This window comes from Plecotus auritus (genome assembly GCF_963455305.1).
Source record: "Plecotus auritus genome assembly, chromosome: 1".
Lineage (NCBI taxonomy): Eukaryota > Metazoa > Chordata > Mammalia > Chiroptera > Vespertilionidae > Plecotus > Plecotus auritus.
Genome location: NC_137770.1, coordinates 15,525,679 through 15,597,767, shown reverse-complemented (window position 1 = coordinate 15,597,767; position 72,089 = coordinate 15,525,679). Strand labels below are relative to the sequence as shown.

At 42.3% G+C, this 72,089-nt stretch overlaps 1 protein-coding gene across 5 annotated transcripts; it reads right to left on the bottom strand.

The window, feature by feature from the left end:
• Window positions 1-15,230: 15,230 nt before the first annotated feature.
• On the bottom strand, window positions 15,231-56,999 carry GALC (galactosylceramidase). 5 transcript variants are annotated; one of them, XM_080666057.1, is made up of 17 exons: window positions 56,539-56,999; window positions 49,165-49,233; window positions 48,838-48,901; window positions 45,932-46,045; window positions 43,981-44,120; window positions 41,531-41,569; window positions 39,974-40,104; window positions 35,535-35,690; window positions 33,834-33,958; window positions 32,406-32,533; window positions 30,554-30,643; window positions 29,099-29,185; window positions 26,524-26,674; window positions 24,106-24,286; window positions 20,887-21,050; window positions 19,365-19,441; window positions 15,231-15,968 (listed from the first exon to the last, which is right to left on the bottom strand). In XM_080666057.1, the coding sequence occupies exons 1-17, from the start codon at window positions 56,731-56,733 to the stop codon at window positions 15,822-15,824; spliced, it is 2,058 nt and encodes a 685-aa protein (XP_080522183.1). In that variant the 5' UTR covers window positions 56,734-56,999; the 3' UTR covers window positions 15,231-15,821. The 5 variants fall into 5 exon arrangements, with proteins under 5 accessions (XP_080522183.1, XP_080522185.1, XP_080522184.1 ...); XM_080666059.1 differs by lacking the exon at window positions 56,539-56,999 and adding an exon at window positions 56,273-56,425; XM_080666058.1 differs by lacking the exon at window positions 48,838-48,901 and having other exon boundaries at window positions 56,539-56,993.
• Between the last annotated feature and the right edge of the window lie 15,090 nt (window positions 57,000-72,089).

The following is a 72,089-nucleotide window of genomic DNA, read 5'->3' as shown; positions in this document are numbered from 1 at the left end:
TGTGGCTGCTTTCGTGTGGAAATGGCAGGGTTGAGTAGTGTCCAAGAGACCTATGCACCACAAAGCCTAAAACATTTACTATCTGACCATTTATAGAAAAAAAAATGTGCTGATCCCTGCTCTGAGAATATAAATTCCATGGAAACAGGGGCCTTGTTAATCTTCGATCGCTATTTGTTAAATAATAAACAAAGTTAAGTGACTGGGTTTCTAACAAAGGTATCATGACATCCAAATGAGTGTTGTCCTGAAAAAGATATAATTGTAATAATTAGATGACTGAGAATAGATCCAATTGTGTGTGTGTGTGTGTGCGCGCGCGCGCGTGTGCGTGCAAATGGCTTCTGCCTCCTAAGAGAGGAATCTTAAAGTGACTCTCAGGGAAGACTATATTTTGGGTTAGGAAAACATTTTTTGGCAGATCCCCACCTGTCACTCCTGGGGAAGACCTATGTGCAGTGGAGTTGCCCAAAAATGTTAGAAGTGTGTCTGCTCTACCTTTATACTCCTAGTACCCAAGAATTCCTGAAATCCACTATCATCCTATATAATAAAAGGCTAAAGGCTAATATGCAAATTGACCAAACAGCAGAACAACGGGTCGCTATGATGCACAATGACCACCAGGGGGCAGATGCTCAACGCAGGAGCTGCCCCCTGGTGGTCAGTGTGTTCCCACAGGGAGAGTGCCACTCAGCCAGAAGCCGGGCTCACTGATGGTGACGCAGCAGTGGTGGTGGGAGCCTCTTCCACCTCCGCAGCAGCGCTAAGGATGTCCCACTGACAGCTTAGGCCCACTCCCCTAAGCCATCAGTCAGACATCCCCCAAGAGCTCCTGGACTGCAAGAGGGCACAGGCTGAGCTGAGGGACCCCCTACCCCCAAGTGCACAATTTTCATGCACCAGGCCTCTAGTAGATGATAAATCAATACCACTTCCTAAACAGTCCATGACAGTGACCTTTATCTACTTGAAGGGCTGTGTGTTATGGTGAGAATTACGACTTTCTCAGAGTTGATTCTGATCTAGAATCAGAATAAATGGGTGGAAGTTTTAGAAAGGCAGATTTGGGGCTCAAAACAACTGACTTCTAATGATTGTAACTCTCCCACAATGAAGGGGATGAGAGGGACAGCTGTCATTCGAGGGTCGGGCAGAAGCTTAGCCATCACACATCGGAACAGTAGACGTGGGGGCTCCCCTTTCCTCCAGCCTCCCAAGCACTTTCCGAAGGACTCAGAAATTGGCTAGCTCCGTTTTGAAGAGGACACCACTCATTTAGATGCCTCATTTCCTGCGTGTTTATTAAACAGCATCTCCAGAGTCCGCAGGTCATCAGAACAGGAAACATCTGCCGTTTATGAAAAGAGCGTATGCACCACATCGTTCATTCGTTCGTTGTCTGAACCTGCAGTCAGAGGGCTGGAATTCTTGCTCTGGGAATTTGGGGATGAAGGAAAGAGGGATGCTGTCAAAAACATAAAAATGATAAGCTTCTCATTTTTATGCTCCTAATGATAAAGAGAGGCACTTTCTTCCCTTTTAAAAAAGTTTTCATGTGGTTGCCATGGAGATCTGAGCTGGTGCCTGACTCCTGCTAGGAGACCCCAACTCCCTGCTGTGATCCAGAGTCTTTCCAAGCCTGGCCCATACTCCCAGCTTCTCCTCGGGGACTGTGGGGCCCCGTTTGCCAGCCGGGAGTTGTGTCTTATTTTAGTCAAAATCATAAGAGGGAGTTTACACTCTCCTTTAGTTTTTTAATAATTTTTAAAAAATGCAACATGGCACATTGTAAGCACACATACATACACACAAATATAAGACAGTGCCAATTACATAAAATCACCTGAAATCCCAAAGAGCTTAAACACAATAAGATTGAACAGACTTTCACTTTTAATGACCTCTTCTAATATCTTAAACACACTCTGGAAAATTCCATTGTTGCCTCTGCTATTTACGTGTGTGCACTCACATGTACACTGCTTTTTATACACAACAATCAAGATCATAACGTATTTGATCTTTTAAACCTTCTTTTATCACTTTAAATGTCACGCCACGGTCATGGCTCTTGAGCCACCAACATAACAACATTGACTATTCACTGAGAGCTAAAAAGGAGGCATCCTATTAACTCAGATAATTCCCATAAGACCCCAGCCAACACGTTATTATCTGTTATGATGCCTACGTTGCTGTTGTTATCTCTACTCTACAAAGGACAAAACAAATTATATTCTACGACCCCATTGCTAGTAAGTGGTAGAATCAGGGTTCAAACTCAGGCACTGTAGTTCCACGGCCTGTGCACAATGCCCTCGCTGAGCAATGCCTCTGCTTTTCAAAGGCGGTGGGGTATTTTGTGGTGTAAATGTACCATCACTTATTTCCTCAGCCCCTGTTTGCTGGGCATTTTGATGCTTTGCAGTACTTTGCCAGGAAGAGCGATACTCTGGTGCTTGGACATGCCTCTGGTTAACTTCATGAGCTCCTCTCCTTTCTCAGCGGACACTCCCAGCAGCAGGATCGCTGAGTTAGGGACTCTGCTCTGTCCTTTACAAAGGCTTTCTGACTTTGTAGTGGCATGAGGGTGCCTCCTCCCCCCACCTTCTTGACAATATCAAGTTTATCCTTGGTGATTCCAGTTGCAGTTTTTCATTATAAGAAGGTTGAACAGACTCATTTTTAATGACCTCTTGATTTTCTTCTTTTGAGTGATCAGTCTTCTCCATTGCCTGTTTTTTTTAAAGTAGAGCACTTATTTTTTCCTGTTTAGCATCTCTCAGCTCTTTATGTATGTTCCAGGGCACATCGTCGTGAGCAGTAGATTGATTCCTTCAACATTTGCCCTAATCTCCTCCTGTTGCTAAAAACCACACTTGCCAGACTCCCTTGCAGCTAAAATTTCAAGTGTGATGTAATTCTACCACTGGGACATGCTGGCCGGGATTTGAGTGAGAAACTGAGTCAGCCCCCGAGGCACGTATGGCATTATTTGCTGCTGTGGGATCACTGGGCTCAGTGGGACTCACGAGCCAATGGTTCTGGCTATAGCTTCCTGCTCTTGGCTCACAGCTGTGACCCTGGGGCCCAATGACCAGCAGAGGAGAAAGCAGCTTCCTCGGAAGCTTCCTAGTTGAGCCCCAGCAGCAGGTGCCCTGGCAGACCAGGTCGGGGATCTCCTCCTCCAGCCCTCCGAAGGGTTTAATTTCTTGTGTTAAATCCCTTCCTATTTAAGGAGCCAGAGTGGTCCTGTCATCTGCGACTGAACCCTGAGCACTAAATGCTGAACCATGCAAAACACTTCTTACACATATTTTTCCAAGTTAGCCATTTGACTTCCAACATTGTTTCCACTGTTCCCCTGCCACTTAAAATGTTTAGTCATATCTGAAAGCTCTTCCTTTTTCCTTGTCTATAGCATCCTGGTAAAACTTCTTCCAGCGCAAATTGATAAAGTTGTCTTTACTTTCAATACAATTATTATTTACTACTAGAGTCCTAGTGCACGAATTCGTGCACCAGTGGGGTCCCTTGACCTGGCCTGCAAGGATCGGGCCAAAACTGGCTCTCCGACATCCCCCCAAGGGGTCCCAGATTGCGAGAGGGCACAGGCCAGGCCAAGGACCCCACTGGTACACGATCAGGACTGGAGAGGTATGCAGGAGATTGGCCAGTCGGGGAGGGACCGCAGGAGGGCTCCAGGGTGTGTCTGGCCTGTCTCGCTCAGTCCCAATTGGCCAGACCCCAGCAGCAAGCTAACCTACCAGTCAGAGCATCTGCCCCCTGGTGGTCAGTGCACGTCATAGCCAATGGTTGAGCAGCCCTAGCTTTGATTGGTTGAACGGATAACTGGATGACTGGACACTTAGTGTATTAGGCTTTTATTATATAGGATTTGCAATTTGTATGTGTGTATGGGAGTGAGGGGAGAAATAAGACAACTGCCATAACCATGTAGTCCCACTGATTTTTAAATGCCATCTACAGATACTTGATTGTGGACTTTATTCCATGCCAGGGGTTGGCAAAGTTTTTCTGTAAAGAAACAGACAGGAAATATTTTTGGCTTTCCTGGCCATACGGTCTCTGTGGCAACTGCTCAGTTCTGCTGGTGTATCACGAAAGTAATCAAAGACAATATGTAAATGGAGGGGCAGGGCTTTAATTGGCCTTAGTTTGCTGACCCCATTCTTTGACCTACACTAGTTAATTACTGGGCCATTACCATGCTCCCTGCTTTGCTACAATTTTAAGTCCTTTCTCTTTATACTTCCTTACAGATTTTTTTCTGGCCTATCCTTGAATATTTAACCCTCTGGAGGAACTTTAGAATAATTTTTTTCAAGGTAAGAATTATAATTGGAGTATAACTTAATTCACTAATACATAGAGAAGGAATGCCATCTTTACAAAATTATCTTCCAATCCCCATCTACTCAAGGTTCCCATTAGCAAGAATTTTCTTCCTAGAAGGGCAGGAGAGGCACAGATTCTAATCCCAGCTCTGACACTCCCTAGCAGTGCGACTTTGAGCAAGTCACTTCCCTGTGTTTCTACTTTCTCACAGGTAAAATGGGAATAACAGTGTCTATTTTGTGGAGTTTTGGGAGGATTAAATGATTTACCTGGAATACAGGAAGCACGGTTCAGTTGGTGCTCTAAACTTCTTGCTACATCTCTCAAATAATAGTGGTTTTGCTGTGGGAATCTACTGGAAGCTAATTCCAGCATGTCATAATAAATGCAAGAAGTCCTCAAAAGGTTGATGGGCTTCTATATTCAGCAGGGCTGAAAATACATATTATTGCCTGCTGGAATATCTGAAAGCATTTCCCCAAACCTAAAGATTTGCATATATTATTGCCTGCTACTGGAACAGTTCCTCCAACCTGACAATGCCTACTGTATACCAAACCTTGCTTTTGATATGTATATCTTCTTTGCCTTGGGACAATTTGTGTTAATAAAAAGCTAGGGGTCCAGAGATTCAGAGAACTTGGTTACTGAAGATAGGTCTCCTCTAGCTCCCCAAAATGCCTTCCAAATTTATACTTCATGTCTAGTCTCTTTATTAATTTACATGCAGCCTCTTCTCCAGATTCCTGAACACTTCTAGATACTGAGAAACACCCCGGCAGGAATCCTGTCCATTTCTAACTTGAAAAATCTGGTTCTCATGTTTCACCATTAAGCATCATGAAGATAACTCGTGGAAATTTCCCTAATATAATCTATTACTATTTTATTGTTTTGCTTATCCAGGACATATATTGATTTTTATAAAATGCCTTTGCCATGTTCCCCTCTATCCTTTACCCATCAATATAGAGAATTGCCTTAGCTAACTTCCACTACTGATCCCTCTCTGATTTGGTAAAATGGACCTCACCTGGCCATGGTGCTATCCTTTTCTGCATTGCTAGATGCTATTTACTTATACTTTATGAGGGACTTTCATGTCAATGTTCTTAGGAAAGATTAGATTGCTTAGCTCATTGTTTTTAAATGCTACCCTCACCCATAATTTTATGCCAACATTGTTCTTGCTTCATAAAGATAATTCAGAAGCTTTAACTTTTTCCTCTGTTCTAGAACACTTTTAAGTGGCCTAAGAACCATCTGATTCTCAATAATTTAAAATTATCTATCTGGAAACTGTTTGTGCCCGATGTTTTATGACAAATGGCTTAATTCCTTCAATAACTGGTCATTTTCTTTTCCTTTTTTTTTTAGTTCTTCTTGAGTCAGTTTTATTAAAGCCTTTTTTTTCTTAGAAAAGGACACATGTAGCCTAATGTTTCCATTTGTGGGAAGATAATCTGCACTCAGATTTACTGCTTATAGAAAAATCATAAAACTTTTCTAGTTCATATTTGTTTGCTGTTTATTATTTTGCTCATTAGGTTTATTCAGAATTTTTATTTATTTATTTATTTATTTATTTCAGAATTTTTAATTAAAAATAAAAATAATCCATTGCTCTATACACCTCACTCTGATTCTCATAGAGCCTTCTGCTCCCTCCCCTCACCTACCCCAATGGGACGCACAGTCCATGACAGCCCTAGAAATACCATTCAATACAAGCACAAGCCCCTGTGCTACATGAGCCAGGTCACAGGAAAAGGGGAAAAGCCAGGGAAATCAGTGGTTGCTGGGGCAGGCAGGAGCCTTGTGAGGCTACAAGAATGACTCTCAACCCTGACTACACATCAAATCACCTGAGATGCTTCTAAATTAAATGCCAATGCCTGGACCGCTCCCCAAACCAAATAAATCAGATCCTTTAGGGTAGAACCTGGGCACCAGCATTTAGGTCTCCTCAGATGATTCTAATGAGCATCCACAGCTGAGAACGAGGCTCTAGAAATATGGAGGGATATAAATAAAGTTTTAAAGGAATGTGTCCACATGACCTCTAGCCCACATCCAACACTCAAAGACTTGAGCCCTAGCCCAGATCAGTCCCACAAGTCAGCTTTAGGGGTTCTGTCTCCAACACAATGGCTCAGATCCCTCTGTAAGAGTATGAGAAACAGGATCACATCCTCACCACTAAACACAGGCTTCAGGCATTAGAAATGCCTCCAGCAAAAAAAATATATATATACACAAAAATATATAAATTCTCTCGCCTGGAGGCAGAAAAGCAGGGCCTGAGGCATAGAAACCAGAGTCAGTTCCTGTAGCTCAGTGCTCTCCTCCGCTCCTGCACAAATTCACTACTTCCTCTGAAGAAGATTTAGCATCATGGAAACAAATCCTGGAGTAAGATTCCAATGTCTCTCATTCATGCTCTCAATGCCATAACACCATTTATGGCTCAGAAGAAAGTCTTTGGTCATCTCAAACAAGAGAGGGTCGCCTGGATGGCGTGGCTCAGTGGTTGAGCGTCAACCTATGAACCAGGAGATCACAGTTTGATTCCCAGTCAGGGCACATGCCGGGGTTGTGGGCTTGATCCCCCGTGGGGAGCATGGAGGAGGCAACCAATCGATGTATCTTTCTCATCATGGATGTTTCTATCTCTTTCCCTCTCCTTTCCTCTCTGAAATCAATACAAAATTTTTTTTTTTAAGATAGGGTAGAAACTTTATGAAATAACTACTCTCCACTCAACCTCACCCCACTCTCCACAATACCCAGTTATCTTTGACCAACCCAACAGGTCAGTTTTTCCTATTTTATTCTCCCATTTTTTGTAAAGCTAAGTAACTTATCTTTTGTGCTGGATAACATGTCAGCTGGTCAGACCTTTAAAAATTCACCATATTGAACCTAAGGGTAGTCTTTTACATTCCATATGCTAATCAACAGCAACCCCCAAACCTCCAGCTTCCCTAGTAATTCAGGATGGAGTCAGACAGACTAATCCATGAGCCAACACTCACTGTGTCTCTATCCTTGGGCACGTTTTCAAGGTTCAGTTTCAAGTATTACCTACCTCATGGGGTTGTTATGAGGATGGAATGAGATAACTCATGAAAAGTGCTTAACACAGTGTCTGCCACCTCGTAAACACTACATCCATTCATCCAACAGCTATTTATCAGTTGTATTATATGTTATGCATCAAGGACCATGCTAGGCACGATGGACACAGTGGGGCGTCCTCAGCCTTGATGCCGGCTTCCATGGAGGCTTACAAACTCATTCTCCGTAGAGGCAGGCTGTTATTTCAAGATGCTAGAAATGGGAATGACTTTTTTGCTGCTTAAGAAGAAACAGTGTGAGTGGCACAGCAAGAGTTTGGGCTCGCTGATTCCCAAACGGCAGGGATCTGCACAGTTAAGGAAATGACACAGCACTGCAGGGCTGGGTAACCTTCTGACTTCCATGAAACTTGAAATGGCAGAGAGGGGTGTGTGTGGACACAGGCTGAGATGCTGGCTCCCTGCTCCCAAGAAGCCTTCCCAATGCGTTTAACGTCTAATGAGGTCACCTCACTTCTGAGGGTTTCAGGCTCCTCCTCTGCCAGACAGTCTAAGACCCCTCCGGCTCTGACATGTTCCAGTCATGTTCAGTGTGTGGGTTTTTCATTGTGTGTGTGTTTTTCCCCCTAAAAAGCCATGAGGACCGGGTCTACCAGCAGTACTAGAAGTAACTAAGCAACATGCCTTTCCACAGATTGAGGTTTTAGTGCAGATCACTGGCTCCAACCTGCACAGTCCCCTTTGCCCTTAATAACTTAGCCCCAGTTTTATTTGAAGTGTCCAGGAGCCCAGGTAAAAGACTGTAGTTCCCAGCTTCTCCGGTGACTCCGGCCAGAATTTTACTAAATTCCAGTCAATGGCACATACGTTAGTCTTTCTAGCATATCTTCTTCAATGGGAAGGAAGGTCGGGCCCTTTTCCCCCTTGTGAACAGCAATTAAAAAAAATGGTCTATGTGGGAAATAAAATGCTACTGAACCATGCAAAAGAGGGATTTTCAAAAGTCAGTTGTTTAAACAAACTTTTGACGTAAGCATCACCGTGACCCAGCAAGTCATGTGCATTCCCCTTTAGAGGATTAAATTAATGGTCCCTATATTGTTTACCCTACTAGGGGAAAGTCATCCCACTTAGACTAATTGTAAGTTTGTCATTCACAAATATTTATAGTCATTGAAGATTTCCCATGCACTCTTCTATGCTCTCTGAAAAACAGCTCAAAATCCCCGTTCTATAAGTTACATTTTTATTGGAAAATGTAATGCAATGCTCCAAACAGAAGACTTTACCTACTTTCACTCGGATCAGGCATCTGTATTAGACAGGGTTCTCCAGAGAAACAGGACCACCAGGATATATACACACAGAGAAAGATTTATTTCAAGGAATTGGCTCGCGCTATTGTGGAGGCTTAGCAAGTTCATATCTGTAGGGCAGGCCAGCAGCTGGAGACCCAGGTAAGAGTGGCCGTTTAAGTCCAAAGGCAACCCACTGGCAGACTCCCCCTTCTCCCAGGAAAGTCAGTTTTGATGTTTTGGGTGGGTTTTTTTTTTTTTAATCATTTAACTGATTGGATGAGATCCACCCACATTATGAAGGGTAATCGGCTTTACTCAAAGTCTACTGATTTAAATGTTAACCTCTTAAAACAAACAAACAAATAACCTTCACAGAAACATCTAGAATAATGTTTAACCAAAAAGCTTGGTACCATGGCCTAGTCACATTAACACATAAAACCATTCATCACAGTGTCTTAGTTTTATGTGCAAACCTTAATTACTTGCAAAAATAACCAGAGTCTGTGTGAATCGGTCATAGAGGATGTGTGGGATGAGAGCTCTGGAGGTGTGTGCTTGCCTGAGAAACCGAACTTCAACTCACCCAGCCCTGCAAAATATACTCAAACTGTTTGGGATTGTCACCCGTTACACCTAGGGATGAGCCAAGTGCACATCTAGTCTCCACAGCAATTGGAACGAGGCAAGAGGGTAGAGACACCCCGAATCCTCCCATGTGTAAACAGCCTGAGCCTATATTCACACAGCACCACGAGCAACTGGGGAACCCTGTGAACCTCCAGGGCCAGAAACTGTGCAGGCCCACCTGGGGAGGATACCATTGTGTCCCTCACACTGCAGAGCCATCCATCGACACACAGGTAAGTTCTAGTACCATGTACTGACAGGACATTGTATCCTCTGCCTGTGTCTATCAGGGCCATCCAGTTGAGTAGCTGACAGTCTGTTACCAAACACAGCAGTGAATCCATTGCAGCAAAAATCACAGATCCAAAGTCCAGGTGCTTCCCAAAGCACACGGTACCCCTTGCATATAAAATATTCCATATGGGCTTTAAAACACTCCCCACGTTGTGTTAAATACACACCACACAATTGAAAAACATTAATCAGTGCAATCTGTTGAACAGATGCAGAAAGCAGTAAACTGTCTTTTCAGTGTAATCTTCAAATCACTTAATTCTATAGTGTTTCCATCTCCCCATGAAAGTAAAAGCTATATTCTGTTGGAACAAAATCACTTCAAATGTCTTGCTCAACAGTCCCCATCATCCCTCAAAGTGTTTGCATTTTTCTTAGTTGAGTAATAATTACCAGTTCTATGGAGCATCAAGCTCAATTTCATTGGAGAAGGAAGGAGAGGAGGAGGAAGGAAGAAGAAGTTGGAAAAGGAAGGGGGAGAAGAGGAGAAGGAAAGGAGGAGGGAAAGAGTAGGAGAGCGGGGAGCAATGAAGAGGAGGAGATGGAGAAAGATGAGATGAAGGGAGACGAGGGGAAGGAGGAAGAGCAGGAGCTAGAGGAAGAGGAGCAGACTGTGTTTTAGAACAGCTTCAACTTATCCATGAGCTTTAATTAAGCAAAAAGACTATGTTCAGAATATAATGAAATTATAATACTTCTGACATACAAGGAAAACCAGGCTTTCTTTCAAGTGAAAGTAACATATTAACAAGACAAAAGGAAAATGTTAGGAAGAATCCACCTCTGAGCAAAAACTATAGAACACTGGTTTCTAAATCTTACCTCCTGATTCTAGTCTAGCTTATCACAATGTTTTGACAACATGATACTTTAAAATATTACTAGCAGTGCTATGTGATAGACAGTCCTTTTTAAGCAGGTCACAAATAATGGAAGAATGGAATCTAGGCGTGTCTATATTACTTAAGATGAAGTAAAATACCACATGCAAAGTGATTTCACTTGATGAAGCCATATTTCGCTAGAGTTAATATGTACAAGGCATCGTATGATCATGTTCGGTATGGGAAACAAGGGCAGGGGGCAAACCACATTGACTTAGAAAGCAATTACCTCTTCACTAAGCAAGATTTGAATTAAATAAAGAAACACGGATTTACAAGTCACAGAATTTCACAGTGAGAGCTAGGAGGTACCTCGGTGACCAGCCTGGCTACTTGGCTTTACAGAGGAGGCAGCTTTGGTGCAGAGGGCTCAAGGGATTCAGCCAAAGTCAGACAGATAAGCAGCAGAGTGAGCATTCAACCCAGACACGAGCACTTAAGTGCAATACCCTTGCCAGGGAGCCCCTCCAGGTGTTACTATTCCGTGTGTGCTGCAGCCTGAAGGTCTGTGTCCCTCCAAATTCTCACGAGGAAATCCTAATGCTCAATGTGATGTGTTAGGATGTGGGACCTGTGGAAGGGTGGGGCCCTCGTGAATGGGATTCATGCTTTTATAAAAGGGGCTCCAGAGAGCTCCCTAGCACCTTCCACCAGGTGAGGACACAGTGAGGAGTCCCTGCTCTTTATAAGCTGCCCAGGCTGTGGTATTGTGTTACAGCATCCTGAATGGACAAAGACAATGTGTGAAGTAACCCTGGCAATTTACAGAGTGTTTTTCATCTAGAGCAGTGGTTGGCAAACTGCGGCTCGCGAGCCACGGTTTGCCGCTCTGTTGACTAATGAGTTTGCCGACCACTGGGATAGGGGCTTAATCACAAGGAACAACAACAGCCTGTAATTATTGGAATTGAGAGTCTAGGTCAGTGGTCGGCAAACTCATTAGTCAACAGAGCGGCAAACCGCGGCTCGCGAGCTGCAGTTTGCCGACCACTCATCTACAGGCTTGGTTTGGACAGCTTCAATAAGAACAATTCGTGGTTACCCATAGCCATATACCTCTAAAGCTAACATCGCACTTAATGGTAAAAGACATTTTGTCCCTAAGATCAGGAACAGGGTGAGGACTCGGCTCTAATCACTTCGTCCCTATATTGTACTAGGAGTCCCAATTAGTGCAATAAAGCAGCACCAGAAATAAAGCAGGCATACAGGAAAGGAAAAAGTAAAACTATCTATAGCCACAGATGACATTATTTGGTATGTAGAAATCTTAAAGAATTTATCCCCCAAAAGGCTAGTAAAACTAATAAGTGAATTTAGCAAGGCAGTAGGATTGCGGGTTAACATAAGAAAAGCAAATATATTTTGATTTATAAACAACAAATAATTGAAAATGAAATTAAAAACACCATTTACAATAGCATTAAACTGTATACTAAAAGCTACATAAATTGCTGAAATTATGGAAAGCCGAAAATCGTGGAAATGTAATAAGCTCATAGATTGAAGGGTCAATATTATTAAGATAACCACTCTCCTTAAAATGATCCATAATTTCACTGTAATCCAATCAAAATTCCAGAAAGCTCTTTGCAGAAACATATAAGGTGAGTCTAAGATTTATATGAAAATGTGAAAGGACCTAGGTTAGTCAAAACAATTGTGAAGAACAGAGTTGGAGAATTTAAACTAACTCTAGAACTATAGTAATGAGGCAGTGTGGTATTTGCCTAAGGATATACAGATCAACAGAACTGAATAGAGAGTTTATTTCTGGATATACACATTTACAGTCAATGGACTTTTTAAAAAATATATTTTATTGATTTTTACAGAGAGGAAGGGAGAGGGATAGAGAGTTAGAAACATCGTTGAGAGAGAAACATCGATCAGATGCCTCCTGCACACCCCCTACTGGGGATGTGCCCGCAACCTAGGTACATGCCCTTGACTGGAATCGAACCTGGGACCCTTCAGTCCGCAGGCCGACGCTCTATCCACTGAGCCAAACCAGTTAGGGCAGTCAATGGACTTTTGACAAAGGATGGTCTTTTCAATAAACGATGCTGGAAAAATTGAATATCTATAAAGGAAAAAATGAACTTCAAACTTCTCATTATATATAAAATTAAAGCAAAATGGATCACAGACCTGAATGTAAAAGCTAAAAAATATAACACTTCTAGAAGAAAAAAATCCCTGTACACTTAGGATATACAAAGATTTCTTAGGACACAAAAAAACACTACCATAAAAGCAAAAAGTGCTAAATTGGACTTCTAAATTAAAATTTTGCATTCTTCAAAAGATATGGACTTAGAAAAAAACAATTCATAAAATATATACCTGATATATATTTTTTAAAAGAAAAGAAACTTGCATCTAGAATATATAAAGAGCTCTTATGACTCAACTAGAGGCCTGGTGCATGAGATTCATGCACAGGTAGGGTGACTGGGCCTGGCCGCCGATCAGGGCCTTCTGGCTCTGGGGCCTCCCTTCCCCAGCTGCCTGCTGCTGGCCAGAGCCTTCCTTCATTCTGCGCCGCCCCCTGGTGGTCAGCGCACATCATACCAAGTGATCAGTATCCCAGTCAAACTCCTGCAGGGACAATTTGCATATTAGGCTTTTATATGCATAGATTAGAGGCCTGGTGCATGCAATTCGTGCATGGGATGGGGGTGGTCCCTCAGCACGGACTGCACCCTCTCCAATCCGGGACCCCTCCGGGGATGTCTGACTGCCTCTCGCAATCTGAGACCACTGGCTCCTAACCGCTCACCTGCCTGCCTGCCTGATTGCCCCTAACTGCTCCCCTACCATCCTGATCACCCCTAACCGCCCCTGCCTTGCCCCACACCTGGGACCCAGGATTCCCTCCCTCTGGCCAGCCGTAGGCACCCAGGATCCAGGCCAGCTTCGCCAGGACCAGCCACAGCCACAGGGGACCGTGGGTGGGCGGCTTCACGCAGGCTGCAGCTGCAGGCACCCGGGACCACGGGGCGGGCGGCTTGTCCCTCTCCCGGGCCGCAGCCTGGCTGGTCCCCATTCCCCTCTCGCAAGCTCATTTGTGCCTGGCTGGTCCCCATTCCTCTCTCCCCAGTGTTGAGTGTCTGAGCCGTTATGGCGTGATGGTGTGAGGGCGTGATGACCATTTGCATATTAGCTCTTTATTATATAGGATAAGACATACCACCCATTTTTTTTAAATGAGTAAAAGATATGAATTGAGATTTCACAAAATAAAATATATGAATGTCAAATAAGCCCTTGAAAAGATGCTCAACATCTAATGTACCTACTACACACCCACAGAGAGGGTTAAAATTATAAAGAACAACAATATGAAGCACTGACAAGAATGTAGAGCAACTGAACCTCTCAAACATTGCACTTGGGAGCGTGAAATTATACCATCATTTTGGAAAACAACTTGCCAGTTTGTTATAAAGTTAAAAATATACTTCCCAAAAGATCCGGCAATTTTACTCCTTGTTATTTACCCGGAAGAAATGAAAACACAAGTCCACACGAAGACTTGTCCACAAATGTTCATAACAGCTTCATTTGTAATACCAAAGACTGGGAGGACAATCTGTGGTCTAGCCATACAATGGCATTCTCTTTCAAATAAGGAGCAAACCACCGATATACACAGCAACATAATCAAATCTCAAAGCGTTATGCTGAATGAAATAAATCCTTCACAAAACAGTACACAGCATCTGTGCCACTTCTAATGTGTTTAGGAACAAAGTAAATTTATCAGAAGTGGCAGAAGTCAGATCAACGGGTTCCTGAGATGGGGTGTGAGGAAATACTGCACAGGTGTACAAGAGAGCTTTCTGGAGTGATGGAAATGTCTGATATTTTGTTTGGGGTGTTGATTACATGAATGTATCCTTTAATCAAGACTCGTTGAACTGTATACTTAAAATAATAACATTTTATTGTATGTAAGTTATACTTCAGTAAAGTTAATTTTTAAAAAATATGTAGGGACTGAACTGGAAATCACTTAGACATTGTTTAAATTTAAATTTTTTCTCTGTAATCTGATTTATTCTAATATTTTGTTTCTTGAGTTTAATAGTAATACAAAATTTCATGTCAGTTTAGCCTATATGAAACGATTATAAATTTCAAAATTGAAGAATAGGTTCATTGAAGCTTTAAACTTTCCAAAGAATTCCAGAATTTACTTTATCCACATGAATGACTGAATTGTTTCTAGGACGTACACTAATTCTTAATATAAACTATATTGCATGACAAATATGCTCACCCATACTTAAATATAAATGCATTGGTAGTTTAATGACATAAATGCATCTAATCACACAAAATATTAGGTCCAATTCTATGCATTAACAACTAGCTAAGTGTCCCCCTTCTTCTGCATACAAGCAGATTAAAAAATTCATTCATTGACTCTTTTAATACCTTCCCAGTGACACAGGAGAGGACAGACCAGGAAAAGCACATGAAATGACTCAAGAAAATTTCCTTCAATTTCATCTTTAGACTGACGTACAGCATAGGCTGTAGGGTATTTTCTTCCTTCCTCCATTTCCTGTGGAAATGTTATAACGGAGAGTTATAAGGTTATATGACTAAAAGTAGATCTGAAAGAATTTTAAAAAATGCAGATAACCCAATTAATCTATTATTTATTATTGCAGAAATGGCTTTAGAGGTAGTTTATTAATGAGACAATTTTCAAATCATTCCATTCATCACATCCATAATTTAAAACCATCATCATAAAAAAGGAAAATAAAAAGTACTTTTTAGAATAACACATTGAAGTGGTCTTCAAAAAGCAGCATTTCTAGTGTTCTTTAGTTTAAGACAAAGACATCAGCTCACTTAGACACACATCAGCATTAATAAATACATTTCTGTGATAATCAAGTTATTATCACCTGCATCATCACTTCCAAATAAGATGACGAGGGCGGCCTCAGCATTGACACCAAATGTCAAGGTCTGGACCACCAAAGCCCTCCTAGGGGTGGAACCAGTGTACCATTTGAAGAGTAGGGTTCACCTGTTTTTCCCCCTTGGAACCGGTTTTTAAAAAAAATCTTCCACATGATCAAATAAAAACATATTTCTTCCTCATTTACTCTTCATTATTTTTAGCCTCCAAAGGCTTATATATCAATCCATCAAAAAAAAAAAAAAAGAAGAAGAAGAAGAAGAAGAATTGGCTCTGAACCAAACCAAAAAGAAAGAAAAAAATCCAAAGAGTGTTCTACTGTGCTCTGTGAATATTAGGGTGTGGCATCCACGTGAAAGTTGTCGAACTGTGCAAAATCAAAGGAGTGAGTTCCAATCGCGGCCCAGCCATTCTTGGGGAAATTCACTGGGACCTCTGACCACAGAAGCTTGCCATTCAACGTGCCAGAGGAGAGATGACCCTGGAGGCAAGAAAGGAGACCCTTGAAGACATATGAAAATGATTGTCCAGAGTCCGTTTCTTAATAACCTGTGGCCCACCCACTTAGTGGAGCAAACACCCTCCTCACTTAAGACTTACTGAAGGAAAACAATTCCATGGGTTGGAACAAAAGTTTGAAATATAGGAACAATGTTCTCTGAGGAAATTCTTATCTACCTATGTAAATAGTTTCCAAGGCACAAGGAATATCACAATATTTCCTTGGACTCCACCAAAATGTTGTAAAACCCACAGAAATGTGAAACGTTTCATAACATTATTATAAAATTTTAGACAAGAGCCCACTGAAATAAAAGAAAAAACATTTGTTTTTTACAAGTGGTTGTAGGTGCATGGGTCGTGGGCATACATGACTGATGGAACCAAAATGTCTATATATGTAAGTCCTTTCTGTCCCAGTGTACAGAATATAACTTCCAAGTCATATGAAGAGCCCACCCTTAGTTATAACACTAGCCACCATCAGTGATGATTGCCAGGGGCAGTAAGAAGGGAAGTACCATAGAAATGACTTACTGGTCACTGACAGAGAAAGATAAAGTAACATCCTCTTCAAGCGGCTGCCATTCCTACTTAGCTAAGGGCCTGGCACACAGTGAGTAAATGCTAGCCGGCGCTCATTATCATTATTATAGTACATTTATGAGCATATATTCACAGTGTGCAATTACAGCTAAACATTTCAAACTAGCTAATTTCAAAGGATGAAGAGCTAAAGATCCAAAGCATGTGGCCAAGAACTAAAATTAAATCTGTTTTTAAGTCTATAATGCAATAGACTTCAATTTAGCTTTTTCATTTTACAGATGAGGACCCTCACACTGAAGATTAAAAACCAAAGTCAAGATTTACCAGCAGAGCTAGGAATTGAATCCTAGCTGTCCACACGCATCCCTGTTACTACACACATGCACAGCCACCTCAGCTCTAGAAGTGCTCATTAAACATCTCCTGCCACTTAGGGAATGGTGAATATTAACACAGACCCAAGGGACTCACATACACAAATCATATTAAGCACAACACCTATCTAACAGTACCTCCTCTCCTCGCCGCCCCCCGCTCTCCAGGCATCAGCCAACCTGACCAAGCTGCTCCTCACAGAGGCCATTCTCAGTGGCACCCTCAGATCAAGCATCGCCCACTCCAAGAGGTCTTGCCTGACCTCTCTATCGAGAAAATCCAATCAGGTAAGCTACTTTACCTCGTTATTCCATTTTGTTATTCATAATTTTATTTATTGATTTATCTACAGGTTCACTGCCTTAAGAACAAGAGTCAGCCAACTATGGCCCACAGGCTAGCGACCGGTTTTTATAAATAAAACGAGAGGCCCGGTGCATGAGATTCATGCACTCGGTGGGGGTGGTACCTCAGCCTGGCCTGCGCCCTCTCACAGTCTGGGAGCCTCGGGGGATGCCCGACTGCCGTGGAGACAGGACAGGCTCCCACCACCGCCACTGCACTTGCCAGCCGTGAGCCCGGCTTCTGGCTGAGTGGCGCTCCCCCTGTGAGAGCGCTCTGACCACCAGGGTGCAGCTCCTGCATTGAGCATCTGCCCCCTGGTGGTCAGTGTGCATCATAGCGACCGGTCGTTCCACCATTCAGCCGATTTGCATATTAGCCTTTCATTACCTATATATATAAAAGGCTAATATGCAAAATGTTCCCTCGGGCGTTCAACCAGAAGTTTGATCGCTCGCTAGGCAGGTCTAGGGACCCTACTCATGCACGAATTTCATACACTGGGCCTCTAGCATTGGATAATAGACAAACAGAGCAATATAAAGAACAGAGAAATGTTCAGAAACAAGCCTACGCGCACATGATGACTTATTACATCAAAATATGTGGCCTTCAAATCATGGGCAAAAGGACAGTCTATATAATAAATGATGATAGCTATCCATTTGCTTAAAAAGATGATATCGGGCTCTTCACCTTATAATTCACAAATAAATTCCAGATGGATTAAGGACTTAAACGTAAAACGCACCCCAAACTTTAGTTTGGGCGCAGGGAGAAAAGCTCTTAACCTAAAAAAAAGGGACACCTTCTTAAACAAAATATAAAACAAAGAAAATGAGAAATATTTGATAATACCAAAATTTTAAATTTCTATTCATGAAACATAACATAAGCAAAATTAAAATACAAATCATGAGAACAAGAAAACAGGAGAAAATATATGTAACACATATAACAGACAATGGGTTACCATCCAGAATATATAATAAACTCATATAGGTCCATCAGAAAAAGACAACACAGTAGGAAAATCAGGAAAGTATTCAATGGATAACTTCAGAGAAAAGAAAATACAAATGACCAATAAATATAAAATGTACAACCTCCCTAATTATCAATGAAATATAAATCATATCTATTAGTTTGAAAAAATCTTTAAAACTTGATAATATCAAATATTATTATAAGTGCTATAAAATTGATACAGTTTGGCTAGCAAGAGGGTAGTATCTGTTAAAATTTAAAATGCAATTCCACCTCTAAATATCTGCCTAAATAAATAATAGAACGTGTACCCCAAGAGGCACGTAAAAGATTTCTCCCCCTATCTGCAAAAAGGCATCCTTTACTGCCTCAGTTCCCCGTACAAGGAAATAACTGGGAACAAAGTTATGCCCATCAAGTATGTATAGTTAAGTAAACTATGATGGTCCATACATATTGATACTTCCTGAAAATTTAGTATTGTAATTTTTGTGATTGGGTAAGGGAAGAGAACAAGTTCAAAAAGTTCTCTGAATTCCATTTTTTAATCTCTATTATAATGTGAACAAAGTTATGCCAGGACTATCTTGGCAGAGAGAAGCATGTTTATACAGAAGAATTTCTCCATAGAGCATCCCTTAGAAGCACGTCAATCAACAATTCATGATCAACCAGTGATTCTGACAAATATTCTTAAAGGCCCATGGTACTGCAATGAACCTGGTCTCTTCTCTGACAAATATATTCATGGAAACCAACTTTGAAAATATTGTGCTTGTAGTCAAAAACCAAATTATATTCAACCATCAAAAATAAAGTTATGGGACTTTGCTTAAACCTATAAGCTCCAATTATAATCTTCATTCAAGCAAACTTGAAAAAACACTTCAATTATTGGGGTGATAAAGTCAACAGCTGATGGCTCCCCTTTGGGTTTACCCTGACACTTACAATTATTCCAGGGAGTGGTGGTTTGCTGGTATCATGCCAGACTTTCTGCCTATTTCCATTATTTATCACCACCATCCTCCCCCTCCCACTCCCCCATCTAGTCACAGAAAATGCTAGAAAGGGACAAGAGAAGAACATCTTACCTCCAGGCATGCTGAGCAGCAATACTTACCTTAATAGTTAAAGTGAGTGTATACCATTCTTGTGCTGTAACCTCAACTTGCCCTACAGCATATATGAGCCATCCAGCTGCAACACAAAAAGGTTATCTAAATCACAGAATCACATACCTCAGTGGGGGCTCTCAGGTGGCTTTTATATGTAATAGAGTCGACCTTAATAAACATCTACATTTCCAGATCTACAAATGACTTAAAACAAAACATCTTTCATTCAAGCATGCATTCAACAAGCACATATTGAGATCCTACTCTGGACCACATACTATCTGCAAAATCACCAGAGAACCAGAGAAATAAACTGACAAACCAACTATCATATAACACATTAGCTTCTATAGTTCCGGGGTACACTTCTACCTGATCGGACTAAATATGAAGGACAGGAGGAGGATTAAAAGACTACCATAAGATTTCTAGCTGGTGTAACTGATTACATGGTAACAGCATTCACTGAGAATCAGAAAGAGAAAATAATGAGTTCATTTGGGCTGTTATTACTATGTTTTAGTGCCTGAGAAAAAACCCAGGATGAGACCAAGGGGGTAGTTTAAAACACAGAGCAGTAGGGACTAAAGATACAGATTTAAATTCTTAGTTCCTATTCTACCGCAAACTCATTTTGAGACCTGGGGCAAATCAATTAACCTCTCTGGCTCTTGGATTGGAAAATGTGAGGTACCTTCTAGACCAGTCACACTATGCTTATGCAATTTCTACTCTCATCTCCTTATTACCCACTTCCTGTTTTATTTTTATTTTACTTATGGAACCCTTAGGAAGAGGTGGTGAGCAGCAAACTATAAAATTTTTTATTAATGCAAGAGGAAAAACAGGAGACTAAGAACCAAGCAGAGCTACCACCACAAGGTCTAGTTTCAACAGAGCAGTGTGTATCCAAAACCAAAGGGAACTGGATGGAGTTCAACTTGAACCTGGTCTAAGCACCTATCCTATCTAATAAAAGGGTAATATGCAAATTAACCGTCACTCCATCACAAAGATGGTGGTGCCCATAGCCACAAGATGGTGGCGCCCAGTCCTCTCAGCCCTGCTGGAGTCCCCCAGTCATCACGGTGATGAGGCAAGGCTTCCGTGCCCAGCTGCAGATGGGCCTCTGGGCCGCGGAGAGCCTCTGGGCAGCGGGTGCGGAGAGGCCAGGCCCCGCAGAGAGCTACTGGCACACGGATTCGTGTGCTGGGCTACCAGTTCTGGATAAAACACTATTCTACATAAAACAAGGGCTGCTAAGATGAATGAGAAAAGTCAGACTGTTTTCAATTTATTAACTAGATTAGGAAATAGGGTTACTCTATTTTAAGCATACCAATCCCTCTCCTTGTATTTCCACAAGCACAGTGGCCACCTCCTGGCTTTTACTTACGTTTCCTGAGCACTCTCTACCCTTACCCCCATCTACATAAATCCCACCCGTACTGCCAGCTCAACTCTGTAATATACGAGAAAGCTTCGTACAAGTTGCCTCTCTCTCCTGCTATAGAATAAGACACTTACCCAGATCACCTGTAACTCTGTAGGTTCCATTTGCGAAAATCCAGAAGAAAATCCCTCTGGCACTTCTAATCAGGATGCCACCTTTATTTACTCTTCCGGCAATGAACACACCTCCCTTCCTAGGGGTCTCTATGTAAACATCACACGTGATGGTCATATTGGACCTGCAGAATGAAACTGCTGGTTAGGGTTTCCATCATGCCACGCCGAGCATAGCAGGAAGATGCGTCACCGCACAGCCACGTGCTCCCAAACTTCCAGTGGAGGTGAGTAGTACGTGATCTGCTACGGCTGTGCTTGTAGCAAGAATGGGCTTCGAGAGTCTTCACTGATGATGGCTTTAAGTTTTACAAGACTAAAGTCAACTCATTTCATTGCCTCTTTTAATTAATTACTGGAAAGTAATATTTACTGTTTTTAAGTTTCTTAAGACTATATGTCTTCTCTCTGTAACAGTGTCTCATCCATCCTAAGAATAAGTAACATTAAAAGAAGCCATTTTTCTAGGAATTCATAAAAGGCAATCTCCCAACAATTGTGAACAAAAAGGTTTATTACGTTTCCCATCAGCAAGGATAAGCAGTGAAAGCAATGGCAGGGGCTTCTGGGAAAACATCAATGACTTGAGGGATAAGTTTTACACTTAACACTAATAAGACCTAAAAACTCCAGACAAAAGATCTAAAATTATTTCTCTGCAAAGACAGAGCCAACTCTATGTGGACTGTACAGTTGGGGTTTTCAACCTGAGCAGCACTGAGACCAGCAGAGGGCCTGTTACCCTGAGCAGGTGGAGGCTGGGCCCCTGGAACCTGCTGTCTAACAGATTCCCAGGTAATGCGATGCTGTGGTCCGGGGATTCCAGCTCGAGAACCCTTTTCTCCCACAGAGCGTCTCTGTTTATACAGAGGCCGTAGAACTCTGACTCTGAGATGACTAATGGACAGCAGATTCAGCCAACCAGGAGCCATCAGGGCTAGGACTTGACTCTCCGCCAGGCTTGCTTTTATAAGTGCTACTAGATACCTTGTGCAGCGACCGAGCCACCTCAAACCAACATGAGCTCGGAAAACAATTCGCCTTGCACTCGAAATACAACTGCAAACAAGAAAGAAAGCCTGACCATAGCCAAGTAATAAAGCAAGCAATCTATCTAAAATAAAAATTAAGAATGCCCCAAAATATATTGGAAATGGGGTAAACTGGATCTAGAATTATATGGCTTTTACATAATTATTTTATCAGTAAAACTTGCACAGTGGAATTTTACTATGTAAATGAAAATATAAAAAAGAAGCACCTACAACAGGTATCCAACAATAAGGAAGTCACATTTAATCCTCTAATCAGAGCTGGGCTACTTTAGGCGAAAATCAAATGCTAAGTAAGTAATGCCAGTCTCTCAGGTATGTCCTGCCTTAGTTATCAATACATCCCTACCTCTTTTCTGGTTCCTTAGAGTTCGAATGTGCTACAGATACTGTCCGCATCATAAATTATTTGATTTATAGTGAGAGAAGATTGAACATTTTTCTTTCTTTTATGTCCCATCCCATTCCAGAATAAGTGATTCCTGCATCAGAACTTACAGGCAATTTTACAGATAATGAATGAAGTAGAGTAACAGTGTGATGTACTCTTCCATAGCCATAGTCTCTCAGTGGTGCTGAGAGAACAAAACCCAGCCCACATATTAAGCAAATTTGATCAAAGGGATGTAGAGTTTGGATGTGTGCAGCCAAAGGGTAACTTTGGGAGGTTCTTTTGTGTGTGTTTTCTAAAGAATTTTCTCAATTAATTTTTAGAGAGAGGAAAAGAGAGGAAGAGAGTAAAACATGGATTGGCTGTCTCCTGCACACCCCCTATGGGGATCAAGCTCGCAACCAGGCATGTGCCCTGACCAGGAATCCAACAGGACAACGCCCAACCAACTGAGCCACTCCAGAGAGGGCAAAGGTAACTTTGTGACTGTCTTCAGATCCCAAACAAAGCTTACTAAGAAAATGGAAAATCTTAAGTCGCTCTGGGGAAGTCTACCTAAGTTACTGTGCTGGTACTTAACTACTTGTAAGCATGACAGAGAGGAAGTTGTACTGCAAACACAGATCTAAGAACTGGCAGCACACATTGAGAGCTGATTCACAAAAAGAGAACTACAGAGAAAGCTCACTAATGAAGCTGTGAGGTGTGGCCCAAAGAGCATGGGCTACAGAACCAGAGAGATCTGGTCTCTTACGTGGTTCTGCAATTTACCAGGGTGGGATCATGGGCAAATCTCGCCCGGAAGCCTCAGTTTCCCAATCTATAAGCTGGGAGGATGAGGCCTCTGCCATAAGGTGGCTGTGGGGACTCACACCAGTGTTTAGTATGACCTCTGTAAGGGTCCCAGAAACTCTGGATAGCTGACAGCTTCTCAAGACGCATCAGAGCTGGGACTAGAATTGTGATTTTTAACAGAAAATAGGCACTACAGAAGGGATACGGTTTTCTGCAGCATTCCACAGATAAACAATTCAAGGTTCTTTTCAGAACTATATTCCCCACCCTGTCCTATTTCTAAACTGCAGGTAGGCTCTTTGATAGGCTTGGCATTAATAGCTGGTATCACTAAACCTGAAATGGTTTCACAGTGGAATTATACCAGCTAAAAAGAAAAATAGAAAAAAAACAACACCACCAAAAACAGATATAATAACCAGTACATTGAAATTCCATAACTGACTTAACAAGGAAGAGGAGTTTTGGTTTGGTCATTATATTTTAAGTGAAAAACAAAGACATCTTGTCTCTTTAACAGATGCCTAAAAACAAGAGTTGAATTCACGATTGCCATCTACAGTCACAGGCTAGAACAATGTAATTCTAGTATAAACCCAGCAGGTGGCACCACCAGATCAAAAAACAAACCAAAAACAGCCACTCGAATTATAGTGTGTAAATAAATGCTAAATTACTATTGGTCCAAAAGTCCTCAATTTTTATAGTAAAATCTTCTGTTACTGGAATAATTACTACTAAACTGGGCAAATTTGAAGGAAGGAAACTGACACCGCAAAACAATTTGCTACTTTGTGGTCACCATAATATTCAATAACTATCACACACCTACTAGGTGCCTGGACAGGAGGACGATGGAAAAGTCTTTGTTTCAAAATGTACCCAACAGCACGACAAGGTTACTGCAGTCATATCTACGTCAAGAACGCCGGCATCACATACCACTTGTAATCCCCGATAATGCTGATGGTGCTGGACGCATCCGCAGCCCACGTGATGGGTCGCTGATTGAGAACTTGGCGCAGCGTGAAGCGGTGCTCTCCAGGGTCTTCCGTATTCATAAAGTATTCAAACACGCCCGTCTGGTCAGCAAAATTCGGGGCTTCACTAAAAAATGGGTATTCTGTTCAGAATACAATAAATTCTCTGTTTAATATCAAATCCTCACAGAACATTTCCTCTCGGAGATTTTATGGTACGTTTTAAAACACTGCTGAAAAGTTCTAAACAAGGAAATGAAACTTACAACCAGTCAGACTTTAGGGTTTAGGTTAATAATGAGATACTGATTTTACGCTGTCATTATTTAATGTCAGTAAGATCGGTGTGATATACAGACTTTACATATTTAACCTGTGCACCTGCTGGAGGGGAATGACCATGAGTTCTGGAGGAAGGCAGACCTGGGTTCAAGGTCTAGTCTGGCCCGGGTAAGGTGCTCCACTTCCCTGTCTCCCCGTTTCCTCATTTCGAGGAGGCAGGAGGACAGAGAGTAAAGTGTGTATATAAAGTGCAGACGTACGCCAGCCCTGACCAGGACTCAACGAGAGACGGTTTTGTTATTTCTAACATCTGTCAGACAAGGTTCTACGCCACTGCTCACTGCCATCAGCTGAGAGAACATGAGAAAAGGCTCACGATACCAAACACAGGATTTAGAAATCACAGATTTTCTATTTCTAAAATGGAAAAAAAAAATCCATGTTGAGCCTAAGCTATCAATCTCAGTTTTATTAAATTATAGTCTTACCATGTTGAAGGCACTAGATAAGCAATTTTAGTCATAATATCTTACAGCAATTTCTCACTTCATGATTTTCCAAGTGTTTTCACATTCGCCACATCATTTGAGACATTAAGAACCCTGTTAAGTAGTTCTGAAGCCTGGCCTCTGGTGTGTAATTTCCGTTTCAGTGTATTTTAGAAGACACTGGAAGGGTGAGGATTGTCACAGAATAAATGGTCGGGGTGCACACAGGCCATGTCCCATGCTGACCCCTCCTGACCGAACGCAAGGAGGGTTACTGTTGCAGATAGAGGACTGCGCCCGACGCTAAGATACTGGAGGCCATTTCAGGGACTTTCAAGAAAACAGCACCACGCTCCGCTGTGGAGGGAGGGTCACTGTTGTCTGGTTTATCCTAATGATTGAGAGGACTCAGTACACAGTGCACAGGGCCTTGTACTCCAGTCAACCAGGGATCGATTCCTGGGGAAGGAGCTGAGACCCCGGCAGGGACCACTGGGCAAGGGTGCAGGAGTCTGGGAGTCTCGGTCCGAGGTGGCAGCATCAGGCCCGCAGCAACAGGAGTCTGGGTCTCTCTCCCAAGCTAGTCTTCCTCCCTACTTCTCCCCTCCAGCTGTGGATCCTAGGAGCAGAGGACCTGACCCTGTCTGTGAGGTCCATGATGCTATACACCCACACCTACTAGTCACCAAGTCTTGTTGATTACTGAGGGATCTAGGAATACAATGACTAAATTACCAACCGTTTTCCTACATTTGCAAGATTTCCTAAATTTCCTAAATTTCTAACAGCAGCAGGACAGATCTTCCCAGAAACCCCGGAGAGCACACACATAAAACCCCCGGGCACACCAGAGGGTGGACAATGAGTTGGATTACCCAAGGATAGAGCAACTGCCCACAAGCACTCAGTCCACTAGCACTATGGGAGGACAGATGTGAATGTGGCTTAAATTCTACACGAAGGACGATGGCTTTCATGAGACATGGGCAAGGGGCAGTAGCAGTGCAACAAATCTTAAGTTTCACCAAAAACTAGTTATAATTCTTTCATCCTGACAATGACCTCGAGGCTTTTGCTGGCATTGAAAAATACAGGGTCTTCAAGTAGAGATTTATCCTGAAGTAACATCCCATATAATAAAGAGGTAATATGCAAATTAAACCTCATGCCCTCACAAGATGGCTGCCTACACCCAGGCCGGCAGGGCGGTTAGTGAGGGACAACCAAAGGACTGAACAGGCAGGCTGCATGGGGAAACCAGGCCAGCAGGGGGGGTTAGTGAGGGATGACCAAACAACTGAACAGCAGGCTGCGTGGGGCGACCAGGCCAGCAGGGGGAGCAGTTAGGGGCGATCAGGCAGGCAGGCAGGTGAGCGATTAGGAGCCAGCGGTCCAGGATTGTGAGAGAGATGTCCCAAGGGGTCCCGGATTGGAGAGGGTGCAGGCTGGGCTGAGGGGACATGCACCAGGCCTCTAGTAAAAGATAAGAGACTTAGAGCTAAACGAATGCACTTTCACAGCGTTCCGTCACACACTGGTTTCACGGGTAGAATCTCTCCACAACTGATAAAAATGGGAACCAAGCTAAAGTTGTAGTGAAGAAAACTCACCAATGTTGAAGTCATCCGTGTAGATGGGTGGGAAGGGCTGGGGCTTGGGAGGCGGCGGGTAGCTGCCTTTGCTGCCGGTGGTGAGCGTGGTGAGTGTGAACAGCTCATCCTCTTGTAGCTCCACTGTGAAGCTGCCGCTGCTGTCGAGGAGCTAAAAAGAAAACGTGGTGTCAAGGCCAGGGCTTTAGCTCATCTCATTTGGGCAGAATGGCTTTTTAAAACACAGGCTCAAAGACAAGCCAAACTCATTTCTGTTAGAACTTCCTAACCACTTGTAAAGGACACACCCTAGATCAAGGCCCTCCAAAAGAATTTCAAGTTATTTTGAAGAGTTTGTAAGATTATTCTTCAAAGAAAGCATTTTTTAAAGAATTTCACTACATCGAAGGAAGGAGGACTAGATGATCCCCAAATCTACTTCTATTAGTGTATTATTTTCCATTAGACTATAAGTTTCTTAAAGTTTGTACAGGGGTAGGCAAAAGTAGGCTTACAGTTACTTACATGGAAAATAATATAAAAATTAATAATAACATAAGAAAAAATTTTTGCATACTAACAACTGTAAACCGACTTTTGCCCACCCTTGTACATGTGTGTGTTTTAAATATTACATCATTGTCTATAATAAAAATAGCATATATATATATACATGTATGTATATATAACACTTTATATGTGTTTATGTCTACATATATTTATATACAGGGTGGGGCAAAAGTGGGTTTACAGTTGTGTGTATGGAAAATAATATAGTAATTAATAAATAAAATACAAGAATAAATTGTTTCACATATTGCCAAATGTAAGTCTACTTTTGTCCAACCCTGTACATATTCAATACACATAACTAAGAGATCTGCTTATTTACTATTTAAGACTTTACTAATTTTTTACTAAGGTAGAAAAATCCATAAAATCTCACTGGTGACTCAGGTGATAGTCACAGAAAACCTTTTACTGTTAAGAAAAAAAAAAGGTTCAACTCATTCTATGTTCAATACATATTTCAATTAGCAACTTAGGTTTATAACACATTTATGATCTTAGCAAATTAATCTCTTTAAGTCACAATATCCTCATCTACAAAATGAGGCAAAACTATACATACTTACTAGGGCTTCTGTGAGGACTGAAAGAGATAATATTTCTACAGTGCTCCTAGCCCAGTGTGTGACCTATGAAAACACTTCCTCTGTCTTACCTGTTGTGTGCCAAAAGTAGTCTAGTGTACAATTAATGTAGGCATCTGATGTATTTTGAGCATCTTTCTTTCTACTTTGAACTAAAGGGGGTTCTATTCTATCTTTACTTTAATAATAAATTGTTGGTCACATCTATGAAATATCTAACACCATATTCTGGCTCAGAAATAACCCCAAATGATATTATTTTTCCTGTGGGGAAAATCAATTTTATTATGCTATTTCTAGCAATTGTTGTACAGATAAAACAGACTGTTCTCTTTTTTCTGGAATTTAATATTAATGCATGTTCAATCATTGAGAGTGGCTACTGCGTTCACAGGATATGAATAATTACCAGATTTGTGTCAATTAGGGGAAGTAATGTGCTTGCTTAGGCCAATCCATTCTCTGAAATATTTCCTGAGAAACCACCATGTACTCAGCACTACAGCAGGCCCTTGGATAAAAAGCTAAAGAAGGCAGGGCCTCAGTTCTCAAGGCGGCCAGTGCAGTGGGAAAGTGTTTAACTGGACAAGCACATATTCCCAGGTGGAGATGAGCTAAGGCTGGTGGGAAAGGCCCCGAGGAAGTGACCTTGAGCTGAGTCTTGAAGGATGACAAAGACATGTGGTGAGACATTCTAGGAGGAAGAAAAGGCATGTGCAAAGTCACAAAAGCAGTTAAACGGGCATGCTTATGCTCTGGAAAATGCAAGAAGCTTAATCTGCAAGGCCAGTGTCATAGGACATGCATCTTGAGGTCATATGGAGTGTCATGGGCTACACTAAGAGATATGAACTTACAGGAAAAGTCACTGAGGCACTTTGAACAAGAGATGAGAAAAATCCAATCTGCATTTTAGACACATCACTCTGGTAGCAGTGTGATGGGGGTCTGGAGAGAGTCAGATTAGCGGCTGGGGAAACAGGAGGTGGTTTCCAAAATCCGGGAGCAAGATAATGAGGAATGGAATCAAGCAGTAGCCGTGGGAAAGGGTAATGAGGAATGGGTAAGAGACACGTGTGGATGGTAGAATCCTCTATCCTCGATCGCTGGTGGTATATAAAGCTTGAGTACATAAAGAGTGGGAAAGACAGTTTCAAATGAGACTCAACTTTCTGACTGGGGCAGCCAAAGGAAATGATGGTGGTATCATTCCCTAAGACAAACCAAACACCTGCAGAAACAAGCAGACCTGTAAAACACAAGCTGCTCTGAAGAGGATCTCTACTTTATAAAAACAAGGAACAGTGGGGGACAACTTTCTCTCTATTACGCTTCAGCCAAAAAATCAATTACAAGATTAAAAATTCTTAATTCATTAATCAAATTTCTGTTCCCTTAAACTGTTGCAATGCTCAATACATAGGAATGTGTTTTAAAACTACCCATAGAGAATCCAGTTGTTTAAAGAGAAACCTCTCCGATGACTTCCCCAGCTTGGTGTACCACACCTGCAGCTCTGGTATTTCACTCTGAGGAGAGAACACACAGGAAGCACAGCTGAGTGGCTCGCCGTACCCTTCTGAGGATTTCCGAAATCAGTGCCAGCAAGAACGAACCCGCGGCCATGTGCACTTTTCTTCTATCCACCAAGAGGCCCGCCTCTCAGATTTAAATGGTAACATTTTGAAAGTAGAAAAGTATTATTCAAGCAAATATTTTATTTCCTATAAATCTACAGACTTTTGGCAAATGTTTCATTATTCAGTGCTTTGGCTTCAAAAATACTCATTATTGTACTTGTGTGGAAAGCTTTTAAAGAATATTCTGGTGTTGCCAGGCCTGTATTACTCAGTGGTTGAGCCTTGACCTATGAATCAGGAGGTCACGGTTTGTTTCCCAGTCAGGGCACATGACCAGGTTGCAGGCTTGGTCTCCAGTAGGGGGCGTGCAAGAGGCAGCTGATCAATGATTCACTCTCATCATTAATGCTTCTGTCTCCCTCTCTCTCTCTTCCTCTCTGAAATCAATTTTTACAAATATTTTTTAAGAATGTCCTAGTATGCCGAAACCGGTTTGGCTCAATGGATAGAGCGTCGGCCTGCGGACTGAAGGGTCCCGGGTTCGATTCCGGTCAAGGGCATGTACCTTGGTTGCGGGCACATCCCCAGTAGGAGGTGTGCAGGAGGCAGCTGATCGATGTTTCTCTCTCATCGATGTTTCTAACTCCCTATCCCTCTCCCTTCCTCTCTGTAAAATATCAATAAAATATATTTAAAAAAAAAAAAAGAATGTCCTAGTATTAACCTGTCATGTAAAAAAAAAAAAAAGAATGTCCTAGTATTAAAAAAAAACCATCATTATGCGATTAGTAGTTAGAAAGGGAGCTGCATTTTCTGTATTCAAATCTAATAATAGGTAGAAATAGCTAGAGTCTGGTCTCTCTTTCTTTTATGTACAGAGTACTATATAGATCAATACTTGAAAGGTCCCCAGACTACATAACTGATGCTCCGACTATTAAGAATGACTTTCCTGCAGGTCACTTTTGTTAAATGCTCTTCAAGGCCACAGAGCTCTCCCTCCTAGCAGCTCCTAGAGTGATAGTCAGCCGCTAGAAGACACGGCATTTATCCACACACACACAAACTTTTTTTTTAACTTTTTGTAAACTTTATGGTAAACAACAACAAAACACATTATTTTATAATGATTTTTCTCACCGATAAGCACATGGGTGGCAACCAGTGACTTTTTTATAAAAATTGTTTTTTTAAGACTCTAATAAGACAATATCTTGTCTTCTAACTATAATATATGATTTCATTTATAAACGAATAGCCTACGATAAAATATATAAATTCTCAAAAACAAAATAAAAGCCCCACATCTTTACTTACAAAAGAACCCTGAAGAATGAAGGTAGCAATTTGGTGTGACACGTTGAAATAAGGAAGCAGTGGCCGTATACACTTAGAATGTTTATGGCTCTGAGGAGAAAAAAAAAATCACATAAATTATCCAAATGATGCACAAGCCATTAGGAAAAAATATTAAACATTTAATGCCCCAATAATAAGAGAAATTGTACACATTAGGTGACAACTATGAGTTTATTTTAAATTTTTAAAGACTTTTTTCTAATATAACCTTTAGTGAGTGTCCATTGAGTATCACTAGTCAAAGTAAAGCTCACTGGCATTTTGACTGAACCAAACTTTGAATTCATAGCTAAATTCCAGTCATTTTATAGCACCCACATTAAATTTTTTATGTTGCAAATATTTTCCAAGTAAAATGCATCAAGAAAACAAATGCTTGAGATGTTTTCATGTTTTATTCTGGGTGAAAGCAGCAAGACAAAAAACAGTATATACTGTATGATTCCACTGAGACAGAAAACTCCAGAAAATGCAAACTATTCTTCAGTGACATAAAGCAATGAAGTCACAATGAATGGGGAGTAGCAGGACAGAGGAACTACTTATATAGGGACACGAATCCTCATGGGTGGGTGATGGATACACATTCACTACCTTGGTTGTGATGATGGTTTATTGGGCTTATACATGTTAAACCTTGTGAAATTATGCACTTTAAGTATGTGTTTGAAGGGGATCAGGAATAAACCACCACAAAATATGCCACTTTGGTATAAAGATTACTTTAAGTGGAAGATAGTTGAGACTCATCAAATAAAGGAAAACAAAAGGAAGATTAAAAGCAGCACGTTTTGGGAAATAAGGCTGGCATAAACCTCTTCAGGGTGCATCTGGACGGAGGAATGGGAATAAAAACCTACTCCAAATCTCTAGGGGAGTTTTATGGCTCTGAAGGAGAGGGAGAGACCACTCATATCTGTCCAGTCAAACACTATCCTAACTTTCTCATCTCCTGTTTGCTCTCCTGAAAACCCCTATCTTTCCCAAAAGTCATTTATTTCCCCAAATGTTCCCTTCCTCCTTTCTCCATTACTCACTAAGCTAGGTGCATAAACTCAAATCCTAATCAGCCATTAAGTGATTCATCACTGAGTTCCTCCCACATGTATGTGCACTGCATGCACAAATAAATTCTGTTTTCTTTTCTTGGGCTATTCTGTCTTTTGTCAGTTTAATTTGTGGAGCCTCAGCTATTGAACCTGAAAGGGTACAGGGAAAAGTTCCTTCCTCCACTACATACTGCTTATCTATAATAATAAAAGCATAATATGCTAATTAGACCGGACAGCCGAACAACCTTCCGGACGTCATTCCAGACGAAGCCGTGGCGGCGGGGGCCAAGGCAGAGGCAGATAGGGCCAATCAGGCAGGCAGGTGAGCAGTTAGGGGCGATCAGGCAGGCAGGCAAGTGGTTAGGGGCGATCAGGCAGGCAGGTGAGTGGTTAGGGGCGATCAGGCAGGCAGGCAGGCAGAGACGGTTAGGGGCGATCAGGCAGGCAGGCAGAGTGGTTTGGGGCGATCAGGCAGGTGAGTGGTTAGGGGCGATCAGGCAGGCAGGCGAGCGGTTAGGAGCCAGTGGTCCCGAATTGCGAGAGGGATGTCTGACTGCCGGTTTAGGCCCGATCCCAAGACATTCCCCAAGAGGTCCCAGATTGCAAGAGGGTGAAGGCCAGGCTGAGGGACAACCCCCACACACATGACTTTTGTGAACTGGGCCTCTAGTTGTATATATAATCTTCAAAAGCTGATTTTAAAAAAACAAAGTGATTTAATCCCAACCCCCCTGAAAAAAACAACAACAAAGAATTACCATTGTTTCAATGATGATGGTGAGGTTACCTAAGCCATCAGTCAGAGCTACATAGCTTCCTCCTTTCTCTAAATGGCCAACTGTCTTCAGGTAATACCAACCTGGTCGAGTAAACTGAGTAGTATGAGCTACAGAAAAGCATAGAAAGAGCCAAATAAGATAAAAATGGTAATAACAGGGTTGTTTTTTTAAAAAGCTGTCTACTGATTTGAGTCTGATTAAGTCTAACAAGATATTTTTTTTTTATTTTGGAAGAAAATACTTGCCAATTCCATGTTCCAACTTTGGAATAATTAGTCCAGTTAAATGGTACAATTGTGGGAGGATTCTTAGAATGACTAGTAAAAATAAATGAACCACCTGTCAGTTCAAGAATACTGATTGTCTTTTTCCAATAGTAAAGTAAGGTTATCCCCTCCCAACCTTTGTTCATCTCTATTTAATGCATCCTAGTATAACTACAAAAATAAGGTTTAAAAAGTTAATAATGTATTTCAAAAACTAAGCTTTATGGTTTCAAACAAGTTTTTTCCCACAATATATATTTATTGGGCACCTCCAATGCTGGCCCTGAAAATGTACTGAGCAATGCTCTACTACCTGACCCCACGTGCAAAAAAATCAAGTTCAATATTTAAGGAGTTAACCAACCAGGACATGTACCAAACCAGCATAATGATGATTTTTAATTAAAGTGGAGGCCGCAGTGCAAGGACACACTGACCCTCCTCTCTGTCCCCCTGAGAGCAGAAAATAAATCTTGCAGGTGAAAGGTACCCTCCCTGCACCAGGAAGCAGAGAGACCGACTCCTTATTGCCAGATTTCAGACACTCAGAGCAGAGAAAGCTGTGTAAGCAAACGCTTAGTTTTTTTGTGTTGTTGTTTTTTTAATATATATTTTTATTGATTTCAGAGGAGAAAGGGAGAGGGAGAGAGATAGAAACATCAACGGTGAGAATCATCAGTCAGCTGCCTCCTGCATGCCACCCACTGGGCATTGAGCCCAAAACCTAGGCATGTGCCCTTAACAGGAATCAAACCCGGGACCCCTGAGCCCACAGTGACACTGATCCACTGAGCCAAACCGGCTAGGGCACTGCTTCACTTCTTCACTAACTAGAACCCAAGCCTATTTTGTTGTCCTGTCAGCTCCTCACAGGTTGATTGTTGCTTTGTCTAAAAGGTGTACCAAAGGCTTGCTCTAATCACGGCTTCCGTCCCATATCTCTGAGACCTCCATATGCACAAACTTAAATTTGTTTGTGTTTTCCTGCTGATAATCTGTCTTCTGTCTATTTAATTGTTAGATAGCCAAAAGAGCCAGGAGAATTAGGGGGGAGTTTCCGCCTTCTGTGACAACTCCCTCTAAGAATGTTCTGCTTTGCCCTTAGAGAGGACTTTGGGGAGTGAGAGGTAGGGAACCATACCTGATATCCAGATAGGAGCTTCCACCACATAGTGCCCACTCCAGGGCTCCTGGGCAGTCATCAGCCCGCTGCGCCCATAGGGCAACTGCTCGTAGTAACTGGCCACCACATTCCAAGCAATTGTTCTAGAAGATTTGTTTGATAAAAGAGAAACACCAAAACAGCTTGTGATAAAAATAAAAAATTTCTAGAATGCTACATAGTAAAAAGACATACACACGATTTATATAAATACTAGAGGTCCAGTGCACGAAATGTGTGCACAGGTAGGGTCCCTAGGCCTGGCCAGCGATCAGGGCCGATCAGGACCTTCCTGCTGCCAGCTGGGGCCTTCCTTCATTCTGCGCTGCCCCCTGATGGTCAGCGCACGTCATAGAGAGCGACAGAACTCCCGGTCTCCCGTTCGAATTCCCAAGGGGACACTTTGCATATTAGCCTTTTATATATATAAACTAGAGGCCCCGTGCACAAAATTCGTGTGTGTGGGGGGGGATGTCCCTCAGCCCAGCCTGCACCCTCTCCAATCTGGGACCCCTGGAGGGATGTCTGACTGCCCGTTTAGGCCCGATCCCATTTGGATCGGGCCTAAACGGGCAGTCGGACATCCCTCTCACAATCCAGGACTGCTGGCTCCCAACTGCTCACCTGCCTGCCTTCCTGATTGCCCCTAACTACTTTTGCCTGCCAGCCTGATCACCAACTAACCACTCCCCTGCCAGCCTGATTGATGCCTAACTACTCCCCTGCCAGCCTGTTTGCCCCAACTGCCCTCCCCTGCACGCCTCGTCCCCCCACAACTGCCCTTCCCTGCAGGCCCAGTCGCCCCCAACTTCCCTCCTCTGCTGGCTTGGTCACCCCTAACTGCCCTCCCCTGCAGGCCTGATCACCCCCAACTGCCCTCCCTTGCAGGCCTGGTCCCTCCCAACTGCCCTCCCCTGCTGGCCATCTTGTGGTGGCCATCTTGTGTCCACATGGGGGCAGTCATCTTTGACCACATGGGGGCAGCCATCTTGTGTGTTGGAGTGATGGTCAATTTGCATATTACTCTTTTATTAGACAGGATAGATATTAAATGCTGAAAAATGGCCACCCAAAGCAAGAAAACATATGTTTACTAACTTCCTTCACATTCTGAAAAATCCAGTGTTGGGTACATCTAAATATTGTTAACGGTGAATCACACAATTAAAAAATTTAGATTAATCCAACGTGTGCAGTTTTACTGAGCTATGGTGTAATCAGAACATGGACCATGCCCTACCAGTACCAGAAATAAAGGCTTTATTCATACTTGCTTTTCTTGTGACAGTCAGCCTTCCCAGTGCCCTAGTTTTATGATATAATTTTATGAACTGCAAAGTTTTAAAATTGAGAACTCTGACAGTCTGACTGCCTGGGTGCAAATCACGGTTCCACCACTTAACCTCTCTGGCCCTCAGTTTCCTCGTCTGTAAAATGGGGATAAGAACTACACCTCGCTCATGTGATTGCTGACTTTATTCAATAAAGACTATATTCAAATACAGAAAAATAAGTGGAAGTAGCTTAAGTACAGACATAGGTCTAGATGAAGCTAATAAGGCAAAATGTTTACAATCACTGAATCTAGGTTGTAAGAATATGGAAGTCCATCGTACATTTTTCTACTTGTGTTTTAGAACATTTTCAAGGTAAAAACTTTTAAAACTTATTCAAACTTACGAAGTCATGTAGCCATTGACATAATTCTGATTCAATATGCGACCCCAGCAGCCGGCACCCATGGCATTGTTCAAAGTGCTAAAATCTTCAGAAGACCAAAGCTTCTTCTCAGTCAACCGCGCATCCTTGACTGTGTGGGTCCCAGGATAATGAGCTCTAGGAAAGAAAGGGTGGGAGGACATGGGAAAAGGTCACTGGCACTTATATCCATTTGTTAAGCAAATAAAAATACATGTCTTCTCCAGCATGTTCTATTTTAAAACAACAGGCAGCTTCCAGATAGATGCTGATTGTCATCAATATCTGCTTCCCATCCTAGTGTCTCGGGATGTCCTTAAGATGAGATAAACTTATAACCACACACAAGGTGGGAAAGAAGATCAAAAATGAGGTTCCACCAAGATTCTGTTGAGTCTTGATTGATGAATGAGACATTTCTGTTTCTGGAAACTGTAACATGTATGGAAGCATGTTGATAGGTGGAGGTAGCAGAGGAGGCCAGAGTCTAGGACACTCCAAGAGATGAATGAGGTGGAGACAGGATTCAGACTTCCCAGGAGAAGTACAGAGTTTGGGACACTGGAAAGGAAGGAGTAAGAAGGAAACCAAAAATAAAAGACTAATGAATCTATTATATAAAGTAGTACTTCCTCCCTTGTTCCCATTTCTAGCAGACAGAGAAAGACAACTTGGCATTTACTCCCAGACACAGACAGAAAAACAATAAAAACCCGCACAGAGTTCCTTGAATATTTATAACCCCAGAGGAGTGGTGGTCCTCAACCCAGATGCTTTTGCCTGGCACAGCAGGCAGGGTTTGCTACTGGTATCTGGGGAGTAGAGGCCAAAGATGCTGCTAAACATCCTACAAGGCACAGCCCCACCACAAAGAATCATCCAGTGAAAATATCAAACATGCAGAGGCTGAGCAACCCTGCCCCAGAGTAATGAACCTTTCCCCTATTCTAGTATTTGAGAGGAATCAGTCAGTTGAAGTATAAATGTATATTCATTATTCCAAGAATAAACTATTGTCATAATGATGATGATGGAAACTAGTGATTACTGACTAAAAACAACTAAGAAATTTCAAATGTAAAATAGAAATCAGACTGACAGTTAATACAATAATAAGAGAGCATATGAGCTAAATAACTTTAGGGACATGAGTGTATACCTTTTAGGCCAACAATTGCTTACAAAAAAATGTAATAACAAAAGCAGATAATAAAGATTGGATTATCTCTTTGTAGTTTGGTGTAGCAGCATCCATTACATTAAAAGAATGAAGTCTCCCTGACCAGTTTGGCTCAGTGGATAGAGCGTTGGCCTGTGGACTGAAGGGTCCCAGGTTCGATTTCGATCAAGGGCATGTACCTTGGTTTCAGGCACATCCCCAGTGGGAGGTGTGCAAGAGGCAGCTGATCAATGTTTCTCTCCCATCGATGTTTCTAACTCTCTATCCCTCTCCCTTACTCTCTGTAAAAAATCAGTAAAATATATTAAAAATAAATAAATAAATAATAAACAAATAAAAGAATGAAGTCGTGAGTCATGTTTTAGTTTGTAGTTATTTATTACCATTTAAGTTATGAATCTTTTAAGAGAAAGTCCTTTTAGGGAATTCATTAGTCCTAATAAAGATGGATTAGGGCACATTATCAATTTGGCATTCCAGAATTTCATTAGGAAAAAGTATTATCTATAACTAGAGGCCCAGCGCACGATTAAATCGTGCACGTGTAGGATCCCCTAGGCCTAGCCTGCTATCAGGGCCATGTCCACAACCCCGCGACACCTCGCGTGCTCCATGGACACTGCCGGCACCCCGCCCCGCCTGCCGCAAGAGCCACTGCTCGTTTGGTCATGACGCCATTATGGTGTCATGACCACAGGCCTTTTTTATTATGATATAGATAATAAAAAGCATAATATGCTAATTAGACCGGACAGCCAAATTACCTTCCGAACGACCTTCCAGACAAAGTGGGGGCTGCAAGGGCCGAGGCAGCCACCACAGCTGCAACGGCCAACCCCTTTGTACAAATTTTGTGCTTTGGGCCTCTACTCTATATATATAAAAAGCCAATGACCGGAACACCAAAACGACCGGAACGACCAGTCACTATGACACCCACTGCGGCCAGCGAATTGGACGATTGGGGGATGGGGCTGGCCGGCCAACCTCCCACGGCCCCTCCCCCGAGACTGCCCCACCCAATTGCCCCCCCACAACCCAACAGGGGGTGGGGCCAGCCGGCCAACTTCCTACAGCCCCTCCCTCTGCCCAGACCCACCCCAGATCGGCCCCCCAACCCCAATCAGGGGCAGGGCCAGCCGGCCAACTGCCTGTGGCCCCTCCCTCCAGCTGGCCCTGCTCCAGATGACCCCCACCACCCTGATTGGCCCACGGCCCCTCCCACAGCCATCTCCACCCCCATTCGCTCCCCCACACACCCCAATCGGGGGCAAAGTCCGCCAGCCAATCACCCATAGCCCTTCCCCCCAGCCGGCCCAGCCCGGATCCACCTCGATTGGGGCCAGGCCAGCCCAACCCCACCCATGCAGGAATTCGTGCACTGGGCCTCTAGTATATATATATAATAGACAACACACACACACACAAAAAAACAGCTGAACAAAAATGAGGTTCCACCAAGATTTTGTTGAGTCACTGACCTCAGTTGCAAACAGGCATCTATTCAGTATTATAAATATACACTACAGAGAACACACAAACAAGCTAGCACCTAACAGGGTTAAGGAATTATTGCCTCGGCACCATAATGCCCAACTCAGAAAATCTGGCTACTAATATTTGTAGTGATATTATATCCCAGAACTTCACTCCATGACATGATATTCAACCTCAATGCCTCAGCCAAAAGCCAAATGTATGTTTCTTGTATCTCTGATTAAAATATACTTTATAAAAAAATAAATCCTGGAAAAGAATATGCTATTATCTTCCCAATGATCTTTAGATGTTGGATTCTGAGTAAATTCTAACTCTAGCTTTATGGTTTTCTCATTTTCTAATTTTTCTATAATGAGCATGCATTATTTTTATAATCTGAGAAAGTATCTCCTTTAAAATCATAGAAATAGGTATTATATCCCTCATTCAGAAAACAATAGAACTGTTACATTACATTTAAAACCTGCTCAGATTAAATGATCTGAGCAAAGAAGGGCAGAACTAATACTATATCTGGGTCTCTTCCAATATCCGGATCCACTGCTAATTCAACAAAATGTAAAGGTTCGTTAGAAATATAATTGTTTAAATGTATGTAATCAGACAAAATGTCTCTCATTTCACAGTATGATATGGCCATGGTTTCATACCTATGGAGGCTGAATAATTGGAATATGGATATTCATGATATTATTCTGCCTACATTTGTGTACATCAAAAATTCTTCATTAAAAATGCCATTAAATCAACCAGCGTCTTTACATTGAATAAAGAACAAATTACACACACACACACACACACACACACACACACACGTGTATTCTATTTTTCAAATGTGTATGTACATTGTCATGATACATAAAATTAAAATTCACTTTTTAAAAAAAGTAGCTGGAAGTAGAATGGTAGGAAGGTGGTCAAAAGGTACAAAATTCCAGTTAAAAGATCAGTAAGTACTAGGGATGTAATGTACAATGTAATGACTAGTTAACACTGCTATACAATATATAGGAAAGCTGTTAAGAGAATAAGATCCTAAAAGTTCTTATAATAAGAATTATTTCTCTTTTCTTTTCATTGTGTCTATATGAGATAATAGAGATTAACTAAACCTATTGTGGTAAACACAGCACAATACATGTAAATCAAACCATCATGCTGTATAGCTAAAACTTACATAATGATGTATGACAATTACTTCTCAATCAAACTGGAAAAATAACAAAAATAAAACAGGGGAAAAGATACTGCTGGAACACAGTGAGGCTGGGGCCCAGAAAGAAGACTGAAAGGCAGACTGGACTAACGGGCAAGGTGAAAGCCATATGGCTAAGGAGACGTGACAAAAGTCATGGTCAGTGTTGATGCCACACCATGTACACAGTGCTCGTGAGAGACCTGCACCCACAGTGAGCTGACTTCACGGCATTGCCTTTCATAATTTCTAAAATTTAAGTACTATTCTGTCTCTTAATCTAAACAAAGCCATGTTTTATTACTGCAAACATTAACAATTTTTAAAAATTACCAATTCCTTTTATTGTCATAGAAAAATCCCAAAATTCAAACATTTCAAAGAAAAAGGCATGAAATATCAGTTCTGCAGGCTTTCATTAAGAAATAGAAGAAAGATCCTTTCTGAAAATGTAACCAAATGGAGAGGAAAACACAAAAAGAAAGGCACAGTCAATATTCAGAGCAAGCATCGGACCCTCAGTTTTCAAAGTAAGACATTCCTTACCCTATAACATCAACCACTTCCATGAGCTCCTCGTCGAGCAGCATAGAAGCAGAAATGGGCTCCCAGAGGTTGTCGCTCGCTATGATTTTCACTCGCTCGAGACCTTGATAGTTCAGCATTCTTCTTAAAACCTGGTGGAGGATAAACAGGACATAGGCAAGGTTACAAAAGAGACTGCAGCTCTTGCATTACCATCAAGGTAGCTAAAGTATCTTCCAAAATCAACATCCTGGACCATAGGGCCAATATTATTTCTCAGTAGAAATGTGACACTCCTATGAAAAATAAAAGCATTATTACCCAGATATATTTGGGAATATAAAAAAAATAAGCCTATGAAGTTAAAATGTTTTAGAGGGATTTTCCCTCTACCTTCAAAATTATGTTTAACCATAAAAAATGTGGGTGGGAGGCTGGAAATTTTTTTAAAAATCATAGTAGTACTCCCCAGAAATAACCACTATTGTTTTGGCATGCATTCTTAGGAAATTTCTTAGGCAGATACAAAATCAAATTGGGATTACATTAAACATACTATTTGGTAAAATGCTTTAAACTGTAATTTTATTTTTAGTATTTTCCTGTGTCTCTAAATATTCTGCCATTACTGAAAATATTACAGCTCTCGAGATTCTGTAGCATACTAGAAATAACCATAAGAAATACTCCCTTGCTGCCCTCAAGTCTTTCACATGTACAGAGAGAACAGGCAATACAACCTACCTGTGGGCCTTATCCACCCAGGAAAATTAAAAATAACAAGCCAAGTGTTAACAGGAAGTAAGTCAGCAAAGCACCCAGTGCCAATCTGGTGCTCATAGGGTCCCGAGACTCGCGTGTCCCTTTCGCCCACCACCCGCAGGCCCCAGATGGGATTTTCCAGACACAACTTAAAACCACATCACTGAAAACCCAAGGTCAATCTCAAATACAACGTAAATGGCAAAAAGAAAAGAAACAATAGCCCTGTCATTTTTATATAAATGGCTTATTTGTAATCTATTAATTTCTACTCTTAAATTAAAACAAACCCAGACTATTTCCAGGGGCCATCTTACCACAGTAGATGGAACCTGTGTTCACAACCTGAACACCTATATTCATCTGCTATTACTGAACTCTTTATATAGGCATTTTCACAAACAGGACACCAATTCCAATTGCTACAAAATGGCAATTACAAACTAAGTTCTTATATCCTGAGATGTTTTACTGCAGATAAACTAAAGATGAAGAGAAACAGAAATGAATTCTAAATTGTTTACAATAGCAGTTTTTCACACCAAGGTAAGTTGAATTAGAATGCAATGGAATCAAAACAAACTCATAATAATAAAAAATACCTATAAAGTAAAATTTGGGACTTACAGGACATTATATATGCTTTCATCAGGAATACAAATATTAAGATTTTGCTTAAATTTTGTGTCACAACTAGCAAAACGAGTAACTGTGCTGTAAAAAAAAAATACAGTTTTTACTACTAATTTCCACAGAACCATAAAGGAATTATTCACTGATAATTTAAAGATTAAAAGATGTTTAATTTGTACAGACCTTGATATAATTGATGTCAAATGACCTCTCATTCCAAATCTGCAAAACAAAAAGTCAAAAAGTTTGAATTAAAAGTTTTTAAATGTCAGAAAATACACATAATCATTAAATGCCACTTATTTCATCATCTTTCAGATCACCTGAAAAGCCATTTTTTTTCTTACTTTATGGAATGCCCTGGTATAGAATTTATAGATATTTGTAAGACAATATAATTTTAAAATTAAAATACTATTTTCAAAAATCTTAAAATCAATGTGGGTATTTTCAAAAACGGTTTATACCGGAGATTTCCAAAAACAGAATATGCATTCAATCTTTCAACAAATATTGACAATGCGATGTGTGCCAGGAACTACGCTGGCACTGAGAATCACAGTCATGTGCTACATCACAAAAGCAAACTCCTACTAAGGATGAGAGGAACATACACATATCCCTTAGGTTTCAGATCAGGAAGCACGGGAATTCAGAGCTAAAAGAGAACCTCATGACTTCCATTTTGCAGCTGAGAAAACCATTAGTAACGGAGATGAGCCTACATCCAGGTGCTTTAACTCTTTTTACTCCAGGGATACAGGGAAGAGTTTCTCATCAAAGAAGCTCCCCATCACAGCATGGGATTATCAAGCATCTAAAAAAGATGTGAATCACCCATTATTTACCAAAAAGAGCTTCTAAGTGTGACTTTACCATAACAGAATACTATTAGACCCAAACCTACATTTAGTCTCAATATAGGGTAACAATTTAAAATTTAAGAAAGTTTTCATATACAAACTAACTTTCAGTTATACCTTAGAGAAGGATAATAAAAACAAGTTATATCCATCCTTCTGGCTGATGGCCCGTGGCTCATCCTCATGTCCTATACCATTCCTCCCGTGACACTGCAATTTGTCTGTTCCCGTGACTACTCCTCCCACTGAACCCAAGAGCTTATTACTCCTGTTATCCCTGGAACATAATAGCCACATGTACCTGCACCATAGTAGGAGCTCAATAATTGCTTGCTGATTACATGAAAACTTTCAAGTCAGTTTGACAGATGGCATATTAATAAACGAAAGTGTGTGGAGACGCACTGTGTGTGTGTGAGGCTCTGTAGGGTACAAGGCAGTCTGGGGTATGCCTCCAGCCTGACAAGAGAGCTGCTGGAAAGACAAGATATTGTGTGTTACATTTTTATATCCTATATAATAAAAGGGTAATATGCAAATTGACCCTAACGGTGGAACAACTGGTCGCTATGATGTGCACTGACCACCAGGGGGCATATGCTCAACGCAGGAGCTTCCCCTGGTGGTCAGTGCACTCCCACAGGGGGAGCTCTGCTCAGCCACAAGCCAGGCTGATGGCTGTGAGCACAGTGGCGGTGGCGGTAGCCTCTCTCGCCTCCTCGGCAGAGCTAAGGATGTCTGACTGCGGCTCAGGCAGGTGGACATGCCCCAAGGGCTTCCGGGCTGCCAGAGGGATGTCCAACTGCCAGCTTAGGCCTGATCCCCCGGGGAGCGGGCCTAAGCCAGCCGGTGGACATCCCCTGAGGGGTCCCAGACTGCAAGAGGGCACAGGCCAGGCTGAGGGATCCCCCCCGAGTGCACAAATTTTCATGTACTGGGCCTCTAGTTATTAAATAACAGTTCAGAACAAGGGTAGGCATATTTTGGCCAGATTGCCAAATCTGGCACACCACTTGTCTTTTCATAGCCTAAGAGCTAAAATTGGTTTTTATAGTTTTAAATGGATCCATTTTAAGTGGTTATATAATTACCTACATAATATCCCTAATAATACCTTTGACCCACAAAACCTAAAATATTTACTCTTTGGTCCTTCAAGGAAGTTTGCCACCCCCTGGTTTAGAACAACAGAAGACTCATAGAGCAAAATGAGATTAATCATTAAACAGCACAGTAAACACAGTATTGTTATAAGAACTAGAGAACTAGGAAAAGCTTTGAAGAAGGAGAATTTGAGCTGGGGTGGTACCAAAAACAAACATTAAAAAAAAATATTTTAGCCCAACTGGTGTGGCTGAGTGGTTGAGGGTCAATTTATGAACCAGGAGGTCATGGTTTGATTCCTGATGAGGGCACATGCCCGAATTGTGGGCTCAATCCCCAGTAGGTGGCATGCAGGAAGCAGACAATCAATGATTCTCTCTCATCATTGATGTTTCTATCTCTCTCCCTCTCCCTTCTTCTCTGAAATCAATAAAAATGTAGTTTAAAAAATATTTCAGAAAAGGCAAACTCTTAATACATTTTTCAAAAGTGGAAAGAATATGGATGGGCAAAGAAGAAGAATTAAGGGGTTACATGTAGCTAATTTATGTTATTATCAGACACCAATAGAACAAATTAGTCTCATGAGACAAAATGGTTAGTTAACAAAGTACCACTTTAAAAAATTACAAATAAATGGAAGCATGTTTTAAATCTGTTACTAACCCCAATATAATCAATGTCCAAATCATGATAACGCTTGGCACCCACAATCCAGGACACGATATAGTAGGCAGTCAGATGACGGTTTACGTAAGGCCAGTCGAAACGTTTCCCCAGCCATCCAGGGAATGACCATGGCAACCCTGCAGAGAGGGAGAGTGGGTATAACAATGCCAGCTCTATTGAAAACAGAGCAAAGGAAACCAAAAGGAATACTATAATTCCTCACTGATCCCCAGAGTCAGATTCAATAACTCCAAATGCTCCTTCAAGGAAAACAAATAAAAACAAACAGCAACAAAAACAAACACCTCTCTCAAAGATACCAACAGAAAGAAATACAATGTACAATTTAACTTAACATCCCTAACACCTACTATAGGGAATGTTCAATAACCCATTTCTGTCTCTCAGGTCAAATCAAAGAGTTCTGAAAGGTTTCTGTTTATCTACTCCTATGAGGTAAGTACAATACAAATGCCTCATTCACTGATAAGGTTACTTAAAATATAAATTACGTAATCAAATTCAGCAAAACTAGTTTGCCCTGATATCAATATAAACGCCAATGACTCAATAGGGAAAATATAGCTTTGTTAAATGATGTAGATTAAGTAATCCACATTGTTCCTATATGCTAATGATTGTTTTATGTTAAAAAAATGAGAAGAGTAGAATTTACAATTCTAAATCTAGGGAACTTAAATCAACAGTTTAAGTTCCCTAACTGTTTATATGTTACCAATCCAGTTTACCACTGAAAAGTTCAAAATCAAAATGACAAAACGTTTATTTTTCTAAACTCAGGAGGAACGCCTAAGTGTATTTACGTAAGAAATGTGACATTAAAATAACAGAGCATTTTAAAACAATGAAATGCCACATACATTCTACAGGCCCACTGTGTGTCTCTGCTAGGACGTGTTCAACCGCCAGATTTCCTGCATGTAAATGAGCAGTGACCTTGAAAGCGGCCCAATGGCAAATAGCACTGAAGTCAATGGTGCTTTGACTGCCCCAAACATCTCTGGAATCTCTTACAAAAGCCCGTTTACAAAGCACACACTGACCCCTCCATTTTTTAATTGAGCAAAACTTATCTTTGTCCTTTAAATGTTTAAAGTGGTTTTTGAAATCAAGTCTATAAAATAGATCTCATTCATCTCCCTGAACTTAGTACGAATGTGCAAGCCTGTTCAAAAAATCAAGTTCATTCCAGATGATGAAAGTACGCCACCACGGTGTATACCTGAAATATTTCACAAGTGTGGACACTGCTACGGAGAACAGTGAAATGAATATAGTCCCACGTGGGAATCATCCAATTTTTCCTGCCACTAGAACCTAAGCTCCATGGGGCAGGAGTTGGGGGCTGGATTGCTCGGTATCCCCAGTGCCTGGAACAATGACCGCCACGCCACTGAGGTTCAAAACAATGAACCTTTTGTATGCACCACTTCTGGAAATAGGGTCTACGACTACATGTAATACACAATTTTGCAAAGAGCTGGAAAATACTACTGCATATAATATACAATTTTATAACAGCATTGCCCTTTGACAAATTTTGATGAGAAATTGTGTTGCGAAAAGTAGTTTAGCATAAAAAAATAAAATCAAACACCAGAATGGAATAGTTCCTGTATCTAATTTTGCCATTTACTGATTACCTGGCCTTAAATCAGTGGCATAACCTCTCTAAGCCTCTACTGCTTCTTCTGTAAGATGGGGAAAATAATGTCTTATTCCAGAATTATTATAAAGATCAGAGGTAATAATATACAAGGGCAAAGAAAGGATCATGCCTGGCACATGCTTTGCTATGGGTAGCATACTGGTAGTATTAATGACATTATTAGTACTTCAGAATTAACAGGGTCTTTACATACATGATTCAGGTTTTAAAAGTTAAAGGAAAACAGACTGCAAAAGCATGGCAAACTCCAATTCTTACCCATGAGTGTGATATTAGAGTTCCGCTTCTTAGCCTCCTTCATTAACCACCACTCATATCCTCGGAAGTAATTCTCATCTAATGCGTAGTGCATGTGGGAGGGCTCAGTGCCATCTGAGTGGGAGAGAGTAAAGAGAGGCAATTCCATTAATGGAGCATCGTAGGGCCACTCGCCCCGACACACATACACGTTTCACCGAAGTAGTATTCCAGTTCCAATCCTGAAATAGGGCAAATAAGAATAATCCTTTATAACTTTGTGGCTGGATGATGAAAGCATATTGTTTCATCTTTTTTCATTATCCTAAGCATCTTCAATAATAAAACCACAACTTTCTATTATAAGGAGTTTAAGAGAAGTGTTATTACCTCATATAATTGCAAATTCCTACAACTATATTCTGCTGGGCTTTTGGTGTCTTTGGGGTTTTCAAATTCCAACTTCAAGTTCACATCTCCTGAGCTTCCAGCTTCTCAATCCTGGTTGTGAATCCCAGGGCTCCTAAGGGCCAATTCTCACACTCCATTCCTTTCAACATAAATTAAACACTAATACCACCACATAGATATATCTGGTTAACAAAAATTACTTCTAAATCACTAACAGGAACTTGAGTGTAAAACAAGTCTAGAGTTCATTATAATGGGAACTGACCTAAATATCTTACCTAAAAATAGACAAACATGTAAATTGACTGTACCTCTGCTATGCCCAGAGCCAATCAGGAGTGAGTATGCAAATTAACCTGCCAATTATGCCAGTTTAATTTGCATATGCAGGCGCGGAGTGGCTGGGAGGGGCAGGACGCCTGCTATGAGGCGGGGGGCAAGGGCGGGGGGCAGCGGAGGGAGCTACAGGAGCGGTGCTCCAACCTGGAGCGAGGACTTGCAGGTTCCCGGGCGGCCAGGAGCAAAGCCAGGAGAAGGAAGGCCTATTCTTGCACGAATATCATGCAACGAGCCTCTAGTATACAATAATTGTACACTGTATATATACATATATCCTATCTAATAAAAGAGTAATATGCAAATTAACCATCACTCTGTCACACCTACAAGCCACGCCCACAAGCCACGCCCACCAGCCAATCAGGAGCGAATATGCAAATAAACCCAACCAAGATGGCTACGGCCACAGAAAGCAGAAGGGAGCCTTGGGTTTCACCAGCAATGGAGGAAGCCAAGCTTTCCGCCTGCCCTTGCCGGCCTAGGTCTCCTCTCAAGGCTACAAAGTTTCAATGATAGAAGATACATAAATCCAAACAGAAATGGCGGCAGCCACGGAGCTGGAAAGAGCAGGAGGCTAGGGTTGCCCCCAGCGATGGAGGAAGCCAAGCTTTCCGCACACCCTGGCCTGCTTTGGCTTCCGCTTAAGGCTACAAGGTTTCAATTATAGAAGATACATAAATCCCAACAGAAAAGGCTGCCACCACGGAGCAAGCAGAAGGCTTGGCTCCGCTCCAGGCTACAAAGTTTCAATTGTAGAAGATAAATAAATCCCAGATACCAGGGCCTCCGCTTGGGTTGCCAAGGGGCGTGGCCGGCCTGCAAACCACCACAGGCCCCTCGCCCAGGCCGCCCCATGCCCCAAGGGAACCCCCACCCTGATCTGGGACACCCTTCAGGGCAAACCAGCTGGCCCCCACCTGTGCACCAGGCCTCTATCCTATCTAATAAAAGAGTAATATGCAGATTGACCATCACTCCAACACACAAGATGGCTGCCCCCATGTGGTCAAAGATCCTGCCCCCATGTGGACACAAGATGGCCACCACAAGATGGCCAGCAGGGGAGGGCAGTTGGGAGGGACCAGGCCTGCAAGGGAGGGCAGTTGGGGGCGATCAAGCCTGCAGGGGAGGGCAGTTAGGGGTGACCAAGCTGGCAGAGGAGGGAAGTTGGGGGCAAGCAGGCCTGCAGGGAAAGGCAGTTGGGAGGGACCCAGGCCTGCAGGGGAGAGCAGTTGGGGGGGACCCAGGCCTGCAGGGGAGAGCAGTTGGGGGGGACCCAGGCCTGCAGGGGAGGGCAGTCAGGGGCAAACAGGCTGGCAGAGGAGCAGTTAGGCATTAATCAGGCTGGCAGGGGAGTGGTTAGGGGGTGATCAGGCTGCCAGGCAGAAGCGGTTAGGGGCAATCAGGAAGGCAGGCAGGCAAGCAGTTGGGAGCCAGCAGTCCTGGATTGTGAGAGGGATGTCCGACTGCCCGTTTAGGCCTGATCCTGGTGGGATTGGACATTCCTCAAGGGGTCCCAGATTGGAGAGGGTGCAGGCTGGGCTGAGGGACACCCCCCCCCCCCCCCGCCATGCACAAATTTTGTGCACCGGGCCTCTAGTATGTATATAATAATTGAGATAATTAAATTCCTTTTTCTTTCCATTTTCTTCTTCCTGGAAATTATTGGCCCATAAACTTTTAACTGACTACATGTACTACACAAAGCCATCAAAACGATCACAATGAAGTTTGAAGATTTGGTGGTTACAAAAAATTTTGTTTTGAAAAGAAAAAAAAGAGCTATGTATCTGATTACTTATATTTGTACCACCTATTTTATTTAAATCTAATAACACTTTATATTTTATGTAATATTAAAAGCTTTTTTTAACTTTTCAATACAATTCCAAACTGACCCTATGCTCTGTTTAGTCAAGTTTAGCTCTTAAAAAATGTAGATTTACTACTAATTACTTCAACTAAATAAACAATCTAAAGTCCAAATGCTGTTTTTGATGGGGAAAATGCATATTTTGATAAAATTTTTAAAAAATAAGTAGAGGGAAAAATGAACATTAAGGAATAATGTACTAAGCAATAATCAATATCAACAAATGTTGGTATTATTTATATTCTGAAGTCACAGTCCGTAAGTTTAAGCATAGATTCAAATGTCGGGCAGGGGATACTCCTACCTGTTGTCTGCCCATCACCACCTATTTCGACTTTTAGAATATGCAAAGAGGCACCGAAGTTTGGCTGGAGAAAGAAGTAACAGTATTAACCTGTGATTCATGGTATGAAGGACAAAACACCACTTCAAGACAATTACTGATCGCTGCCTTTGATTTTACAGATGAGAAAACCAAAACAAAACTTCAAATAAATAGCAACTTATCCCAAAAGTAATTTGCCATTTAAAAAACAACATCAGAATTGTGAAGGTGATAAAATCTATGGGTGAACTTCACCATTGTTTCTAAAATATCACAGCTACCCTTAAATAATTACTTTTCCATTACCTTGAAGAGATAATCCAATATTTGAGAACGATAGGGCTCTGGGTAATTTATTAGAAGCCGGGAGGTTGCCTAAAAAAAAAAATTTCAAAAGTATGAATAAAGCAAATCCAATCATGAATACTTTTTCATGATGCTTTATGCACTGGTATAGGCAACCTAACTGCATCTAGATTCCATCATTTACAAGCTATGTGACCAAGGGCTAATGATTATAAGTGGGTTATCTTATTCATTCAGCTGTTCTTAAATTAAAATAAGATGTAAAGGACTTAGCACAACAGCTGGGATGTAGAAGACTCTCAATAAATGATAGGCATTATGTACACAAATTGTTTTTAATAATACAGTCACTGTTCTCAAATAGCTTACAAACTAGCAGAAGCTCCGATATTTAAGGAGGCACTCTGCAAGTGAGTGAACACTATATATGCTCATTGACCTCGCTCTGACCCAGTGTAAACGATGCTTCCTGCCCTGCATTGTGCCATTAGAATGGTGTGTTTTGCTGTTTGGGGGATTATTTTGTCCCCTCTGCACTCCTATCTTTAAGACGGAAAGTGCCCACTTGAAACAAACACTACATCATTATACGATTGCATGGCCATAGTCACACCCAATGCAAAAGCATTAGTCAAAGACAATAAATAGACAGTTCGGGTCCCCTGCCCATTTTTTAATCGTACTGTTTGTTTGTTTGTTTGTTTGTTTGGTGCAAGTTTTAAGAGGGAAGAGGGTAAAGGAGGCCAAATATATGGTGAAGGAAGGTGATTTGAGTTTGTGTGGTGGATGCCCAGTATAGTATCATAGATCTTGTATCATAGAAATGTGCACTTGAACCCTACCTGATCCTATTAACCAATGTCACACCAGTACATTTAATTTTAAACAAAAGACAATAGTCAGTTAATAGTATAGCCAAATGTGGAAATGCCCCAGTAAGCAATAACAAATCACCAAGTTACTAATCACAGTCCCTCAACAAGGCCTGGAGCTCTTTCCAACCAGCACAGGAAGAAGCTGTGGCACAGTAGCTGGCACACAGTAAGCTCTCAATAAACAGCAGGCACTGTATACCAAACTGGACCACCTTTCTCACTTAGAGTCCTTGGCATAACTTGCTCCTACCTAATCTATGAAGTAGGATATTAACCAAAATTAGTCAGGTACCTGACGCCATCTTAAGTACTTTACATATATCCCCATAATGCTCCTAGCCATGCAGGTATCACTGTGTCCCCAGAAAAGAAACTGAGACACAGGGAGGTGAAATGACCTTCCCAAAGCTATCCAGTGAGTAGCAGGGCCCAGAGTGGACCCCCGACAATCTGCTCTAAGCCCACATTCTTAACTACCACACTGCCTTCCCTATCGGATATGAAGATAAATGAGAACATTCGAACACTCACTGCCACAGACTGCGCTAGGTACCCGGGACTCCACACAGAAGTTTAGAATGGTGTGCAAATATTTGTGTTGCAACCATTTTCATTTCATCAGCTTCTAGGATGAGTAATGTGCTATACACAGAGACACTATCAAAACAAAATAGATAAAATCCACCCACTCTGAGTTATGAAACAATTCTTCTCCTTTTAATAATTTTAAAATGAGTTAAACATAATCAAAGACTTTCATTTTCAGCAAGTTTAAACACTGGATTTAATATCAAAAGCACAGATATCAGGACATATGGGTCCTCATTTTATGATATACTAGCTATTCTAGGTTTAAACCACAAAATAAGGAAAAGGGTAGTAGTAAAGATCAAATCAATTAGTCCATTAGCCCACAGTTACCTTGAAATATGAGCCAGTACCTATGAGAGACATTGCAACATAAGGAAGTAGTGTAAAAATCAAGAAAAATCAGTTGGGTTAGGGCCATGGTCGGCAAACCGTGGCTCACGAGCCACATGCGGCTCTTTGGCCCCTTGAGTGTGGCTCTTCCACAAAATACCACGGCCTGGGCGAGTCTATTTTGAAGAAGTGGCGTTAGAAGTTTAAGTTAAAAAAAAATTGGCTCTCAAAAGAAATTTCAGTCGTTGTACTGTTGATATTTGGCTCTGTTGACTAATGAGTTTGCCGACCACTGGGTTAGGGGAAAGCAATTTTTTCTGCAGCAGAAGGTCAGACCTGTGATCAGGCTGCAGACCAAGTCACCCACCTTGGTGCAGGCCCTGACAGTGGGCTGTCATTTTGTAACACAAGTGCCTGACTTCAGCTTGGATTACCAGGCAGCCATTTTTCAACAATAATTATGTTGTACGGTATCTCCTCTTAAAAATACTAACCCAAATCTTTCTGGTAACTTGAAACCTTAGAGTTTTGCTACATTAATGTTAAATGATAGAAATTCATTGAATACAGAGATTATTGCCAAATTTACAGAACCCTGAAGTAAAAATGGATTCATAGAACTGCTAACAAAAGATCAACAAGAAGTACATGGAACTAAATGAACTGATGAGGATGATTATAACTTTTCTAACTTTTTATTTAAAACAATGTTGGCCTTTTAATGTTATATTTTTCAAGATTGAAGGAAAACCTTTTTTTCTTAAGCTACCTATGACTTACAGCAATTTGATAGACTAAATCGCTGTGAACAAAGATGAAACAATTTTTCTCCCTACTTGATCCCTCCAGAATTCAGAAACTTGGTATTCTTATTTTCTTGGCAATATAGTTATTTGCATAAATTCAATCAGAATCTGTCCTCCTCATAACAGGACACAATTGGTTATATAGCAAGGCTTTGACTGAAATGACAAATTTGAGAAAGATATAACCAGACAGATTTAAGGAATTAAGGTTAACCTTGTAGAGCCAATAAGGCCCCTTGGAAAAATTAGCCTGATACCTTGCTTACTGAGTTCCCAGTAGCTTCACCAGGTGAGTACGGAAGATCACTTCCTGGCAGGTCCAAAAACCTCATATTTTAGGGGCCTCAAGAAGAGAGGAATTCACCCAGTCTACAGGTATTATCGGCAAAGTCTGATGGCAAGTCCTTGGCTTGGCTTCCTAATCTTGAGAGACTTTAAAGAACACAATCTAAGATTCCTTGGAAAAAGATTGAGCAAAACACACTTAAAAGAGCCTTTTTGGTCAATCACTATTCTTGTGCACTTATATAAATAACCAGGCCAAGTTTAGTGAACCTAGACTTATTCTGCAAACAAATTAGTCTTACTTTGATTATCTCTGACAAAAGCAGGAGTGACTGTAGAGAGAAAAATCATGTTTCAGTGGAAAACAATAGCATACACCCTTGTGGATATTAGATCCTAATCTTTGAGATTTTCTACCTGTACATTGGAGTACATACTGAATTCTTCTCATTTCCTCACACTTCAAACTAATGTTTCCAATTTTTCACCCAGCCTTCTGACTTGAATCACTGAGAACTAAAACTGCCCCTTTCCTGAAGCCAGGCAAGCTAAAGTGGGACAACTTGATACAGACTTCAGAGAAATCACCACTCTTGCATTTGGTGTCTGATATATTTTGTGGGCCATTAAGAACCATCACCAGAGACGTTCAAACTGCGAACTAGGAAATCTGTCAGATTGCCACTGCCTGCCCTTCCTCCACGTGAAGACGTTTCGAGCCTGATGTCTAGGAAACATCTCAACCACCCTCAGGGCTCAGGCTGGGTTTATAGTAGGGTCCAACCATCAACCATTGTTTTTCTTTTGTTTCCATAGAAATGCCTCTTAATAACCTGATGCAAATACTTAGACCAGGGGTGGGCAAACTTTTTGACTCGAGGGCCACAATGGGTTCTTAAACTGGACCGGAGGGCTGGAACAAAAGCATGGATGGAGTGTTTGTGTGAACTAATATAAATTCAAAGTAAAGGAGCGGAGGGGAGAGCAAGAGAACCGGATAGAACAGCCGGATCCGGCCCGCGGGCCGTGGTTTGCCCAAGGCTGACTTAGACCATGTAGGCCTACCTTTGGGAGCCCACCTGCATCACCACTTCCTGAAATGAGACACAACCCTTAAACTGAACTGACCTATTCTCGGGACTAAGAGACTGGTTTGGTGAGATATGGAGCAATCAATCTACCGACTCAGGAAAGGTCTATACCCACTCACACCAGATGGCCCAAGATGTTAAAATACTTCCCAGTATGACCAAAACCACTGCACAGATTCCTAGGGCCCCTAGATCATTGGCCTGGTTTCATGGCAGGACCCTTTCAGCTTGGGACAATGGCCATGGACTGTATTTCAGACTATTGCCTGTATAATTATTATAGGAGTGCTGCTACATCCTATTGAGACAGGTACTTTCCGAGTTACAATGTGCCTTCCCCTGACTTTCAGCATATCAGCTACCCAGGCAGTTAATGTCCTCAGCATTGACGCTGATGCCTCAGCAGCAACATGGATTGTCTAGTGAGCCCTGGGAGGTGGTTTCTTGTTTTGGTAATGCAAGAGCCTGACTTAAGCTTTGATGACAAAGATGGCTATCTCAAATAAGCACATTGCCAGCCACACAACTAGACAAAGAGCCAGGTTGGGAGGGGACTTTTAAGTTTAAACTCACCAATAGAGTGAGTCTGCAAAACACTAGGCCCCCACCTTCCACCCCAATAAAAGCAGACACCCCATGCCCACACCCCATCTCTCTCTTCCTCACCTGACAACTCTCTGTGTGGTCCCAGGTATTCAGTGAGACATGGAGCAATCAACCCGTGCTTTCCAGGACCTGGGAGTGCATTGCAATCACAAGAACCAGTCCAGCCACAACACTGGTTATCGACAGGCTGAAACCAACATAGAACGTCCACCCAGCAAGCAAGCACTCAAGGCAAGTCCTGAATTGCATTTGAGGGTGCAAGTGCCATCTGATTCAACCCGACAAACAACCCATACAAGAACTCAGCCTTAGCATTTCCAAATAAAATTGGCTTTAGCTGTGATCGGGGTTACACAAAAGAAAATCCCTCTCACCCAGAGGTCCACCACCATAAACCCTACAGACTCAAAGGTTACCAAGGATCCAGTCAAGACAAAGCAAAGGTTACAAAGAACATGGAACAAAATCAAGTAAATTTGGTCTGGAGCCAAGAACAAAGATGCTACTGAAGCAAATTCCCATACCTGGAGGTCACCTGCTAGCATGACCAGGGAGTTAAGGAAGTTATCAGCTGTGCCCACACAATTCTGCACAAAGCTGGAGTGACCCTCAAGTCTCCCTCACATAAATCTTACGGAATGCCCAGATAACTCCAACTCATCCCACTGTACCAGCCAAAGAGGACTAAGGAGGCATGCCATTAAATGCAACTGGCATCCTGAGTAGGATCCCGGAAGAGAAAAAAAGAACATTAGGTAACAACTAAAGAAACATGAAGGGAAATGTGGACTTTCATTAATATTGGTTGCAATAAATGTACCATAATAATGTGGGATGCTGATAGCAGGAGAGACTGCTGCAAGGTATATGAGAATTCTGTATTTGTCTTGGCAACTTTTCTGCCTATCTAAAACTATTTTTTAAAGTTTATTTTTTTTAAATCCATACCTTACTCCAGAGATCCTTAAATCGAAAGAAAGAAAAAAGGAAGGAAAGAAGGAAGGAAGAAAGGAAGGAAGGAAGGAAGGAAGGAGAGAGAGAGAGAGGAAGGAAGGAAGGAAGGAAGGAAGGAAGGAAGGAAGGAAGGAAGGAAGGAGAGAGAGAGAGAGGAAGGAAGGAAGGAAGGAAGGAAGGAAGGAAGGAAGGAAGGAAGGAAGGAAGAAAGAAAGAAAGAAAGAAAGAAAGAAAGAAAGAAAGAAAGAAAGAAAGTCTCTCAATACTTAGCATGAGAATCAACTGGTGAGTTGTTGAAATGCAGATTCTTAGCCCTATTCCAGACTACGGTCAGAATGGAGGGTGGGAATGGCCAGCGTCTGCAGTTCAACAAGCACCAGGAGATACTACGCACCCCAAGGATGGCCAGCCACTGTCTTGGCTGTTGACCCAATGTTTCCCTCTCCTCACATACAAAAATGAGGTACAGAGGCACTGACCCTTCTAGTGGGCAACTCACCCCTGTGGGCCTTGACCATCTGTAGGCAACACAGCCCCCCAACAATAAACAATCCTAGACTATCCCTTGATACTAGTATAGCCTGCCATTTTATTTAACTTTTTAAATTATATTGTACTTTTATTGTTGACATTATTACAGATGCCCCCTACCCCACCCCAGCCCCCACCTTTGCTCCCATTAAAAAAAAAAAATGCCCCAGATAGTTTCAGGCCCCTTAACTTACTAAAGAGGCGTTGAGGTACCTGTCCTGCCTCCAACAAAAACCTGTTTGGACTCAGAGATAGATTGATGGTAGCCAGAGGGGAGGGGTGTTGGAGAGCTGGATGAAAAAAGGTGATGGGGTTGGGTCCTCAAACTTTTTAAACAGGGGGCCAGTTCACTGTCCCTCAGACCGTTGGAGGGCCGACTATAGTTAAAAAAAAAAAAACTATGAACAAATTCCTATGCGCACTGCGGGCCAGGACGAGTGGGCTCTGCTGCTAAGCAGGACAGGCAGCGGCACCCGGCGGGCCAGATAAATGTCCTTGGTGGGCCGCATGTGGCCCGCGGGCCGTAGTTTGAGGACGCCTGGTACCAATTGGTAATTTAAAAATAGGCACGGAGCGCAAGGTAAGGCATAGGGAACATAGTCAACAATGCTGTAATAACTATCTGTGGTGCGGGTGGGCGCTTGAATTATGAGGGAACACGTCGTAACCAATATGAAGGTCTACCTGCTGTACTCTACACCTGAAACTAACACAAAATAGTGTTTAATGCGAACTGTAATAGAAAAATAAAGTAATTCAAAATAAAATAAAAACACCTGCTGGGCACTGGCCCCTCTGAAAGAATCCAGCTGCACCAGCGGCCCAGCGCTTCGGGTCCGACCCACCTCCCCAGACTGGAAGAGGGAAGCCAGAGACTCTCCCTGGGGCGCCCTCCTTCCCAGACAGAGGCCCCGGCTCCCGGACTTTCTGCAACAGCCGCCCCACACACACACACACCCCACCCCTGGGCGCCCGGCCGGTGCCCACGGGGAGGGTTCGAGTCCCAACACTGGCACTACCTACACCTGTCAGCACTTACTCGGTGGACCTCAGGACGCCCATCCATGACACCTAACTAACTGCTTCTGTAGGCTCATCCTAGACGAGCAAGCGCGGCACCCAGCCCCGCAGCGGGGGCGCGGGCACCGCCGAGCCATGGGCACCCGCCCCGCAGTGCGTCCAAACGCAGGACGGTGCCGCGGGGGCTTGTGGGGCGGGACGGAGCGGGCCCGGCGCCCCCTGCCGCCCCCCACCCCAACCTCACGCACCCCTTCCCACCTCGCCACCCCCTCGCCGGCCACTTACCCCGCCGCCGCTGATCGCGCCGATGCCATCGAACTCCCGGCCCAGCCCGTCGGAGTCGTCGAGCACGTACGCGCGGCCGAACGCCAGGAGAGCGCATAGCAGCAGGGGCGCGGCGGCCCGGCTCGCCGAACCCGCGGCGGCCGTCATGACTTTGGCTCGGCGTTGCCGGGAAGCCTGGAGTAGCCTCTCAGCCATTGTGTGGGTCACAAGACTCCGGCGCCCAGGGAGGCGGGTCCGGTCGCCGCCATGATGGAAAAGGGCAGCAGGCCACTGACGCCACCGCCGCCATCTTGGGTGCGGGCAACCGCCGCAGTACTGTTGCGGGAGAGCTGAGCAGGCTTTTATGCTCGCGGCCTTGCTGGGGTCGGGCTCCCGCCTTCACGTGTGCTCCCTTCGATGCTTCTCCTCCATCTGCTTGAGCACTTTAGCGAAGGGAAGTCTGGCCAAGGCAACTGGGTAGTGAAGGCTCTACCATGCCCTCCCCCAGCATCTCAGGGCGCATCTACCACGTGCCAGTCAGTGGCAGCCTGTAAGGTAACCCCAGTTGAGCTGTCACCTTGGTGGAGTCCCGTAGCTTTCAGAGCCTGTTTCTTCTCATGAAAGATGAAACAGAAAGCAGCAGCACGGGGCATTACATGCAATGCAAGTAAGGTAATGGGCACCCAGTCCATTTTAGCCGAATGGGTTACGCACTTGGCAAACAGGTGACAAGGTTCTCCATTCTGGTAACTATGTGTATTTAGCTTTTAGCTTCGCAGAGGACCTCCCACTGCCAATGGAAATGGTTCCAGACAGATAACCCTTCGTAGAGGACCTTCCACTGCCCGTTGAAATGGTTCCAGACAGATAACCCTCAGTTGGAAGGGAAGTTGTGAATTGTCCTGGGATGTCTGCCACATCCAACATTGGTCTGAGAGTTCTGATTTCCTTGGCATTGGAGCAAATGGAAGAGTCTCTGAGAGGCTGCAGGGCGGGGGGGCGAAGAGGGGGGCGGAAATAGCTGTGCTTGCTCTGTCTCTCTTCTTAAATTACTGTAGGTCTAATCTGGTTTCCCAGGGACACCCCCAGCGTAATTATAATGGTGCCCCTTCACCCTCAAAAATGTTCTGGTTTGGCCCTGACCGGTTTGGCTCAGTGGATAGAGCGTCGGCCTGCGGACTGAGGGGTCCCGGGTTCGATTCCGGTCAGGGGCATGTACCTTGGTTGTGGGCACGTCCCCAGTGGGGGGTGTGCAGGAGGCAGCTGGTCGATGTTTCTCTCTCGTGGATGTTTCTGACTCTCTATCCCTCTCCCTTCCTCTCTGTAAAAAATCAATAAAATATATTTTTAAAAAATGTTCTGGTTTGGATGATTAGTTATTAGTCCCCTTTATACGGACCACTTCAGTACCGCACCTATGTGAACTCTACCTTCCCTCCTGCCACCATTCTATGACACAGTAACTATCCAACTCCCACAGATGTACCTTTCCCGAGCTCACTCTCAGCCATCTGTTCTAACACAGCCTATTAAGCGTGAGCTGGAGCAGCAGTAAGTGAAAAGCCAAGGATGACAGATCAAGTGGATGCTAAGTATCCTACCAACCCTGTGGTTTTATATCCATGATAGGCATATAACATGTAATAATGTCACTGGAAGGGAAGTACCAAGGTGGTAATAGAGGAAAATACCATGTACATGAAATGAGGAAGCTGAGACTGTCCAGCATTAGTCATCCTGTAGCCCATCGCTGTACCTGTGTTTGGGAGGCACACCACAAATATTTGTGCAATGTGTGAAATCTGCAGAATAGGAAACACAAAATATTTAACAGAAAAAGGTAGCTCTGCCTCCAGGACAAACCACGGGTTCCTATTAGTTCATATACCAGAGTCATTCCTTACTAGAGAAAATACCTCTTGTTTCAAATTTGTTTTCTATGCTCTATTAGAAAAGGAAGTTTCTAATAAAAAAGCAAGAATACAAGCTGAGAAAGGGAAATCCTTGGACCACTGGGCACAGCACTCAAATTTGCTCAAGACGTGAGAAAACGGAAATGGCAGTTAGACACATGGGTCTTTTCTCGTGATTTGGTAGCTGGCTTCCCTCTGACCAAGCAATCAGAGAGAGAGGGAAAAGGAGGAAGTCACGAATTTTTCTGACTAAACCATTGCTTCTGCTTTATTTTATTAACTAGGGTGGCACTCTAAGTCTAGCCACCTCAAGGTGACAGAAATTTGGCTTCACCTTTTGAAAGGAAGAGTGTCAATTTGTGAACATATTTTAAAATCACACACATATCCATGATGAATTTTAGGAAGCCACTCATGTGGTGTAGCATTAAATATTGTAGTAACTAATATTGAACTTATTGAAAGAAATGGGTATTATAAAATACCATAAAGAGTTTACTCAACTACTGTGTATTTGCAAAGATATTTTAGCATCCTCTTAAAAAGCACTGGGGAGAATGAAGATGCATTATTTTTTATAAAATTGCAGGTATTCCTGTCACTCTTGGATTTTCATGATAATCTCTGCTATGCTCATTCTATGGATTTTGATATTACCCACAGCTCTGGGTAACAGAAACTTTACCAGTCCTGATGCCACAGAATCCATACCAATCACGCTGACACCTGATCTTCCCTCCTGTCTGTCCCCAGTTACTCGGCCCCCGCTGACTCAATTTTTGCCAATCATCTGTGTTTCTTCTCTGCCCCATCCTTTAGGTTGAACCTCCTTAAATATTAATGCATGCCTTGGTTAAACCTAAATTCATGAACCACTTTTTGTCTTTTATTTTTTATTTTTATTGATTTCAGAGAGGAAGGAAGAGGGAGAGAGAGGAAGAAACATCAATGATGAGAGAGAATCATTGATCTGCTACCTGCACGCCCCACACTGGGGACCAAGCCCACAATCTGGGCATATGCCCTGACCGGGAATTGAACCATGACTACCTGGTTCATAGGTTGATGCTCAACCACTGAGCCACGCTGGCCAGGCACTTTTGGGATCTTAAATCTTAAAGCTATCAGCTGGCTATCCCCACCATAAGCAAACTTGACAGAACAGATGACTTCAAAAATTAAGCTAAACAGCAGTCTGCACACCCACAATACATCAAAGGAAACCATTTGGAATTAATAGTCTTCTTAACATTTGGTTGTTCAGTGGAATAATAAAGGCATTAACATTATTTACATAATTTAATAAGTGGAATGATAAGGACATTAACATTATTTATATAATTTACAGACACCAAGAAATACATATATTCTAAAAAGGTGTTTAGGATATGAAAGATTCCAGTCTTTAGTTTGATAACACATCTCCATTTTAACTATAACTATATTTAAGCATGTTCTGACTTAACCTTGAAGTCAAAAACATTTACAAATCTGAAATGAGAAGCTGTATTAACTCAAAATTTTTTAAAGGTGGAGCCAAATGAGCTAGTGGTGCAATGATGCATTAAAGTACCCAAAACAGACAAGAATTTGAACACAAAGCATTTCCACCCTTTTCCCTTTGCAGAGGTTCTGTTCTCTCTGACTCCTTACAGTCTCTTACACAGGCACCCATTCTGTACACCAGTCGCTATCAAACTTTGGACATCGGACTCACTTAGAGGGCTTGTTATAACACACACTAGAGGCCTGGTGCACAAAATTTGTGCACGGAGGTTGAGGGGTGTCCCTCAGCCCAACCTGCACCCTCTTCAATCTGGGACATCCCTCTCACAATCCAGGACTGCTGGCTCCCAACCGCCCGCCTGCCTGCCTGCCTGATTGCCCCTAACCACTTCTGCCTGCCAGCCTGATCACCCCCTAACCACTCCCCTGCCAGCCTGATTGACGCCTAACTGATCCCCTGCTGGCCCAATTTCCCCTAACTTTCCTCCCCTGCCAGCCTGGTCACCCCTAACTGTCCTTCCCCTGCAGGCCTGATCGCCCCTAACTGCCCTCCCCTGCAGGCCTGGTTCCCCCCAACTGTCCTCGCCTGCTGTCCTGGTCACCCCCAACTGCCCTCCTCTGCCCGCCTGGTCAACCCTAACTGCCCTCCCCTGCAAGCCTGATCGCCCCCAACTGCCCTCTCTTGGCAGGCCTGGTCCCTCCCAACTGCCCTCCCCTGCTGGCCTGATCACCCATAACAGCCCTTTCTTGCCAGCCATCTTGTGGCAGCCATCTGTGTCCACATGGAGGTGGCCATCTTTGACCACATGGGGGCGGCCATCTTGTGTGTTGGGGTGATGGTCAATTTGCATATTACCTCTTTATTATATAGGATTTCTGGATTCACACCCCTGAGCTTCTGACTTCCTGGGCCTGGGGTGAGACCCAGAACTGTAGTTCTCACATTTTCCCTGGTGACATTAATGCTCTAAGAACCACCCTTGGAGAACTGATGTAAATAAAACCTGGGGAGCTGTGCCAAAAGGTAGCAGCCAACCAAGGTTTTACCTGACAATTTAATATTTTACCCCTCCCAGGAACTTTTGCATCTTTAGAAAGGAAGCCTGAAAGCAAATTCAAGACTCAAGAGGCCCGATGCACAAAATTCATGCAAGGGGCTCGGCCCTCGCAGCCCTGGCTGCCTTGAGGCTCCACAGCCCAGCCCACTGGTTGTTCCAGAAGGTTGTTCTGCCATCCAGTCTAATTAGCATATTAGCTCTTTATTATATCGGATAGTTACATTTTAGGCCCTTGACAAGGAATGAGAAAAATATTTTTGCTCAGTGGTCCTATAAAAAAAGCTTAGCAAATGTCTGTTGACTTACATACCTTGGATCTTAATCCTGTGGATTGCCATCTCAGGACATAACCACAGATGCCAGCAATAGAACATTCTTTATCTTTCTGTAACAACTAAATTCTATTTCAATCCCCCATTCTGCCAAGATGGTGGGAACTTAATTACAATCAATTCAGGATCCAACCTCTCCATCCTCCGGGTTCCACCTGTATTCATGTTCTTGGCTGTCATAAAAAAATACCACAGAGTGGGTGATTTAAACAACAGAAACTTATTTTCTCGCAGTGCTGGGAACTAGGAAGTTCAAGATCAAAGTGTGAGTAGGTGTGCTTTGTTGTGAGGCCCCTCTCCTTGGCTTGCAGATGGCTGCCTTCTCTCCGTGTCCTCACTATGTACTATGCATAGCCCTATGTCTCTGTGTGTGTACAAGTCTCTTCTTATAACGACACCAGTCATATCATATTGGGGCCCATGCTAATGGCTTCAGTTTAACGTAATCACCGATTTAAATGCCCTATCTTCAAATACAGGAGTTCAAGCTACTGTCTATCAATTCTGGCCTGAGACACCCTCATTCTGATTTTCAGTAGTTAGCCCATGCAGGACTCACCTGAGTTGTCCTCATCAGTAGCATGTCCCATATCTCTCTCTCTCTCTCTCTCTCTCTCTCTCTCTCTCTCTCTCTTTCTCTCTCTCTATTAATTTTAGAGAGGAAGGAAGAGGGAGAGAGAGAGAGAGAAACATCAATGATGAGAGAGAATTATTGATTGGCTGCCTCCTGCACACCTCCTTCTGGGGATTGAGCCTGCAACCTGGGCATGTACCCTGACTGGGAGTCAAACCATGACCTCCTAGTTCATAGATCAGTCAGTGCTCAACATGCCAGCTGGGAAATACCTCTCAATAAGAGGCCCCAGGCCTGTCACTAGAGCAGCCTTCCTTGCTTCACAGCTTGCCCTCTCTTGCCATCTCCAAGCCCAACATAAGTAGCAGCTATCTGCCCATCATTCTGTAGCTCATGCTGGGGGCTCTAGGCATAGCACGGGCAGTAGTTGACTTTGCACCTTCCAGGAGGTCCCAGAGGTCCCAGAGCTAGTGCACAAATGAAAGAACAGAAGAAATCTCCATAAAAAGAACTAAATGAAATGGAAGCAAGAAAACTACCAGATACAGAGTTCAAAACAATGGTTATAAGGATGCTCAAGGAACTTAAAAGAACTTCAAGGAACTTAGTGAAAACATCAATGACATAAAAAAAGACCAGTCAAAAATGAAGGATACACTAATTGAAATGAAAAATAATTTACAGGGAATCAACAGTAGAGTAGAAGACACTGAGAATCAAATCAGTTATTTGGCATTTGAGAAAGCAAACACCCAGTCAGAATAGCAAAAAGAAAAAAGAATCCAAAATTATGAAGATAGTGTAAGGAGTCTCTGGGACTACTTCAGGCACACCAATATTCACATCATGGGGGTACAGGAAGGCGAAGAGAGAGAGAAAGAAATTGAAAACCTATTTGAAAAAAATGACAGAAAACATCCCTTACATGGTGAAAGAAATAGACATACAAATCCAGGAAGCACAGAAAGTCCCAAACAAGAGGAACCCAAAGAGGCCCACACCAAGACACATCATAATTAAAATGCCAAAGGTTAAAGACAAAGAGTGAATCTTAAAGGCAGCAAGAGAAAAGCAGTTTCCTACAAGGGAGTTCCCATAGGACTGTCAGCTGATTTCTCAACAGAAACTTTGTAGGCCAGAAAAGAGTGGCAAGAAATATTCAAAGTTATGAAAAGCAAATACCTACAACCAAGATTACTCTACCCAGCAAAGCTACCATTTAGGATTGAAGGTCAGATAAAGAACTACACAGACAAGAAAAAGCCAAAGGAGTTCATCACCAACCAACCAGCATTACATGAAATGTTAAAGGGTCTTCTTGAAGAAGGAGAAGAAGGAAAAGGAGAAGCAGGAGGAAGGGAGGGAGAGGGAAAGGGGGAGGAAAAGAAGAAATCAAGAATATGAACAATAAAATGGCAATAAATACATATCTATCAACAATTGTAACTAAAAATCAAAATAAACAAGAAATCTAATGAGCAAAATAAACTGATGAATAAAATAGAATCAGAGGCATGGAAACATGGAACAGACTGAAGAATCTCCAAGGTAAGGGGGTGAGATTAACCAAAGGACTTATATATGCACATATGAATAACCCATGGACACAGACAATAGGGTGATGAAGGCCTGGGGCAGGGCAGGAACTGGGTGGAAGCTGGCAATGGGGAGAAATAAAGGGGGGAGGGGAATCTGTAATACTTTCAACAATAAAGATTTTTTTAAAACCCTGTGAATGTCTTCTCCCCACACTCCACCACCCTCTTTTCACCCAAGAATTCCTCCTAAGAAGCAATAAATGCTGCTTTAACTAGTGAAGTTGCACCAGACAGACAATGCAGCCTCACAAAGGACCCTTCATCAGCAGATTAGGTTCTTGCACTGTCAGCCCCATGGAGAAGTTGGAACTGGCAGAACCACATTCTCTTCCCCTTTTCCACATGGGTGGCACACTGCCACTGCCCAGTGTTGGGTGTCCATTTTGTGACCTCAGAAGACCAGAGAACTGGCACACCAAAAATGCAAATCCCCTAAAGGCAGTATCCTATCTAATAAAAGAGTAATATGCAAATTGACCATCACTCCAACACACAAGATGGTAGCCCCCATGTGGTCAAAGATGGCTGCCCCCATGTGGACACAAGATGGCCTGCAGGGGAGGGGAGTTATGGGTAACTGGGCTGGCAGAGAAGGGCAGTTGGGGGAGACCAGGCTTGCAGGGGAGGACAGTTGGGGGGACCCAGGCCTGCAGGGGAGGGCAGTTGGGAGGAACCAGGCCTGCAGGGGAGGACAGTTGGGGGCAACCAGGCCAATAGGGGAGAGAAGTTAGGGGTGACCATGCCTGCAGGGGAGGGCAGTTGCGGGGAACTAGGCCAGCAGGGGAGGGCAGTTAGGGGTGACCAGGCTGGCAAGGGAGGGCAGTTAGGGGCAATTGGGCCAGCAGGGGAGCAGTTAGGCATCAATCAGGCTGGCAGGGAAGTGGTTAGGGGGTGATCAGGCTGGCAGGCAGAAGTGGTTAGGGGCAATCAGGCAGGCAGGCAGGCGAACGGTTGGGAGCCAGCAGTCCTGGATTGTGAGAGGGATGTCCCAGATTGGAGAGGGTGCAGGTTGGGCTGAGGGACACACCTCCCCCCCTGCACGAATTTTGTGCACCGGGCCTCTAGTTTAAAATAATTGCTAATTGGCTTTTTCTTACTTTAGTGTTTGAAATGTCACGGAGACTCAAGAGCTCTCAAATTACCAACTCTTTATTAATAGCCCCATGGTTGAAAATGCAATATTGTCAAATATTCTGGACTAAATGAAAAGCAAATCTTTTAAAAGTTATTAAATGTCTTATTGTGTAGAAATGGCAATGTTTTAGCATAAGTCAGCCACTGTTTTTCTCCTATTTAGTCAAAGGTGAAAGTTTGTGTTTCTTGTGTTTTTTTACTACATCCTTTTTTTTGAAGAGCAAAATACATAAATGTTTGGTGTGAAAAATACCCTTTTCCTGAAAGCAGAAGTATTGTCTATTTAGGTAAAATAGGAGATCCTGAGAGTCATGAAATACCCATGTGTAAATGCAACAGATAAGCAGATATGCAAAAATGAGAACTTGCATAAATTGAAATCATTACTTTCATTTTGTACAGGCTTAAGGGTTTTATTATTAACTAGAGGCCTGGTGCATGAAATTCATACATGGGAGCTGGGGGGGTGGTCCCATCAGCCCAGCCTGAACCCTCTCCAACCCGGGACTCCTTGAGGGATGTCCGACTGCCACCTAAACCGGCAGTTGGACATCCCTCTCACAATCCAGGACTACTGGCTCCTAACTGCTCACCTGCCTGCCTGCCTGGTCGCCCCCAACTGCCCTCCCCCTGCTGGCCTGGTCACCCCTTACTGCCCTCCCTGCCGGCCTGGTCACCCCCAACTACCCCCCTGCCAGCCTGGTCACCCCTCACTGCCCCCCTCTGCCGGCCTGGTTGCCCCTCACTGTCCCCCCGTGCCAGCCTGATTGCCCCCAACTGCTACCCCTGCCGGCCTGGTCACCCCACGCAGCCTGCTGCTCAGTCGTTTGGTTGCCCCTCACTAACCCCCCTGCCGGCCTTGTTGCCCTGTGCAACCTGCTGCTCAGTCATTTGGTAGTCCCTCACTGCCCCCGCTGCCAGTCTGGTAGCCCCCAACTGCCCCCCCTGTGGGCCTCGTTGCCCCACACAGCCTGCTATTCAGCTGTTTGGTTATCCCTCAACCCCCCTGCCAGCCTGGTCGCCCCACATAGCCTGCTTCTCAGTCATTTGGTCGCCCCTCACTATCCCCCCCCCACTAGCCTGGTCGCCCCCAACTGTCCCCCTGCATGCCTGGCCACCCCACGCAGCCTGCTGCTCAGTCATTTGGTCGCCCCTCACTAACCCCCCTGCAGGCCTGGTCACCCAACGCAGCCTGCTGCTCAGTCATTTGGTCGCCCCTCGCTAATCCCCCTGTGGGCCTGGTCGCCCCACACAGCCTGCTGCTCAGTCATTTGGTCGCCCCTCGCTAACCTCCCTGCCGGCCTGGTCGCCCCACACAGCCTGTTGGGTCATCTGTTCTGTTGCGATGGTCGCTTAGGCTTTTATTATTATAGATTTTTCACATTGTACTTTAATTTTTCACTGTATTGGTAAAAATACAAACTTCTTAATTTTTACATTACTGTATGGTCAATTACTTTGAAAATTCTCATGCATTTTATAAATTGTTATTACTTTTATTATTCTCGATGAGAGACCTGCAAAAGAAGTATAGAAAACCTTTATATTCTTGTATTATCCTGAATAACCTCAAGATTAAAGTCAAGGTTATAAGACATCTTTTCTATCTCAAGGGAGAATTAAAAAAAAGTACCAACAACAACCTCTAATCTTCTTTTACAAAAATAGATTCAAATTGTCTTGATTACAGTTTTTCAAGTTAAATATTTGCATCACTAATTAATTCTGTTCTTATAAAGTAATATGCTCCCCTTCATTTATAATACAAATTTTAGATGACAAGGTTCAACAGTGATGTCTGATTTTTTTATATCTGAAAAGTTCTAGGAGCTCATTTCACTTCATATTAAACTACTTATAGATTTGGTGGCAACTGTCAACTACGTGAGTTTTCATTATAGCAATCCATGTATTTCTCAAAGTGATTTTCCAGTTTCATAAAATTATTGGTTTTTCTAAACCAGTTAGTTCAACTAGTTTTAACATGGTTTTAGCAACCATTGCCTTTTATTCTACTAGTAAGAATCAAAGGAGAGAATGGTTCTACAATACAATCCTATGAAGCCAAACCACTCGGTCACTTTAAAGAACAAAAGATTTAGTTAGCCCTGCCTGCTGTCACTCCCATTAAGCAATGAAACATGTTCAGCATATACCCAGCCCCCACCTTCCCTCTGCAGTTTTTCTCCCATGGATCTTGATCACCCTGAATCCATCTACAACATCCTACCCTACCTCCCATCCAATGACTCGTCCTATCTTTTTGTACCTCTCTCGGAGTGTTATCTATTTTTTGTCATTGTATTATGGTTGTTATTGCATGTACCTTTCTCCTTCTTTAGGTGATAAGCTCCTACAGGCTATAACCAGGTCCTACATCGCTCTCAGCACTGTGTGCTAAGAGTATTATAGACGTATTTGTTGACAGAGCAAATGAATGACTGAATCAATGAATAAATGAATTCTAGTACATATTCTATTAAATAAACCCCATGTAATACTGGTATACATGTATACATTGTAATTAAGATGCAGAGAGAAAAGCGAGTTATAAAAAATTTTACTCCTGTAAATAATAGATAAAACATCTTTTAAAGTATTTAGGAGACTTTTTTTGTTCAGATTTGGATAAAATACCTCCCTCTTGTGGTGCTGCTTCCTCATTGGTTTATGATGAAATATGACTGCAACTTCCTGTCCACTCAACAGTGTGGGTTTCTCTTCTTGATGCAAGCCGATTTTTCTGGCTCCTCAGCTGACAAAAACGTCACCCCAAGAAACATGGGTAAGTGTTAAATTTTTAAATGAAATAAGATTTCTAAGTTAACATACTTTTGCATGATTGTCAGTGATGTTTGCAACATTTTGTCTAGGTTAGGTTGTATAAATGTGGCGCTGCGGAGCATCGTAAGAGAGAAAAGAGGATGACACGTGGTTTCCTCTACTTTGAGGAATGATAAAAGGATGTCAAAATATGCACTTACAAACAAGTAAAATTTTATGCAAAAGGGGGATGTTTATACCCTGTTTCCTCTTCATTTGGCAAACTGAATTAAGTGGTTAGAAAGATAGGTCTATATCCAAGAAAGCTCCTGGCTGTAGAGTTAGTTAGCATCATTTCCTCATCAGCACAATGGTCTAGTGCAGTGGTCGGCAAACCACGGCTCGCGAGTCACATGCGGCTCTTTGGCCCCTTGAGTGTGGCTCTTCCACAAAATACCACGGCCTGGGCGAGTCTATTTTGAAGAAGTGGCGTTAGAAGAAGTTTAAGTTTAAAAAACTTGACTCTCAAAAGAAATTTCAATCGTTGTACTGTTGATATTTGGCTCTGTTGACTAATAAGTTTGCCGACCACTGGTCTAGTGATACTTTTTATACCACCAGAACTAAAGTGAAATTTGGAAATAATATATCCATTATTAAGAAGTATCAATTAATAATTCTTAAGTGAGTATCACACTGTCTGGCACGTAGTACAGTCTTAATAAGTAGCTATTAAAAGGATAAATGAAGGCAAATGTAACCTATAACACTGTAGGCAAAACATTTTGTCTTTTGATCATTGTCATCAATGATTTGTACTGTTTTAGGAGCTGGTTAAGAACAGTTGTATTTTAACATGCTATGGATTATCTCCTTTTGGCAATTGGTAAGAATGAAAACAAAAGTTAAAAACGTACTTTTTTTTTCAGAACTAGTTCTAAAAATAATTTTTCTGAAAGTTTGATTAGTCAAAATAATAACTGAAAAGATATATGAATAATAAAATTATGTATTTGTTAAAAATATCAGATTCACACAAATTAACAACTATTTTCTGCAGAGCTGGTATTGTATGTGAAACATTACTGTACACTTTATACTCTGAGGGCCTCTGGCTTCTCCACTGTGCTCTGAGTTGATGGCCAAAGATGACCTCCTTTTAGGAAATGGAAGGGACAGCACACAGGACGCCTATGAACGACTGGTGTCGTCATTAAAACAGTAATATTAGCTAACATGTAGTAAAGGCTTGCCATGTGCTATGTACTTTGCTTCATGTGTTATGTCATGTAATCCTCACAACAACTCTAAGAAGCGGGTACCATCTCACTGTCTTACACCTGTGAAAACTGGAAGTTAGAGACGTGAAGAAACACACCTGTTCACAAATCCCCCGGAGACTGCATTTCAGCCTCTAGAGCCCACACACTGCCTGTTTCCCATCAGAGAAGATACCCAGTATCTTCTTCATCACACCACTGGGGCTTGTGATTGTTTCAGTCAAGACAAGAAACGCTTTGACACAGAAAGAAATGTGTCCCTTCGAGAACTTTATAAGTCATCGTGAAACCATTCTTTCCATTTTACTCATCTTATCTTTTTTTGGAGAGAAATGGTGCATATTTTTGAGCAACAAGAGTCAAGGAGGGGCCCCCACTGACCCAGCTCTCTCGGTCCTGGTCCTGAGGAAGGATACTTCATGGTTCAGGCGCTCTCCCAGACACATGAGCCCAGTAATGGACGTGATGTTGTGCAGCCATCAGAGTTGCGTCCTCGGTAGCTTATTCAATCCTTCATGCATCTCAGATTTTTTTCTAGTGTCATTTTCCTTCTCACTTATATCCTTTCTTTTATAAAGATCCTAATTAGGGGTCGATTTTCTCAGTGGTAGTTTATCTGAAAATGTCTATCTTTTTGCTTTTGAAATTTAGTTCTGTTGGGTACACAATTATGGGGTAACATTTTCTTAGCCATTTGGAACGATCAACCCCCTGGGTTCTGGTGTCTGTTGTTATTGCTGTTGAGAACGCCTTTGTCAGTGTAAATGTCACCCTCTGCAGCGAGTCCATCTTTTCTCTCTGGCTCTTTTTTCTTCGTTTTTGTGGATCTACAGTTCGATGACAATGTGTCTAGTGAACATTTCCATCTTCATTTGTTTGTTTTCAATCCCAGTGGGATTCACGGGGCTTCATGCATTTGAGGATTCCATGTCCTTCATGAGTTCTAGACTGCTGTTGGTCACACTTGTTTTGTGTTACTAGTGTATGTCTATGCTTCTATTCATTTTCTCTCTAAAGTTTTTGGGGGTCTGATATGCTTCTGTCTTGTTTTTCCTGAATTTCACACATAGTGGCTAATCTTCCCCCCACCCCCACCCCTCTCTCTCAGTGAGTCCATGTTTGTTGGAAGTCTATCTGTGAGAATTTTTTGAACCCTGCATTGGGGAGCTTCCTCCAGGGAGGACTTGTATTTACTTCTTCCTCGTGCCTAGAATATTTATTTTTGGTGCATTCATTTCATATTATTTAAAATACTTATTGTTTTGTTTTGTTTCTATGAATTGCTTTTTATATGTGAGGAAAGAAGTTAAACCATGTCCTTTTTAGGAAGGCAAAATGGTCCATCTGCGGGTGATACAGATATTGATTGTCAAGATTCTTTACATCCCATCTCACATAGCCTTTTGATTCCACTTTTTAGCTTTTTAATTGCAATCAACATTCATAGGGAAGAATTCACATATCCTCAGTGTACAGCTTGCTAAGTTTTACAAACAGAACTTGTTCATGGGATAAACACTTTTATAAAGAAATGAAACCTTACAAATTCTCAGAAGTTCCAAAGTGCCCTCTTCCTGTCATTACCCAACCCCTCCCAAAGTTAAGAAATTAACCACTACCTGGCCTCCTCTCTTTCTCTCTCTCTCTCTCTCACACACACGCACACACGCACGCACGCACACATACACAAATGTTTACTATGACACTTTACATGGTTTCCTGCATTAATACAGATCAGCTTTGTTGAGAAGGAAGAGAAATGCACAATGGTTCTTACTTGTAAGAGATGATTAGATAGATAGATGATAGATAGATAGATAGATAGATAGATAGATAGATAGATAATGGATAGATAGATAGATCTCACAGTAGGTCTTCATATGTTCTTCTTTATCATATTATAAATAGTGAAAGATAATTTCAACTTTAAAAACAATTCACAGAGGATTCCTAAACTAAACTAAAAATAGGTTATAAAATTCAGCCTCATAACTCTGAGAACTGGGAGATTGTTTTTTCTTGGTGTGGTAGCAAGATATTTGCTCCTTTTAGGCATCTATTTCCAACATTAAGTGCAGGAAGAAAATAAAAGCCCATTTAAGTAAAATTCTTACATTATCCATTATAACTTGTTGAAAAGAAACACTTTTCATTTTAACCTTTCAAAGAAAACATGGTGATAGTTATAAGGAAACATAACAACACATTGTCACAGAGTTTGAGGACATGATGTGATATCATTTTTATAAGTTTATTTGAAGGCCATGTTTTATAGAGAACATAAAAGTGATGACTTCTAGAAAATGTGAGGTTTTATATATCTAATTTGCATAAATGATTATTGATAAGTCATGTTCTTTAATTAGAACTGTTCTAACTACAAGACTTGTGCTAATCTATTGGTGCTACTATTTAGATGGAAAATAGAAAATATTATCTTCCTTCTCCACAAAAGCAGTCTGAATTGTTGCAAAAATACCTCAGATTTTTAAGGTATTTTTGTACAAAAGGCAAAAAACAAAATAAGAGTTTCTAGCATTACAATCTAGGATTGTGACTGAATTCTACCAAAGATTAGATACGTCATTTGGGGTTAATTGCTTAATAGATGGATCAATTCTGTATTTGAAATGTAGGATTATAATAAATAGCCCAGAGTTGTAGTGAAACATAAGTTATAACAAGTATGCATGCCATTTAATACAGTGCCCAAAACATCTAGCCCTCACTACATGGACCACTACACTGATTTCTGACAGCATAGATTAATTTTATCTGCTTCTTAATCAGATAGTGTATACTCTCTGTACCTGTCTTTTTCTGTCACTCTGCATTATGTTTCTGAACTTTAACCATGTTATTGCATGAATGTAGCAATCATTTGTTCATTTTCATTGGTTCATGGATTTCAATTGTGTTGCTATACAACCATTTACTTATCTATTGTACTGCTAATGAGTATTCCAGTTGGGGGATATTACAAATAGTATTACTGTGAACATGCTAATTCTACATCTTTCTGTAATCATATGCATCTATTTCTATTGAGCATGCACCTAGAAGTGGAGTTTCTGAGTCAGATGATATACACAAGTGCCAGTTTTCCAACCAAGGAACACCCATTGATGTAAAGGGCTGGCTTTCACATTCTATTCCTATTTTTAGGTGTGGTAAAACTAGAACATTTCAGTTCTCCATTTTGTTTTAAGAGTGACCTATGTATACCACACACTCTGGATATTGGTTACGCTGTCAGAATCCTTGTGCCTTGTGGAAACAGGTCTCTTTTGTGCCTAGGGCTCAATGACACTTGGAAGGGGGTGGTTTTGATGTTATCTGCACACAGGTAAAAGGCAAATCTTCCTTCTCTTGCCTAGTGACTCTACAAAGCTTTCTGTAAATGCACCCATCAGA

Coding starts and splice junctions, on each gene's coding strand:
- GALC (XM_080666057.1), bottom strand. CDS start 56,733: ATGGCTGAGAGGCTACTCCAGGCTTCCCGGCAACGCCGAGCCAAAGTC. Junction 35,691..39,973: donor GAAGTGGTTGATGTTATAGG/GTAAGGAATGTC, acceptor TTTCTTTCCTAG/AGCTCATTATCCTGGGACCC. Junction 26,675..29,098: donor AACAACTGGATTCTCTATGG/GTAGTTTTAAAA, acceptor TTTTCTTTTTAG/CTCCTCGACAGCAGCGGCAG.